We start from the raw sequence: 72,089 nt of genomic DNA on the forward strand, positions 1-72,089 counted from the left end.
TTAATAAATTGGAAGAATTTTCGTAATGAGCAAATAAATTGGAACGGAGAGGGTATGAATTAAGAAATATTTTTGAGGAATATGAATGGATGTGGCTTGAGATGACTAGATGAGCAAAAGAGTGGGCTGGGTGAATATGTGGGGTGGGGAATTATTATTATTATTTAATTTGGGAGGGATAACGTAAGGAAGTTTTTAATGCTCCTGCCGACTACGTTACCTGCTGCTGCTGATTCCTCCTCCTTTTTCTCTCTCTTAAAATACGGGCGCTGTTGTGGGAAATGGGTACGTGCTTTAGCTTGCAAATGGCAAATGCATTTCTTTGTGCAATACAGCTGTGTCCTCTACCACATGATCAGGACTGTGACTTGAATCTCTCTCTTTTCTTCCTCAATTTGCTTCATCATTACTCCTTTATTCTCGTTTTTCTTCGGCTTAATTTTTATGTACTTAATTAGTAGCAATATATTTTTCTTTTTTCCGACCCAGAAAAAATCTGAGCGATTTTGTATCATGGACTGTGTTCTTCTTTTCCTTCGTCTCTTGAAAGACTAAGATGGAGGGACATACTTATCAAAAAAAAAAAGATGAAAGGACGGAACCAAAATTTCATATAGGAGGAGGTCACAACATTAACAATAAAATTTTAAGGTTCAACAATCTAAAACATTAAATATCAAATAATACTTAATGCAAAACACTACATCTAGGTGCTCTTAACAAACCAAAAACTATTAATAAAATTGGGGGTGAACCATATAAATTTATAGTGGTATATAAGAATAAAAAAAACACTAGGTAAGTTGTCGGACCGCTAGCTTTTTCACCATCTCTCCTAAAATCAATTGGTGGTAGAAAGAGTTTCAATTAAGTCTTTTATGGCATTCAATATCGCATCCGCGAGTCTGTTTTTAGAACAATCGCAAGGAGTGATATTGTGTAACCAAATCCATGGGGATACTCCAGACCCAACATAAGTAATAGGATTTACAAATAGGGGTTGCCTTGGCCACAGATCGCCAACTAATAGTTCCATATTTCTTGAGAAAGTAACATTCGAATTATCTCAGGATTAAGCATGCTAATTAAAAGGAAAAATATACAATAGTAATACTGTGAGTACTTGTGCCGTCTGATCTGTTAATACTTAATTTAACCACGTGACTTAAGAGTTATAATTAAGATTGTATACTCGCATGCTATTATATATGTCAAAGTACGTATAACCAAGGTGGGATGACAGTCCCTACATTTGGAGAAATTATTCGTTGCCCCAAGGGCAATGCCAGGTGGTGCCTCCCACCTTAAATTCATTGACACGCGTTTTCTTCTCTCCCCCTATTCCACTGGACACAGCCTTTTCTCTAAAATTAAGTATTTCAAATTTCAATCCGTTTGAATGAGTGAGAAAATTTTATTTTTTTTATCATTTAATTCTAAAGGGTCATAATTAAATTTTGACCATAGAGCTCTCGTTGATTAGCCCTAAGAAAGTCGTAGAGTCAAATATCTCTTAGGACTAACCAACGAGAGCCCTAGAGTCAAAATTTAATTATGACCCTTTAGAATTAAATGATCAGATAAATAAAATCTTCTCACCCATTCAAACGGATTGAAATTTGGAACACTTAATTTTTCAACCTTCAGTTTATATATTAAAAAATATGGTTAAAAAATTAAGTGCTTCAAATTTCAATCCGTTTGAATGGGTGGGAAGATTTTGTTTTTCTAATCATTTAATTCTAAAGGGTCATAATTAAATTTTGACTCTAGGGCTCTCATTGGTTAGTCCTAGGAGATATTTGATTCTACGACTTTCTTAGGGCTAATCAACGAGAACCCTATAGTCAAAATTTAATTATGACCCTTTAGAATTAAATGATAAAAAAAATAAAATCTTCTCACCCATTCAAACGGATTGAAATTTGAAACACTTAATTTTAGAGAAAAGACTGTGTCCAGTGGGATATGGAGAGAGAAGAAAACGCGTGTCAATGGATTTAAGGTGGGAGGCACCACCTGGCATTGCCCTTGGGGCAACGAATAATTTCTCCTACCCTTGGGGCAACGAATAATTTCTCCTACACTTGGATTGTCACAAATACACTATAAATCCTGTCATTTTTTATGAGTGTGGAGACTTCAACATTTACACAGTCTCCATTGTGGATAATCTAAGGCTCTATGATTGGCTCTTGATTTTGTGACTTTTTAGTTACAAAGTTTTTCTCCACTGGAGGCCGGGGTGTCCTTTTTCAACCTAAAATTGTCAAAACCTTACCAAATTGTACAACTACAATCTGAGACGAGGGCTCGGTAGCATTAGAGGGTGCACTTAGTTCCTAAGTAAGGAGGTTAAGAGTTCAACTCCTCTAAAATACTAATTTAATTATTCTAACAATATTTTGACTTTTTTTTTGGTCAATATTATATACATCAGTGGGAGTTAGTGGGAGAAGTTAATGAGTTAGTCCATATAAGGTTCAGAGGCTATCCATAACCCTGAACCCACAAACCCTCCACAGTGGGGCTCAAACCCTACTCCCTCCCACAAAGGAGAGCCAAGAGTAACCAACTGAGCTATAAAAGTCAAGTGAAATATGTTGACTTTCACCAAGGGAAAAAATGGGACAGCTACTACAAAAGTCAAGTAAAATACTCGTCAAATAGAGTTTGGTGATGTTACAAAGAATAGTCTGACTAGGCGTACACCAAATGCACATTGGGTTGTGTGGGATCACTATGTCAGCAAATTGAGTGAAGAATCAATCAAGCTCTTATCGATATCCGACTAAGTTAATTGTTTAAAAGAATCCTAGAAAAAATGTTATAAACAAATTGAACGGCTCCGATTATTTGTGTAGACCCTGAAATAGGTTCGAAACAACATGGTGTGCATTCGGTGTACTAGGGTCTACCCATAGTTTTATTGTGATCGAAAAGAACAAGACATCATGGAGAGCTCCTTCTCTCAGCTGGTGGGTGTCGGCATAACCTTATTAAGAACATGATCTAGAACGAATGATCGAAATATATCAAACCTTTGAATGACGTTACAATAGTATGACAAGATTGACTACACAGGCCAACCCATCTCGTACTTCATGTTCGCACAATTAGTCATTCACGAATGACGAATTTCGAAGTTTCTGGTAACCCCTGTTTTCATTAGACCATTACTCACTCCTAATTTTGAGAGAATATAAGAAAGAGAAAAAGAAAAAAATCGGACAAGTTTGATTTTCACACGTACTCCTCATTTTACCATGCACACTTCTTTTTTGTTTTTATTCATGTGGATTGATTGCATTACTCTTTGATGTATGAAAAAGTAAGCTGGTAGAAGTCAATGTGGTAAATTAACATGAATAAAAATAAGAAAAAGTAAGCGTGTGTGTAGGCGGAACCATAATTTTTATCTAGTGGTGGCGAATGTGTATAATACAGTAAAATGGAAAGATGGACTACACCATGAAAATCGATTTTTTTTCATATGCAAGGAGAGCACAAAAAAAAGTACTCCAATATTTATTTATTTTTCTATTGTTTAAAGCATCACTGATCGATCGAATGAAAATCAAAACTTCCACCATTGCCTTCCTCAATGTAGTTGATCGACAAATTTGTCAAAATTTCTACTTTCATCCTATTGCGCAATTTGATCTTCACGAGAGTGTTAAGAAAACGTAGTACCATATATGCACATTGCTTGAGAGTGGAATGAGTGATCACTTAATAACATTAGGAACTTCTCCATTCATTATCAATTGATTTTGAGATGAATATAAAGTTGTAAAATACATGTTGCGTCACAGACCTTGAAAGGGGCAAACCAAATATGTACAAGATGAATTAATAATGTGTTAACAAGAACATAGTTTGTGGACTTTCTTGTTTTGTTTAATACCTGATACCCAATTCTGAAAACGATACTTAGATTTTGAAATTTTAAATGTAGATTTTCTTGCTTTGTGAAAGTGAAAGGATAATTGCTTTGGGTATCGGTTTGGATTTGGGAATAGATAATTGTTTTGGATTAAGGTGTGGTAATTGCAAAACTCAGACCAAACCGATGGTCCCATTCCCATTCCTTTGAACGAACAAAACTAAGAATTGAGGCTTCTATTTATATAATCGCTATTCTAGAGACTAAAATTACAATATAAAAATCTTGAGGGGCTAGAGTGTAAGGTCCATTAAATGTAGGGTAAATTTTCAAATCACCCCAAGGTTACTAAAAATTATAAATTACCCACTCACGTTTGAAAATTTTTAAAATATCCACTCTCATAACAAATTACTCCCTTGTTGTGACGTAGCCATTAGAAAATTTGTCTAACATGATCATAATTAGAATGGCCCAACCTATCTTTTTTAGCGTGTGAAAGGCTATTTTTACACCTACACAATCTTTTACAAGCTGCAAAAAGACAGTATGGTTTATTATAATTAGGATTTGATGATGTCAGACAAATTATCAAATTTTCTAGCGAATACATCATGATATTGGAGTAATTTCTTATGAGATAAGGGATATTTTCAAATTTCCCAAAGATAGGAGGGCAATCTGTAATTTATAGAAACTTTGGGGGTCATTTTGAAATTTACCATTAAATGTACCGCTTAAGAAATTCACCAGCCATGGCCTTGCTGACATCATTAGGATGATCTCATCACAAAAATCATCCAACCAATTGCAATTAAAAGGGTTTAAACAAAGAGAAATGATTTTCATATTTCTTTTTTTTATAAATGCACTTCTATTCTTGTCTTTTGGCATTTTTTTTTGCCATTCATTAAACCTAATTTACTCTATCCTAGGGGACTTAGGAAGGGGGATGAGTGTTTACGGTAATCGAACCTTGTCCATGAGCATGAGAGTATAAGGGAGGTACCCACTACACTCTACTCCACTTGCTTTTAGTAAAAAAATTTCACATAAAGTTACATTACATGACAAAAAAAATGGAGTTCATTTATCGAAAAAGAGAATGTGAAATCACAGTGCTAAAATAACTATGAAACAACGCATACTCAATTTATTAACAATTTCAATATATTTCTAACTATTAACAATTTTTTACTGGACTGTTTTTAGCATTCTCTGTACAATATTGATATGTGTTTTTATTTTGAGAAATGATTTTAGGAAAATTCTAAAATCAGCCCAATGGGCTGACGATAGTAGGTGTGTGAATGTGTATTAAAAGATGTAAAAAGTGCACAGAAATACGTGTTTTTCTTGTCTTTTAGTGTGTTTATCGTCAGCCCAGTGGGCTAACAATAGCAAGACCGATGATTTTAACACTTCACTTTTAGATAAATGCATTAAAAAAATTTGTCTTTTAGTGTACTTTGAAAAATGTGCCACTATGTTTTGAAATACTAAAAGACAAGTTTTGAAGTGGATTAATCAAAAAGTGGAGTGCTTTAATCTTTTCCTTTCTTTGTTTTCAAGGCTAACGCCTACGGCCTAGGAAGTGCACATTAGTGTGAGCCACGCGCACACCTTTAAATCTTACGCGCTTCTTTTGACTGTACTATCAAAATTTGTACTGCAATTGTTTAACATATGAAGCCAAATTACAAAATGATCCTTGTTTCCTCTATCCTCACTTCTTCTCAACTAGTTTCGTTTTCTCTCACCTCTGAAATTTGTCATATGTGCACCTGTATCCTCACTTCTTCTCAACGAGATTTGGGTTTATTCAAACCACTAATCCTTCAAATCGAAAACCTAAAAAAGATTATGTATTTATTCGAACAAATTCAAATTATTCTCGAAAATTAAAAGAACTCAGAGTTGTTTTGACAAAAATAACCCAAGTTGCCTTTATTCAAAAAAATTCGCATTTGTTAAATGAATAACTTATTTTCACAATAATATTTATGGATAGATGATTATTTAAAAGCAAGCTAATAAAATATATTTATAATATTAATCAGAAAAAAATTGTATACGTTTTAGTTTTCATATGATTGTTCTAATAATAACTTAAGACCAAATTAAAAATTTACACAAGATTTTTAATTGAACCCCACTCTTCAATTGTTAGCAAAAAGACAAAAAATAGGGTGTATATGACTTAAAGTGGTGTGAAATTATAAATCCCTAAAATCTCAAATATTTTTTGCCAAAAAAAGAGGTAACTTGCTACTTTTTGTTTTTTTACTAATGGTAACTTGTTACCTGACGAGCTAGTTATAGTAAGCGTGGTCATACTTTATAGCAATTGTAACAATGTAAAATAGTAAGAGTCGCATTAATGAATGATATATAAAATTTGTTTATGTGGTAAGTAGTACTGCATTTTTTTGGTCAATTTTTTTTTAAAATTATCTCTGATTAAGAAGTTTTTGGTCACCTCCGGAGGTGGGGTTCCTCAACCGTCCATCTGGCCCTTCAATTGATGAAGTGGCTTCCGGAGAGCTCGATTTATGACCTGCAATACAGAACAAAAAAGCTATGGGCACCGGCGTGGCTGTCGCCATCACCCCTCCGATGCCTAAGTCAGTCGATCTGCTTTAGAATAGAGTACGGACTGAGTATGAGTTCTGTAGTCTTTTTATGCCTTTGTGATGTGGAGGTGTGATATTTATATAGGCATCTTGGGAGGAATCCCTTGGGATTAGGACTCTTAAGTCTCATCCGCTCGTGGCGGGTATAGATAGGTGTTAGAGTGTTCTCCTCACTTTAGGACTCCCTTGACCTTATCAGGTTTGAGGAGTCCTTTCACCTTTGGATTTTGCAATTGTTATCAAGATTAAGAGTCCTTACGGTGCTAGGACCTCTTGGGCTTATCCTTACTTGACGAGAATAGGTTAGTGATGGAGTGTCCTCCTTACCTAGGACTTCTGTGATTGTCATCAAGGTTAGGAGTCTTTATGGTGGATGAATCTCTGTGTTTATCCTCTAAGACTCGTGGCCTAATCTCTTCAGACGAGATAAAGTCCTGGCTGTTCTATGAGTCCCATAGATTGTACGAACTTCTGTCATGGAGTATTTTATAAGTCTCTGGCTACAGGTTTGTCATATTTATCGAGCTCACTTGGTGAGCTGTGTATTCTTCTATGAGCTGTGCTTGTGAGCTGGCCTCCGTCCTTAGGCTAGTTTAATTGAGGCTACCTCTTATAGGCTAGATTTCATGTTCTTAGGACACTAGCTTGAGCCCTTAAGGCTGTGCTCATGAGCATTTTGGTTTGGGCTAACCTTGGTATGACCTTTGCCCCTAGGTTGATCCATTGAGCTTAGCTCTTCAAGCTAAGCTCCGCATCACTAGGTCCCCTACATGGCCCTTTGTGTCATGCTAGGCTTCCTGGTATGGGTTGACCTTAGGAGGTTATTTCCTACTTATCAATCTTGGTTTTAGTAAATTCACAACTTTGTAGTGTTATTAAGGAAAATTTCAAATAAGCACCTAAATTTTGACCTCAAAGTGTTATAAGCACCTGAACTAATTGATTTCAAAAAACACTTGAGGTTAACTGTCGTCGTGAAATTGGGCACCCGGGTCCTACTTCCATTCATTTTGTCATTGAAAATGCACACCTAGCCCATTTTTATGCTGACTTAGGCTCTTTTTGGCTGAGATACCATCTTTTGTTGGGAAACCAAAGCATACACTCTCATTTTGGAGGGAAAAACACACTTTCTCTCACTTGTTTCCCTCCCTTTTCTCCGATATCCCTCTCCCCTCCATTACACGTATAAAAACTAGCCCATCCCAAAGAGAAATTACCTCCAAAAGATGCCATCTCATCTAAAAAGAGTCAACGCATAAAAATGGGCCAGATGTGCATTTTTCATCACCAAATGGATGGAAGTAGGTACCAGGTGCCCAATTTCATAATGGCGATTAGTTTTAGGAGTTTTTTGGAAATATCAAATAGTTCAAGTATTTACGAGACATTGAGGTAAAGTTTAGGTGCTTTTTGAAATTTTCCTATGTTATTAATGGAAGTTTATGCTTTCCTAAATAAATAAAAAAAAGTATGACAATCTAGTGCTCCTAAGACAAATGTCAAATATATAAGAGCATCCACAGTGGAATAACCAAAACCATAAAGTTGTTAAAGTTAGCAATGTTCCTTAAAAAAAGTGCTCACAGTCGCATAGTCAAACTTAACAATCTTTTAGCAACTTATCAAATTTTGGCCATTGGATAATTAAAACTAGCAATTTTTTGTCAATAATCAAAACCTTCTCAACCATGTTTTTAAGAAAAATACTGTATTTTATTAAAAGAATTTTTTTAAAACAAAAACAGTTAAACTGTTTTTCAAATATTGTTTTTTATTAAAAAAATATTTTTTAAAACTGTAATTTTTTTTTTCAAAAACTTTTATTTAAAAAAAACTATCTTTTTTTCAAAACCTTTTTTTTAAAAAACTTTTATGGAAAAGTGTTTTTCAAAATTTAAAAGTTTTCAAAAAATTATTTTCTATATCTACTGACATGTTTTTATTAGTTTGAAAAGTATTTTAAAAAAAATGTTTTATATGGTGACAATTTTTAAATTTTTATAGGTTGTAAAGGTAATGTGGCAAGTTTTGATTATTCAATGTTCGATTATGCCGCTGTAGACATCTACATTCCTAACATTAGCCCTTAAATGGATAATCATAAAGTGATGTGACAACTTTTGACTATCCAATTTTGACTATGGATGCTCCACAGTAGAATACGCAAATGTGAATAATCAAAACAAGTCACATTAGATTTTGATTATCCATTTAGAGGTCGCTAAAGTTAACAATGTCAATTCCCACATTGGTTATTTTTTGCCCATAATCAAAACCAATGGGCCCTCCAAACTTTTTTCCTTCATTTCACGCATATTTAAAAAAAAAAGTTTATTAAACAGTTTTTGAAAAAAAACAAAACAACTGTATTAAAAAAATTTCAAAAAAATAAAAAGTTGTGTAAAAAAAAATTTGAAACAAAAAATAATTTTTCAAAAAACACACACTTTGTTCACTTAAATAACTGTAAATACAGTTTTGAGAAATTTTGAAAGAACTGTATTTACACAAACAGTTTTGAAAATTTAAATCTCAAAATCCGTTTACCAAAAAACTAGTATTTTAAAAAGATTTTTGAAATTTCAAAAATAGTTTTTAAAAAACGCACACTTTATTTACTTACACTTTTTAAAATTTTTGAAAAAAAAGATTTTTTAAAAAAAAATTTCTGAAAAAAACAGAAAAAAATCTGAAAAATACAGTTTTTTAAAATTAGTTTTTGAAAACATTGTTGAGAAAGAGAAAAAAGAGAAGAGAGAGAAGGTTTTTGTGTAATGACGGTGTACTTGATTGAGAGAGAGAAAATTTGGTTATTGGCAAAATGTTGCTAGTTTTAATTATTCAAAGGCCAAAATTTGATAAGTTGCTAAGAGGTTGCTAGGTTTGGTTATTCCAATGTGAGTATTTTTTGAGCAAATATTGCTAACCTTAATAATATTTTGGTTTTGATTATTCTATTGGGGATGCTCTAAGGCATCCACAGTGGTATAATCAAAAGTCAATTGTTTTTAAAGTTAACAATGTTACTGCAAAAGATGATTTATAATGGTATAATCAAATTTAGCAATATCCTTAGAAATAATCAAATTTTAGGCTTTGGATAACCAAAACTAACACACTACTACAAAAATAGATATTGACCTCGGTCATCTAGTGTGATCTTTTACTTTTAATCTCGCATTCAAAACCGTGGTCTATTAAGGTGTAACTAAAAGTCCCTATCTTTTAACCACATAACAAAAATTGTGATTAAAACCGTGACCAAAAACATAAAAACTATGATTAAAAAATGACAAAACCGTGACCTTTAATAACTTAACATCTCAATTTTATTATAAAACCGTGGTTGTTTAGTAAGAAATAATCTCAGTTTTTGAAAAACTGAGATTAAAAGTGACGTTTTCCTAAGGGAAAAAATCCCACTTTATTTTTTCCTATTGGGTTTTGAACTTGAGTCTTTTCAGTTTTGCATAGAACCTTCAACCAACTGCACCACACACACTTTTCAATATATAATTGAAATATTTAATATATAACATATGGGTTTAACATTAAAATATATTTCGAATATCATTTTGAACCTTTAAATATTAAAATTAAAAATTTTAATAAAGATGAAAGTTGTAGCCCTTTGTATTATTGTTCAAACCCAATTTGAATTATCTCAATTAATGGAGTTCTGAGCATAGAGTTATACTCGAAATACATTTGGCGACGAAACACAACCTTCATAAATTTTGTCACCAAAGGCACCCATTTGGCGATGAAATATATTTTCATTGCCGAAAGTACCCCATTTTTTGACGAAATATTTTTTGTAGAATGGTTGAGAGTGGCATTTATTTAAGGGTATTGCGTGCGGAGTCGATTAAGGAGTAAGCGACTTTCAACTTTTACAATATAAGAGCTTTCATCTCAAGTCTAAAAAAAAATGTGATGTATTCTCTAAATTACGATATCAGTTTCTAGATGACTGAGATTAAAGATTTTTTTTATCTCAGTTTTTCCGAAATGAGATATATTCTTTCATATACAATTTCAGTTTTTCAAAGACGAGATCTATTCTTTAAGTTACAATCTCACTTTTAGATTATTGAGATTAAAAAATCTTTTCATCTTAGTTTTTTTTGAAACGAGATATATTCTTTTCTATATAATCTCAGTTTTTTTAGAATGAGATCTATTCTTCAAGTTACAGTATCAATTTTTAGATTATTGAGATTAAAAAATCTTTACATCTCAGTTTTTTCGTATAGTTGAGATTAAAACTATAGTCCATAACATTTTATTATGCTTTTACAAAAAGTGAGATCTTTTTAGTTTTTGGACCGTGATTTTTATACCATTTTGTAGTAGTGGCAACATTTTTCAAGAATCAAAATTTGTTGACCCCATATCACATAAGTTAACTAGTTTCAAAATTTGTACACATTTTTTTTCTTCTCTTCTTCGCAAACTCTATATTTTCTTCACTTTATCCACAAACTATTTATCTTTCTTTCCCTCTAAAAGTGAAGTTCATATCTCTCGATCATTTACAATTCAACCCCTCGTCGCCGGATTAAGATATTTCATTATTCTTTCCCGTTTCTATTTCCCCCCTCCCCCGAAAAAAAAAAAATTCATAATAGGAGGGAAGGAAGTCATCGATTTTTCCTCGAAATTAAGAAAGGGAATCGATATATTTTTGCCAAAAATAAAAAATAAATGAAGAGAAGTGAATGGCAGGAAACAGAGGGGGAGAGAGAGAGTGAAATTGGTGTGGACCTATTTTGGTTATGGACTAAAAGCGACCATTGTGAACCTCAACATTGGTAAGCTTAACAACCTCTTAAATGAATAATCAAAAGTTGAAGGTCAACTTTTGGTTATCCATTTTTAATTATACCACTGTGGATGGCCTAAGGACCAGCCAAAGTTAATCAGATTTTGATTAATTCTGTTTATCGAATGGATGATTTAAAGCATGTACACCAATAAATAGGTAAACTACCTTAACAGTGCATATTTTGGTTTAGCTATAAACTTTTTCTTTCATAACTAAACTAACACTATTAAGTGTTCTAATTTTTAATCCGTTTGAACTGATGCGAAGATCTTATTTTTTGATTATTTTATAATTAATTTTTGTCTTTAAAACTTTCATAATTAAGTATCTGCTTTTTATTTAAAACTCTGAAGAGTAGATACTTGATTATGAGATCTCTAGAGACAGTAAGATTTTATTCCCATATGAAAACGTTTTTTGTGATGAAGATTTTCGTCATCGATTTCTTATATTGGCGACGAAAAATTTCGCCACTGATGGGTCACCTTTGGAGGAAAAAAAAATTTCGTCGCCGAAAAAAATATTTGGCGACGTAAATTTTTGTCGTTAAAAAGCACAATAGGCGATGAAAAATTTCATCACCAATTATTTATATTTGGCGATGAAATATTTCGTCATCAAAAGGTATTATAAGTGACGAAAATTAAAACAGATTTTGTCACCAAGTGGGAATAGATGACAACCTTTAGTCGACCAAAAAAAAAATTGTTACTCATACTAATTGTTCGTCACCCATACTATTTATGATGGAAAATCATGCAATTTATAACGATTTTCATTCATCTCCAAAGACCAAATTTCTTGTAGTGATTGATACTCCAAAGTTAGTTGGTTCACAGCTCAAATAAGTTTCTCCCTCTCAATGCAAACTAGAAGGACCAGAGTTAACTAAAGTTTTACTTTTCAATCTCACTTTCAATGATCCGTAAAATTTCTTTCTAATTGGTTCAATCCCTACACATACAGCCAAAGCACCTACGTACCATGTTTGGACATTTGCTTAAACTTTGAAATGGCTGGCTTTTAAACTTACACGTCCAATTAATAGACTAAGAATATACAAGATAGATGACAACTACAGTAGTACTTTTAAATCTACCTAATAAAACACAAGGGCGTGGGAATCACACAAACACAAGTTGAAAGAAGGGTTGAGATTCATTTGATCCAAGAGCTGATGTGCGCTCTTCAACTCTCTTAAGAAAATACCCACACTCTTACAAATATATTACAAAAATGCCATCAGTTCTTTTTACCTACTGCTCGGCTTTTGATGTTGGCATAAAAAAACAAAAATATATTACAAAAATGCCCGTGCCTACGGCACTACCGGAGTGCGTAGGCACGGGCAAGCACTAGTACTATTATAAAGTGCTATGATTTGACTTTTTTTTTTTTGTGGTCAAAATGGAGAATATTATATTTGTAATCACCTTGTGGCACTTACATAATATAGTTCATTACAAAAATTTTGGACAAATCCAAACTAATCATGTTACTATTGTAATCGAGAAAAACACAAGACAGTCAATGTTTTTCACCCAAGCTCAAACGTTGAGCCTAACACAAACAGCAACACTCGCAATCTGCAGTATATTCATACCTAGAATCAGCAGTCTCAAAAGAGATAAAGTGCTAGCCAAGGATAAAAGACAACAAATTCCCAAACAATATTCAGATAGACTTCAACCAAGTATGAACGTCCCAATGAACTTTTAAAAAATTACAGATATGACAAGCCTCCACAAGTTGCATGCCCCACCACCAAAAACTCATGTAGGGTCACTACAAGAAATTCAGAATCTCCCAACAGTTTTTTTCGCAACGGTTGCAAAAACCGTCGGTATAGATGGTGTATAGTAACGGTTTACAAAATGTTACTAGAAACAGGACTATAGCAACGGTTTTCATGTGACCGTTAGTAGATTACAACACTATAGCAACGGTTTTCATTAACCGTTACTAAAAACTGGACTATAGCAACGGTTTTCAATAACCGTTACTATAAACTGGATTATAGCATCGATTTTCATTAACCGTTAGTAGAAATCGGATTTAAAAAAAAAGGATTAAAAAAATCCGGTTAGTATAGTATAAATATTAAAATGTGTATGATTTTTCACAAGTTATGGGCTAGCACAGTTGGTTTGCGCACGCGCGTGCACACACGAGGTCAGAGGTTCGATTCTCAGGAGGAGCAAGAATATTTCGCCTGCCACGCGGGCGCCATATAGGCTACCACATGGGTGCCACGCAGGCGCTATGTAGGCTGCCACACGGGTGCCACCTCAGCACCACGTGGGCAACATGTGGCTGCCACGTCATTGCCACGTGGAGACTTACGTCAAACAGTGGTTGGTTTTTAAAAAAATGAAAATTGCCTTTAGCAACGGTTATAAGCATTGCTAATGAAACCGTTGGTAAAAAAAAATCTGTACCAATGCTCTTCAAAACCGTTGTTATACCTCTACAGCAACGGATATATTGCAACGGTTTGGCCAACGGTTCTCCAACCGATGGTATAGCCTAAACGGGTCTCTACCAACGGTTTTTGGGTTTTTTGGCAATGCTTTCGACCGTTGCCATAGAACGATTTTCTTGTAGTGGGTACGAGCACTATTAGCATAGATATCATTGTGAAACAATATCATCTCTCAAAGAATCCGATCAGTAGACAAAACTAGTAGCTTATCTTAGGAAGCTAAGGGGAGCAAATATTCGTGCAAAGACGAAACTAAACTCTCAAGAAAACGAGAGTCAAAACTCTTACAGATCAAATGATAATTCGTTGATCTGAAGAGATCAAAGAAAAATAAAACAAAGAGAAAAGTATCGATTCCTTCCCCTTCTACCGCCGTATGAGGGTGTGAAATCTTAGGGGAGGGGAAGAAAGATATTGGTGGCGGCTAGAATTTTGTCATTTTGTGGAGAGAGAGAGAGAGAGAGAGAGAGAGAGAGAGAGAGAGAGAGAGAGAGAGAGAGAGAGAGAGAGAGAGAGTTAAATTCATAAAACGGCCGACCAATTACGTTGGACTTGGACTTGCTTCTTGGCGGCCAACTAATTACCTCAATAAGTCTGAATTTGTATGATTAGACAATAGAATTTGAGCATATAATTAGATGAAACTGGTGGTGTTAGTGACTCCACATCAACCGGCTACGACAGGGCCAGTCATAGCGAGGGTTGGCTGGTGGGTGTATGTAGACTATGTAGACTATAGAGGCCCCTCCCCTCCTCCTGTCCTTGATTATTCGATACGTGGTCGGTAAAGATTTTCAAAATTCACAGTTTTACAATTTCATGGTTGTTTATTGCCCACCTATAGCAATTACAGTATTTTCTTAGTGTCTCAAAAGTCAACAACCACCGAATGGTGCCCTTGTTCATTTTGGGGATTTAAAATTCTTAAGCACGATTTTCAATAATTTTTCTGTATCTATCTCTCTCAACTTATTACTTTAAAAAACTTTTCCTCAAAACCCAAAATGAATAAGATAGTGTCTTAAAACATATACTCTAGTCTATAACACAGACACATTTATACAGGTACTATCAGTGGCGGACCTAGGATTTCACTATACTGGGGGCACCTATTGGCTATTATTCATAATGTTAAACAAAACAAAAAAGCAATCCAAACATAATTAACAATAGGCTCAAACATTGATCGTTATGCAAAAAGATCTATAACACATAGGCTTCCAAAAGTTTATAAACATGATATAAGCTTTCAAAAGTTCATAAACATGTATGCTTCCAAAAAGTTATCAAACATGTATGCGTCCTCTCATAGTAGACATTGCCGAGTTTTCATGTTTTGAAAGTGTTGCATGATGGTCTCATTCGTAACTCCAAAAAAAATCTCTTTCTCTCCATAGACCACTAAACTGTCATTCAACCATTGATCACTCATTCTATTCTGCAACCGGTCTTTCGCAATGTTCATGGCTGAAAATGCCCTTTCAACTATTGCGGTGGCAACCGGTAAAATTAATGCCAAAGTCAAGAGCAAGTAAACAAAAGTATATACTTTATCTCTTCCGGTTTCCACCATTTTTCTAGAAAGATCAGCAATTCCATTTAAGCTTGAGAACTCATTATTGGTGCGCATGTCAAAAATATACGTGTCAAGCTGGTCAGGAAGTACCATAAGTTCCACCAGAGAGAATTCATTGGGATATAATTCGGCCAGACGAATCAACTTCTTCTTGTCAAAGCTAAAAAAGGAGTTGCAAGGATTCAAACATGCCACACAAGCAACAACTCAGTGGCTGCCTCACTAAAACGTGAATTTAGTTCTGAAAGTTGGATGTCAAGAACAGTGTTGAATAGTTGACACGATGATGATGTAAGTTTGTGATCTGTGAAGCATTACGCCTTCCTCACCCTCGAGCTACAAACTTGTCATCCATATGGGGTATATAATTTCCTTTTTTTCACAAAAAGAATTAACATCATCAAGTAAGGATTCCCACCCGGTGTTCCTCATCATTCGGAGCCTATTCTTCAACATGTTTACCAAAGCCATTGCATTCACAATATCTTGATCTTTTTTTTGAAGTGCTAGTGATAACTCTGATGTTATGGCCAATATCACTCTCATCAAATGAAGATTGAAAACAAATTCAAAAGATAGCAAATTCTCCAACAACACATTTGACTCTGCTTTTTGATCTGTGTTTAAACGATCCTCGGAGACAAATTCAATGTGTTCATATACAATGTGTTCATATGTATCAAATTTGAAGTATCTCTTCATACTGCAAAAAAAATGTAATAAACAATCATACTGCAAAAAAATGTAATAAACAATCAAAATTTTCCTTTCGACAACCACAATGTGTTCATATACACAGTTTATTCAATAGTCAAAGCCCAACATAGATTATGATTTATGAAAATTGAGAACTATAGTCTATGGAATATTATATATATACACAGTTTTTTACATACTCAGTAATCAGTATTATATACAAGAAAGCTTTCAAGGCTCAAGCTACAACAACAAACATAGTATATTCGATCGAGAAACGAAAGTTTTTTCTTTTATTGGATTACAAACACAGCCAAGCCAACAACAAGAGAATTTGAGAATTGTTAACATATATGTTGTATATTTGTATATATTTCTGCTCTGTTCCACTATGTTTAATCAGCAGCAAAAAAATGCATTCGAACCACTTCTCGAAGAGCCTATTAGGATGGCCTCCATCCTCGAGCCATCAAAATCCGTAAGTCTCCCAATTGGGCCAATTCCCCCTCGATACTATTATCTCAAGATTTTCAAACATGTGTATTAGTCATCAGTGTATCATATGCATGGGTTCTAAATTCGATTCGGTACTCAAATGACCCCCAATTTTTTTACATTGCACACACAGAGAGAGAGAGAGAGAGAGAGAGAGAGAGAGAGAGAGAGAGAGAGAGAGAGAGAGAGAGAGAGAGAGAGAGAGAGACCTTGATTTAATCATTGATTCTAGTTTCTTCGACAAATCTCGGCAGATCGGTTGCTGGTTCGGTTGGTGATTGCTGATTGGTGAGGGAACTGGTAAGGCGAGATACACCGGAGACCGGCGATGGCAAGGCGAGTTCTCCGTCGTTCGTGACTCGTGAGCAAAAGGGGGGAACGAGTGCCGACCAGCGAGAATGGGCAAGGGCTGGCGCCTGGGTTTTTCTGATTTGGGGTAAGAGGAACAAGAGAAGGAGCGTTATTTCGTCTAAAATCAAATTTTTTTTTCTTAGAGTGGTGGGGGCACGTGACCCCACGTGCCCTATTCTTAGTCCGCCCCTGTACCTATATCTGATCAAACTATTTTTTGTAAACATGCATATTTTTTTTTGCGAGTTATTAAAAATTAATAGTTCACACTATAATAGCAGGTAGGGAGCACTCTAAAGGGGAGTGCGGAAATTAATATAGAGTTGATTTTTGTATTCCTCAAATTGTTATTGTTAACTGTATTCCCAAAGGGAGAGTGTGAACATGAAAATAGAGTTGATTTTCGCATTCACCTTGAGAGTGTGGTTAACAATTTGGGAAGTGCGAAAATCACTCCCCTAGCGGGATTGGGATGTAACTAAAAGGGTAATGCTACAAACACATGCAATTTTACATAACTCTGAACACAATTGTATCTAAGATCTGGTAGTGGAGGCAAACTCCCCTTTGACAGTTATTAACTTCTCTTCGTACCCCATCGATCTCTTATGTTTTTAGATTTTTTGCTACCGTATCTTAAGAGCATCTCCAATCAATCTCTATTCCTCCAAAATAGAGACCATATTTAATATTTTTACTAAATAAAGATGAAATAAGTGATTTGGGTCTCTATTTTGGTGGCTTTTGCATTGGAGATGCTATAAGAAAAAGTCAGTGGGGGCCCAAACTTGACATTTGTGTAAAAGAGATTATTTGTGTTTGATCTTGTCCTAGTAAGGGGTAATACAACCCAATGCCGGACCCAGATCAGGCACCCACTACTATTTTTGGGTTCAGATGGTCACTAGAGCTAGCTAATGAAACGTACAAAACCTGATATCTAAATACAGTACATAAGCGAAAAATAGAGCAAAATAATCTATTCCAGTACCTAATTACCAATTCAAAAAATGAAATTCGAAACCAGGAACAGACCTATAATTTACATATAAGGGGTGTTGAAATTTTAAAACCTAAAATTGCACATATTGATATGGTTGTTAAATTTTCAAGTTTTATATGCAGATATTTTAAAATTCATGCATGAAATTAAGATAAAAATGCAAGAATAGTATCGTACGTACAAAAGAATAATGATAAAAATACAAGAATAGTATTGCACGTACGAAAAAAAAAATAATGCCAATTTCTATTCATACTTCACAAAACATAGATACACAAACTAATTAAGGAAGTAATTTTATTTTATTTTTACTATATCACACTTTCTTTTAAATCTCAAAAGTCATCTATGATTAAATTTGTGCTAAAGAGTGTGCCAACTTCTTTTTCAAAGGACAACATGAAAGAGTTGTGGCAAAAAAAATTATCTTCCCATTTTATTGTGAAGTCTAGTTTGGACAATATATACTCGACTTGATCATGGCTGAAAATACTATTTTGCAGTAGTTCACAGACCACAACATGATGGATCATGAATTGGGGAATACGTGGACTCGCGTCATTTCTCATGGTTGACGCTTCATAGCATCAGCCCGATTTTTTTCGGGTTATAAAAGGAGAGAACGCTTACATCATTGTTTACATCAGTCATTAATAATACTGGCCATATTTTCAAAGCCTACTATGTTCTACACACACACCTTTGCATAATTGAACTTTACTATTACACCTGCCACATAATTATGTTTCCGTCCTTTTAGTAGCTATGCTACTTTTAGCGGGGTAAATTTGGCCCGGCCTAGCCCTTAAATATTGGGCTCGAGCTGGGCTAATCCAAGCCCATTAGACCTCGGAAAAAAACCCGGGCCGGGCTGGGCCCACCCGATGTTAAAAATTCTAGGTCTAGTCTAAGATATCTAGTTAAGGGTTTGAGTTCGGGCTCAGGACTTGTTAATTAGTTAGGCTTTTTTCTTAGAACTTTAATTTCTAAAAGTAGAAGGGTAGTTATTATTTTAATTATTTGAAAAATAAGGGTATCTTTAATTGCATGAATCACATAAAAGTGTTTATTGAGTGCATGACTTTAAGACATTGTGTAGAACATAATTGAATAATGTAGGCGAAAAATACTGAACAAAAATACTTCTTTTTATTAAGAAAATTGTGGATGGTACATTATGAAATTCTATAATTACCATGAGTGGCACAAATGCAGGTTAAGCCGTTGAGTACATCCTAACTACTGCACTCTTGTTCTTCGTCGACAGTAATAAAACCATTACTTATATTTGCACTAGGAATCTGTTTTGGCCCGAATAAATGGGGCTCCGTACTGACTCCGAAGACATACCACCGAGCTCCGTACCAACTCCGGAAGCATATTACCGAGGGCTCCGTACCGACCCCGAAGACAGCACCGAGGGCTCCCGAGCAAGCCTCCTACGCCTAATGAGACACATCATCGAGAAGAATCCTCGCGAAGGGCTGACCTGGCCATGTGCTCCGTAACCGCCTTATTTGGTGCGTCATCTATGATGTCACCCGAGGCGATTACCTGAGCGTGACCTCCACGTGCTAGCTTGGAGGCCAAGTAAACCTAGGTCTATAAATACAAAGGGATACTCGTCTTTGAGAGGTATGCCATCTTTCCCTAACCCTAGATCTATATCCTCCTCTGAAATCTAACTTGATCGTCGGAGGGTCACTGGGCTTCCATAGCCCTAGTGACTTGTTGCAGGTCCAACGGCGGAGGCACGGAGCAAACGGAGGAAGGAACTGGAATCCTTTCGTGATCAGGATCCCGACAATTGGTGGAAAATGCCGGTTTTGTCGTCTGAAGCATTAAATAACACTGTTCATTGCACTGTTCATGTTCTTCCCGAGGCCTATCTCCTTCCCAAGGCCTATCTTCTTCCCGAGGCCATCGACGCTCTTCCCGTCATGGCCAAACAGTCGTTAGAGAGGACGCACTTTCTCCCTAACCCGAGGCCTATCTTCTTCTCCTTAGATCTAACTTGATCGTCAGAGGACACACGGAGCTATAAAGAAGGAGCTAGGAGCGGAACCCGAACCGATTGATCCAAAATTGAACCCCGACAGAATCATAATAGAAAAAAAGAAAAAAGAAGAAGCTACTAGCTACTAGTAACTAACTAATTAATTAACAAAACTAAATAGATGTTACCAAACGGTAACGCAAATAAAAGTTGGCTCTCGCACTATTGAACTTCATTGTTATGAGGGGAACTTAAAATTTTGGGGAGATTGAACTTGAAAGATTTAGGAACTTTTTTTAATTTTTGTAATTTCAATTCTATAAGAACTTGAGAGCTTTAGGGGAGAAATTTACGTGTTGTATTGTGAATAGTGTGTAACATTGCTCCAACATGTGCCTCCAAGAATACTCAACAACCTCTCGAGTACATAAACCTTTCAAGGAGGGAGCCGTGATTTGAACTTTTTAAAAGGCCGGTCAAATAAATTACTACTACTTGTGCAATACTCCTTTCAGTTTTTTTTTTTTTTTGAAATTGTCAATTTCATTTCAGAGCCCGAAGGCAATACAGATTTCATCAAAAGATACAGGAAATAACCAAAACTACCAAGATTTCGACACAGGCACCCCCTGCAAGCAGGACCGACAAAACGCCTAAATTAGAAACCAATCTAGGTCCAGGTAATAGAGAATCCTAACGGACCCCCAGCTCGAATCCGCATAAAACAAAGCATAACTGAAATTTGAAAAAGCAACAACAACTAAAAAACAACAAAAAAGAAAAACAGCTCTCCTGCCGGAGCAAACCAACAGTTGATTCTTGTATTGGGCTGGCGCGGGATTTTTGTATCAGCTCGATGGGCTTGATACTAAAGAATTCTGGGCATTGGTGCTTGCCAATTCTACCAATGGCGACTCTTTCTTTTTCTTTATTAAGTAGAAGTATCTCTTTTTCTCGTAATACGGGTCGATTTTTGATTTCAGAGAGCTCAAATGTCCATACTGTAATACTGATTTAAATTCAGGCATAAAACACCAAATTTGCTTAACCAAATACCATCGAACCATAACCAAAACCTCTACAACTACAATAAGCTAAGTTAATTATTTGTAGGTAAGAAGTTTCCCCTAATAAGAGCATCCACAGTGGAATAACCAAAAGTCAATAATCAAAGTTGCCACATCATCTTTTGATTATGCATTTAAGGGGTTGCTAATGTTAGCAATGTAGAGGTCCACAATGGTACAATCAAATTTGAATAATCAAAACTTGCCACATCACCATTTCAATTTATAAAAATCTAAAAATTTTGAACATAGAAAATAATTTTTTAAAAATAGATTTCAAACTAATAAAAATAGGTTATTAGAAAAAGAGAAAATAGTTTTTTGAAAACTTTGATTTAAAAAAAAAAGTTTTCAAGAAAAAGTTAAAAAAAAAAAACAGTTTTCGAATAAAAAAACAGTTTTTGATTTTTTTTTGAAAAGAATAGTTTTTGAAAAAAATAAAAATAAAAAATAGTTTTTGCAAAAATAAATAAATAACAGTTTTGGAAAAAAAAAGTTTTTGCAAAAAAATAGAAACTTTTTTTAAAAGTATTTTTCTTAGAAATATGTTGAAAATGGAAGAGAGAGAAGGTTTTTGTGTTATGATGGTGTACTTGATTAAGGAAATATGGGGACAACTAAGTTTGATTAGTGGCAAAAAGTTGCTAGTTTTGATTATTCAAGAGTCAAAATTTGATGAGTTGCTAAGAGGTTGTTAAGTTTGATTATTCTACTGTGAGCTCTTTTTTGAGCAAATGTTGTTAACCTTAACAACATTTTAATTTTGATTATACCACTGTGGATGCTCTAACATATTTGTTAAGATAGTGCATATAGTATAACTATAGGAACCAGGGGCCGTGTTGTGCCCTCCAAGGGACAACACCGTGCTGTCCCCTCCAAGGGACAACACCGTGCTGTCCTGTCTTTGCGAGATCCGCTTAGGTCTCGTTCTGATGATTGAAAACGTTCACATTGTAGAGCTCATTGAGTAGAACAATTTTACGAAATATCAGCTCGATTAAACATCATTAATTGCCTGATTCGAACACATACAACTTGCTAAAAATGGAATCAAGTGGATTTGATCCAGTGTTTCAGATCTATTCTTTTTAAAATAAAAAAGTTTCAATTAGGTACTTAATGATATCTGATCAAGTTGATTTTTTACATGGTTGTTCTACTTGACATGCTCTACGAAATGCACATTTTCGATCATCGAAACGAGATCGAAACAAGCCCAGCAAGGATGGGACAGCACCGTGCTGTCCCTTAAGGGCACAGCACGGCCCCTCAGTCCATAACTATAACTCATTCATATTACGGGCATCCAATGATTGTTTCCTATAAAAGATGTAAAGAGTTTTTCTCTGTTAACAAAAAGAAAAAGGCAACTCTTTCTTGGACTTTGTTCTCCTTTGAAATCTTGAACACAACCTTATTGAAAATCTTAAGGATCTTGAATGGCGCTTCTTTCTCTACTTATCAATAATAGGAAAGGTAAGTGTAGAGAAGCTCATTCCATACATCAGGAACTCCAGGAAGACACCAATGCCCACAATCCGAGTAACTCCGAGGGTTCGATAATTGCTCTTCAGTTAAATTCACCCATTGCTTTCTATAAATAGATGGATGCCCGTCTTTCCGGATACTCGGAGAGTTGGGTTATGTTGACAATTTGCACCTTCATACCTCTCACTTCCAATCCATCAATTGTTTCCTCCACCACTTGCATCATTTTGGGATTTGACAAGGTTCCCGAATACCCCTCCTTGAGTATTGGCTCAGTTTCATTGTAACAGTTTTGGTTTGTCTATTTAAGATCCGTAGTTTGAGAAGAAAGTGATGTTCTCGAACTAATTGTACTCGAGATGTAGAAAAAGTTTGTCCAAATTGCATTGATACTGCATTCGCACTACCAACGTGGCCGTTTTGGCTAAATAAGCTAAGTGGTTTATTTTTTTGTCTATATTCAATTTTTTTTTGCATTGGTTAGTTTTTCGTTAATTTTTTCTGGATTATTGCTTCATCATGACGAAAGAAATCTAAAAAGTAAAAAATTACGATCGAAACCTAATTTTTTTGAATAAAAACAAAAATAAGCCAATAAGTCAAATTTTTTGTCTTTATTCAAAAAAAATTGGATTTCGATCGTAATTTTTACTTTTTAGATTCCTCTTGTCATAAAGAAGCAATAATCTTCAAAAAATTGACAAAAAACTAACAAATGCAAAAAAAATTTGAATAAGGAAAAAAAAAAAGCCAAGTGACTTATTTAGCCGAACGGAATGCAATGCTTTATATTTCCTCCTAGAATTTTGATCCATAGTTTCCTAACAGAATCAGTTGGTTTGGCCTATCAAATCACAAGTTCTAACCCGGTCCTATATGTTGATATTCAACATGCCTGACTTACACCTAGTCCCCTTCAACTGGGCCAGCCACTAAAATCGTACGTATGGATACCATCCTTAATGTATATTGGTTCGTTTCTTTGTTGTTCCTCATCTTCCACAAAATCGATCCTCTTTGACTGGACAAATGTGGAGCTCAACATGTCTAGAACTTACAGGAGAAGGGTTTTTTCGCTCATACAACCAGTATTATGGAGTATATAACTAGCTGGAACTCTCTAGCTGGCTACGTACCCTTGCGCATCTTCCATCTGAAAGCCAAGAGGTCAATTCTCAACCTTTGGCTGAGTGTTGATTATTTTCCTCATTAGTTGGTTATTTGACTTATTTCTCTCTTTCATGGGCTTATTTATTCGGCAAATTGTGCACATATTTTGCACGGGAGCTTTTGTCGTTGGACTTCTCATGTCATTCATTGGCTAGTTTTTGTACTCCATAAAGCGATTTCATACCAGTTGAGGAAAACATGAAAAGATGAGATGGCGGAGATATAATTATTCTTGTAACCTCAAGGCATTCTAACCAGTTGAAATCAAAACTGCAACATTCTAACCAGTTGAAATCAAAACTGCAAGTAATAGAAAACATACCGAAAGTGAGCCGGCGACAAGCTGACAAAGAACAATTTGGTCTTGGTACGATTAACATGGGTCTCCAACCAATCTGCCCAAGTCTTCAGACCCATTTCATATCTCGTAACCATTTGTACGTCAAATGTTTCATTGGATTTCTCGGATAATCCCCACCTAACCATCAAAGTTAATACTTACAATAAAAGATTACCTATTTAAGGCATGCAACTGATTCTCTTCAGTAAATATCTGATATATATCGAGTACAAGAATCAATGTGTGGCTTACAATCTTTCTCGCAGATTTTGGATTGTTAGAATATGAGATTCCAGTGATCAAATGATATGAATATGTACTTACAAGACCTTAATTTTCGTTTTTCTCCTCAAGCCACCAGATATAGGAATCAAAGATTAGTTTATCTGCATCAATCCAGTGTCGTGCATGATTTTCAATTGCCTCAATTCTGACCGTCCAATATTGTACATGATGGTGGAATTGATCATCACAGTTAGATTGAACCAGAAATGGAGCCCAATAGAAATCAGTGGAAGCATTGTATTCCTTCATCATGTAAAGAACCAATTAGCCTTTCCATAGGAAGATTACAACCAGGATTTAAGAATTTAAGGGTAATGAAATCGTAGGGGTGGGGAAGGGAGTATAATAAGTGATTTGAAGAGGACTTTTTTGTATTAATTTGAAAGGGATTTGCAGAGGATTTACTGAGGAGAAATTATAGGCGGAATTAATGCTTGTGGAAGATACAGTTCAGCAACACTCTAGCTATCAAATCCTCTGGCGTAATTATTTCTTTAATGGTATTCATTGTGTATTCTTCTTCCATATATAAACCCATAAAATCACAACCCAAAATGGAACACCAACGAGAGAGAGAGAGAGAGAGAGAGAGAGAGAGAGAGAGAGAGAGAGAGAGATGGCTCCAATAGCGTCAAGTATGATACGTTGCAGCTTTCATTTGCTCAACGTTTGTCTTGCTGCGGTTCTAGTCACCGTTGCAGTATATCACACCACAGACAACAGAAGCAGCACATTCCGTTCGGTGACTAAGATCCGCATTGAGTCGGTGATTGAGAGACGAGTTGATGATTCGGTAAATGATGTTTCCGTGAATGGAGGCCGGGTCGATTCGGTGGTGTCAAGCTGCGACTTGTTTTCGGGGAAATGGGTATATGAAAATAAGTTCTACCCGTTGTATAAAGATAGAGAATGTGGGTTCATGTTTGATGATTTGGCTTGTGAAAAGTACGGAAGGAAGGATTTGGAATACCAGCGTTGGAGGTGGCAGCCCCATGGTTGTGATCTCCCAAGGTCTCTCTCTCTCTCTCTCTCTCTCTCTCTCTCTCTCTCTCTCATATACATTTCAAAATCTTTGTCGCAGCGAGAAATATACATGTCTATATCTTTGCAAATTAGGTTTCATAATGTGGCCCAAAAAACGGATAATCATTCACTTGTAGTTGTTTATATATATATACATATATACACACACACATACAGTAATTTTCAGGTCCACTCGCTCGGATTTTCTTATGATCCGAATTTTTCATTTTCTGATCGATTTGCGCTGACCCGAACCGCTCTATATGATTAGAATGTGATTTTACAAGTACCCTCAAGAAATTAGCAAAAAACATGATCGGAAAAGGCTTGATCCGATCAGGTTTTTTAGTGAATGATTCAGAAAAAAACTGCACAGATCAAGACTTTTCCAGTCAACTTTTTTGTTGATTTCTCGCGGGTATCCTTAAAATCACGTTCTGAACATATTGAACGGCTCGGATCATCGTAAAACGATCGGGAAATGGGAGCTAAGACACAAATCCGGACTATAAGAAAATCCGGGCGACCGGACCTGAAAAGGAATCTCTATCTCTCTCTCTCTCTCTCTCTCTCTCTCTATATATATATATATATATCGGAACGGTTCAATGGACACCCTAAAAAAACACCCCAAAAAAACACCCATAATCTCATTCTCAGAGTTTCCGATCAAATTTTTATGATCCGAACCGTTCAATGTGTGCAGAATGTGATTTTAAGGGTGCCCGCGAGAAATTAGCAAAAAAAATGACCGGGAAAGGTTTGATTTAAGCAGTTTTTATTTGAACCGTTCAATAAAAAACCGTTCGAAACTGTTCGGATCAAGCCCTTCCCGGTCATTTTTTTTGCTGATTTCTTGCGGGTACCCTTAAAATCACGTTCTGATCACATTGAGCGGCTCGGATCATCAAAATTTGATCGGGAGCTATGGGGTGTTTTTTTAGGTGTCCCCGGAACCGCCCCGTATATATATATAAACGCATATATAGTGTCCTGGCCACTTTATACTAATTTCATTTGATCGCAAGTTTATCATAATTTTTTGACACTAGCTATTTTTTTATTATTTATAGTTGAGAAAGTTAATTTGTAACAAATCTTCTACTCGAATGATGCAATGGTAGAAATGATGTACTTAAAATGCATCTATGTTTTGGTCTGGTTATTATTATTATTTTTGGTCTGGTTATTGGTAGTCACACAACTGAAACAAACGTATAAAGTTATGTTCCAAAAGCATTTCCAATAGAAAGAAGAAAAAAAGAAAAGAAAGAATCTGTAGTGTATAATTTAGATTCAAATCAACGTAATGGTTGCGCAGGTTTCTATTTATATAACCTAATTATAAAAGAAAATATTCTCTCATTTAGATTTTACAATATAATACCTTTTCTATTTCGAAAATTGTTTATGTTTAAATTTGTAGTGTATTAAAAACTCGTACCAGGTGCAAGTCACAAAGCTCGATCATATGTATAAACATGTAGCATAATTGTTGTTTCAGGTACTCCATTATGCATGTTTGAGTTTACTAGTGTGATTTTCTGAAATAGTATTATAGTTTAATAATCTCTGCGAATTGAGTAGGTTTGATGCAAAATCATTTCTGGAGAGACTAAGGGGGAAAAGGTTAGTGTTCGTTGGGGATTCGGTGAACAGAAATCAATGGGTCTCGATGGTGTGTTTGGTCGAATCGTCAATTCCTAAAGCACTCAAATACATGCGGTTGAAAGGCTCCTTGTACACCTTCAAGGCCACTGTGAGTACTCCGATCCACCTATTTTCTTTCTTTCTTTTATTTATTTTTTTCAAAAAATAAAAAAAACCAAAATAACTGAGGCTTTGCTTGTTTCTATGTAAAATATTTTACATAATGTATTTATTTAATTTTTGTAAAATGATTTTGGAACAAATAATTTTCATGTGAAGTATTTTCCAATGTTTGATTCACAAATAAATTTACTATTCTCTCCGTCCCTTTTTAAGAGTCACACTTCGTAATTAGTTTAACTTTTTATGGAGACATCATCATTACATTCTAAAAGTTATAACTTTTCGTACTTACCCTCAATGAAAATATCATTACTACACTTTTACTCATTATCATTTTAAAATAGAATCTGCTTGTAGGGGCAAAATAAAAACTGTATCAATTTTTACCCACTAATTTTACAAAATAGACAAGTGAGGGACAATCCAAAATGGAATACTGGACCCCAAAAAATGAACGGAGGTAGTATATATATATATATAACAAAACATAACATGAGAAATAGGATGAGAAAGGATAAACAGGAAGGGGAAGATAGCAAATGATCTCCGCCTACACACTTCACATGTACATATACATATACTCATGATTGATGAAAGGATAAAAAAAATAAAATTCATATTTACAAAAGAGAAGATCATGGTCATGGATACAACTAGGAGCTACCTCTCCAGAATTTAATTTCCAAGAGTATAGGGGTGAAGAAAGCGGATTTGGGGTGTTGTTGTGCACCCTCGCATTACACGTGCAGTGCGGTCGATCCGACCGTTCATTTCGGCATTAGACGGCTCGGATTTGTAGAAGCTCAGATTAATCTGAGCCATTCATGCATGCCAAGATGGACAGTCGGATCAGCCACACTATACGGTGTAGTGCAGCTGCCGCACTACACCCCCTCCCAATCTGAAGAAAGCGAGAGAAGGCAAAGAGATAAAAATGACTTATGAGTAATTTGAGAGGAAAACATTTTCAATCATATAAGATAAAACGTATTATTTTGAAAAATATTTCACATTGTTTTTGCCCAATCAAACAACGAAAAATAAGTAAAATATTTTACATCGAAACAAACTGAGTCAATGTATATACTTATGTTGTTTGGGCTAACGTCACTGTTGTTTTTCTATTTGAACTTATTTTTGTCTTTTCAAAATTGTTCAAGTTTAACTAAGGATCTTTTAAGGTTAAGGTTGTTCTGACGAAAGAAATTGAAAAAATAACAAACATATGGATAAAATTTGGAAAATAATCAACTGAAACAAAAGAAAAGGGGTTTAATCTTTATTTTTTTCCCTTTCATGTTATGCATAATTATTTTTTCAATTTCTATTGTTGAGACAAATAAAAAAAAGCAGAATTTTTGTGTCAAAATTTAAAAAATTACTCTCTCCGTCTCTTTTTAAGTGTCCTGATTCGTAACTCCAACTTATTAAAAAAACATAATCATTACACCTTTCACATCAACTTTTTCCTCCACTTTTTCTACTTACCCATCATCATTACACTTTATTCACTAACTTTTCAAAATGAAATATACTTTTAGGGACAAAATAGACAATGCATCAACTTTTACCCTCCTAACTTTACAAAATGGACATTTATTAAGGGACAACCCAAAATAAAATAAATAAGGGATGAAGGGAGTAATGCTTTACATCTTTTTCAATGGGATGGTTAGTGTCGATTACGATTTATTAGTTTCCTGCATGTTGAAGTAGATTTGGGACAAAACTGAAACAATACAAAAAGAAGAGTTCAATACTAGAATATGTGGTCCATAAGAGCATCCATAGTGGTATAATCAAAACTAAAAGGTTGCTAAAATTATGAACATTTGCTCAAAAAAGAGCTCACATTGAAATAACCAAATTTAGCAATTTCTTAGCAACTCATTAAATTTGGCCATTGGATAATCAAAATTAATAACTTTTTGTCAATAACCAAATTTAGTTGTTTCCACATTTTTTCAATCAAGTACACCATCATTATAAAAAAAACCCTCCCTCTTCCATTTTCAACATGTTTATAAGAAAAATACTTTAATAACAGTTTTTATTTTTTTTGCAAAACTGTTGAGTACTTAAACTGTTTTTTCCCAAAACTGTTTATTTTTTGTTTTTGCAAAAACAGTTTATTTAAAAACTTTTTTTTCTCAAAAAATGTTCTTTAAATTTTTTTTTTTTAGTTTCAAAGAACCATTTTTTAATTCAAAAACTGTTTTTTTTTTTAACTTTTTCCCGAAAACTATTTTTTTAATGAAAGTTTTCAAAAAACTATTTTCTCTTTTTTGAATAACCTATTTTTTAGTTTGAAAACTATTTTAAAAAAATTATTTTCCATGTCACAATTTTTAGATTTTTATAAGTTGAAAAGGTGATGTGGCAAGTTTTGGTTATTTAATTTTGATTGTACTATTATGGACTCTACATTGCTAACTTTAGCAACCCCTTAAATGGATAACCAAAAGAAAATGTGACAACTTTTGATTATTGACTTTTAGTTATTCCACTACGGATGCCAAGTAATTAATCTCATTAAGACTAACAGACTGTTAGCATCTCATTGCCGTTTCTTTTACTTTTTCTTAATTGTTTTTTTTGCATTTATGAACAGTAACTAATTAGACGAAGTAAATGAGACAGTAAGTAACGAAATGCCCCGAGACTGTTATATATTTCTCATTTTATAGTTAATGGGATACCATAAATTTGTGTTTTCTTAATTGAATGACTAATTAATGTGCCATTTATGGAAATTTCACTGGGCCGGGGACAGCTAGCTGATTCCATTGGAACCTTTACTTGTTTTAACTAGAGTAATTCACTTTAATTTTTTAGATTAATCATTCATTTTGACGGGAAGAATCTACGAATTAAAAAAAGAGAGAATTTTTCATAAGTCTACTATAGCACTTTTCAAACCCATCTAGTCCACTTCTAAGTTTCATAACCCATTAAGTCCACTAATAATTTCAATGACAAAAATATCTCACCTAAGAAATAAGGGTCTTGTTTGGCTAACACGAAAATATATTTTTTCTATTTCTTCCCGTTTTTGTTGCAATCAAGCCTCTGCCGCCGCCACCACTGCCCCACTGCCACCACCGCTGTCACTGCCGCCGCCGCTGCCATCACGCCACATATAACGTTATATGTGTAACAAAAAACGTATTTTTTCATTTTTCCCAATTTTTTTTATTGAACCCACTACACTTAACATTTAACGTTATATATGTGACAAATTTCTCTTTTTGTTTTTTCCTATTTTTCTTGTATTGATTTTTTAACGTTATATGAGTGATAAAAAATTTCTAGCATACAATATTATATGTGTGGTAAAAATTTTCTAACATGCAATATTTCTTTTTGATTTTTCTTGTTTTTAGTCTTCAACGTTATATGTTCGTCCATACAAAACATATAATATTATATGTGAGTTTTTTAATATCTAAATATCGCAAAAAAAAAAAAAAACAGAACATATAACATTATATTTGAGCTTCTGCAACTATGAATCTCACAAAAAAATAGAACAGAACATATAACATTATATATAAGCTTCTGTAGTTCTAAATCTCATAAAAAATAGAATATATAACATTATATCTGAGCTTCTGTAGCTCTAAGTCTCACAAAACATGACATATAAAATTATACTGTATGTTCTCAAAACAATATCATATCTTTTCAACAATATTATATATCTCAAAAAATAATATTATATGTTCACATATCATGTCACCATTATCCTTATTTTCAGTCGCGCCTTGAATCCCAAGTTGAATGTTGATGAGGCCACAGGGAGTCGAGCTTCATTTTTTCACCGTTTCTTCATCGAATCCTTCAAAATTTGTGATTTTCTACCTCCGAATAGCATTCTCATAACCTCTATATCTACATATATACATATTCAAAACAACATAAACAACATTAATATATCTCAAAAATGAGATATAATATTATATGTCTAACCCAAGGAAAAACACATATTACACATGACAGAAGTTCATATATAACGTTATATGCTCCGTTGTCCATCACTTATTGAATTGGTCCGCGCAGCGGCTTCTTCGACTTGCTTCTGATAATATATTGATATATCCATATGTGCTTTTGAGAGGCCGCTACACGAACCTATTTAATAAGATAACATATAACGTTATTAGTTCCTCTTTTTTTTTTTTTGAATTTTACAGGACAAAATCTCATATACAACGTTATATGTTCTCTATGCAAATTAAAATATATTTTTTATGTCAATACAAGCTCATTTATATATATATATATATATATATAACGTTATAAATATACCGTTATATATGACTGAAGCTCATATATAACGTTATACGGTACAAAAGGTCATATATAAAGTTATATGTTCTCTTTATTAAATAACATAAAATATTTCTAATCTAGAATGTTATATATAACAATATAACGTTATATATTATTATATCTTTTTCTAACTAAGAATGTTTTAAAAAAATGACATTAAATAACAACAAAAACACAAAAAAAAATATTTTTTGTGTGACACGAAAAACACACATATAATCTTACATATTTTTTCAAAAAATACAATCTGTTCCAATCTTATATGTCTAGCCCCAGAAAAAATACATATATAACCTTATATATTAATTCAAAAAACTCTAAATATATCAGAAACAAGTCGGAGAGGCCACTGCGCGGACCAAATTAATAAGTGATTGATGAAAAACACAAATATAACCTTATATATTTATTCAAAAAATTTCAGATCTTTAACCCTTGGAAAAACACACATATAATCTTATGTATTTATTCAAAAACCTTCAAATCTGATGATTGCTCCACCGGGGTCTGACAATCAACAGAACTGCTCCACTGGGGTCTGATAATTGCTCCACTGGGCTTTGTTGGGTAAACCAAAGTCTCCCTCTGAGATTCCGATTTTGAAAATTTGAATATTAAATTCAATTGTTCCACAGATAAGTTGGGTTCCTCCACCCAGAGGATTTGATCATAGCCAACTCCACTGGGTCTGTGATACTCTCGACTGATGCTCTCGAGGCTTGCGTCCTCGTCCTTATTCTTTTCCCCGGCGGAAAGTTCACCAAGGGAGGGGAGGAGAGAGAGAGAGGGGGAGAGGGGAGGCTCAGATCTGTTTTGTGATCTAGGGTTTCTCTCTATATGTCATATAGGAGGATTTTTTGGTCTTGCAAAATATCTCTTTTTAAGTAAATTGGAGTTATTAGGTTATATAACTATATTAGTAGACTAAATGGATTATGAAATTTAGAAGTGGATTTAGTAGGTTACAAATATGCTATAGTGAACCTCCCACCAATTTTTTATTAAAAAAAATATGGTCAAAAGCTGAATAAAGTTAACGAAAGACAAAACAACTTTAAAAAGACCATTTTCGGGTCCTATCTTTTTTCAACTTTCATCCATACCACAGTTGGCCCAGGCACAAGGCCCTCAAGGCCTGGGTCTTGGGCATCCTCAAGATATTCAATTTTTGGGGCACCCCAATTTTTTTTAGGACTATTTTTAGAAAATGCTCAGTCCAAGTTTAAGAAGCAAGACCCAGTCTCTTGAGTATTGATACTGAGGCAGTAGGACTTTCTTCTTATAAAAGATTTTTTGCCTTCATTGTTTCCTTCAACTAGCGATGTGAGACTATAGGTGGGAGGCTTTGTTTTGCAACTTGTTTGTCCCACATCGACAGAGGAAAGGCTCAATTGGCAAAGTGGATTTACTATAGTGTCGGCTTTCTCTGACTTTTTTTTTTCCGTAAAAATAGTCAAGCGTTTAGGGCACCATTCTTAGAATAGGCCTTGGACACCCAAATACCTTGGGCCGGTCCTGATACATACGTTGTCTTGTTGGGAGGAACTCTTAATCTCAAATATTTTACCAGAAATTTAAAAAAAAAACAAGTTAAATTCACTAACCACAAATATATAAAATAAGGACCTCCTAAGGACCACCTTAACTTAATAAAATAAGGACCTCCCTTGCCCGATAGAATTTCGATGATCCAAACCGCTCAATGTGTTCAGAACGTGATTTTAAGGGTACCCGCTAGAAATCAGCAAAAAAAAAATGACCGAAAAGGCTTCATCTGAGCAGTTTTTGTTTATTTTTTATCGAACGGTTCAAATAAAAACTGCTTGGATGAAGCCCTTCCCGGTCATGTTTTTTGCTGATTCCTCGCGGGTACTCTTAAAATCACGTTCTGAACACATTGAGCAGCTCGGATCATCGAAATTCGAACGGAAAATGGGAGGAATGGAGAGGTCCTTATTTTAACTAAAATAAGGACATCTTTATTTGAAAATGACTATATATATATATACAGACATCTAAGGACCTTAAAATGAGGACTTTATATGCGGACCTCCCACTTCTTGCCTTTCCCAATCGGATTTCGATGATCCAAGTTGCTCAATGTGTTCAGAACATGATTTTAAGGGTACCCGCAAGAAATCGGCAAAAAAAATGACCGGGAAGGGTTTGATTTAAGCAGTTTTTATTTGAACCGTTAGATAGAAAACAAACAAAAACTGCTCGGATGAAGCCCTTCGCGGTCTTTTTTTTTTGCTGATTTCTCGCGTGTACCCTTAAAATCACGTTCTGAACACATTGAGCGGCTCGGATCATCAAAATTCGATCAGAAAAGGGAGGTCTGCATTTTATTAAAATAAGGTAGTCTTTATAAGAAGAAGACTCTATATATATAATTATATAATGCTCACTGTTTAGTGTCTTAGAAAAGTAATTAATTTAGTCGAAACTGTTAGGCCAGACTCGTTTATATATAGGAGGAGGAGATATCAACTAGCTAGGAGGAGTACTTCAAGGAGGGGGCAATTCGACTTGAATTAAAGACATAATGGACAAAACTCTATGCATTGAATTAACCGAGTACAGACCTCTCACAAGAGGAGGTAGGTTTTATACTCTTGGAAAAAATAGAGTAGTATGAAAGTGGATGAAGCTAATAAGTTTTGAAATTGGAAGGGAAACCAAATCAGATTATATATAGTAATTATAAGAAAGCTATTTAATTAGAAAGAAATCATAGGGCAATGTGTATATGAATCCTCAAAAGTCGTGCAACACTAGTTTTCAAAATAATCTCTAATTAAAAATAAAATCCTTCAAATTAATACTCCATCTCGGGTCCACACTTAACTTGCTCCGCACCTGAAAAATATTAAGGGGCCCATCATGTATACTTATTTGGAGACATGACATTTTTTTTTTTGGCAATGTAAAATTAAAATTTGGATGGTCGTCACAATTTTTCCTGCATCTAAAACTGGATTGACACAAGTGGCCGGAGTATTAAACACTTTGCTTCTAATATCTCCTCATTATCAATCCCAATTTTAATCTCTCGGCCGTAATACAAATCCTCCAAAACTTACAACCGGCTTCAAACGAGGCCCTTGTCTATGATTCTATCCTTGTTTGGGTGGAATTCAAGCTACGTATCATCCAAGCCATGAAGCACAGGATTTGACTTGTACTTCATAGAACTTTAATCGGTACCGTATTTATTTTAGTAGTATTGAATGCTTTTATGTGATTAATTCTGATCTGATCTGGTTGCACGTCTCAATGACTAATTGTTGGTAAATGCAATATTATTGAAGGAATACAATGCTTCAATTGACTTCTATTGGGCACCAATGCTAGTGGAATCCAACAATGATAATTCATCCCACCACGCATCATCCAATCGGATTGTCAAAATTGGAGCCATTCAAAAGCATGCTACACAATGGGGTGATGCTGATGTTCTTGTTTTTAACTCCTATCTATGGTGGATTATCCCTAAGTTGAAGGTCTTGTAAGTATAAACGATTAACTTCTATCTCCAAAAACTTGTCTTGAATACGTTCACATATTGATCACTATTGAGGTTGGTTGGGTCCATCACGAGACCAACTTCAATGAGCTGATGAAGTTCCTCTTATAGTAGCTAGCTAGGATTATTCGACCATATCATCCACGTAAGAAGTTTGGTTGATCAGATGACCATGATATCATGATCTTATGGCATTTGTCTTCGACAAGATAAAAGAAAATTGGATTTGAAGAATAACCCCTTCTTATTGTTAATAACCTTGATTTGTTTCGTGAATTTTTAGCTTGGTGAATTTAAATAGAATTTAGGTTAGAATCATCAAAGTGTCCAGGTAAAGCCGAGCCCCAAGCAACACTTTCTAGCTGGTCCTATTGGAGAAAAGTCATTTCGTTGTTATACACGAGTGAATTCTTTTTCTTTTTTAGACAATGTCCAACGAAAGCAAATTCGTTTCCTTTAAATATGACTGAATCCTTTTATCTTGGACAATGACCACACAGGAAAGGATCATTTGAAGACCCTTATCCAGTCTACAAAGAAGTAAAGATGTTGCAATGCTATAAGATGGCTTTAAAGACGTGGTCAGCGTGGTTGGAAACCCATGTTAATCGTACCAAGACGCAATTGTTTTTCGTTAGCAATTCAGCCACTCACAGCAGGTATGGTGATAACTTAATCAATGAGCTGATGCCTTTAACACATTGTACCAATCTTACATTACTCCATTCTTGAGCAATTATGAAAGCCATATATATTAAATCTGCAGAAAAAAAAAAAAGACCTAATAAGATAGTGAAACAAAGATATTTGGTGACATGTTTGATGGGTCATGTATAACTCCTTGATACACACCTAGCACCACAACATCCGTACCTAGTCCATGTAAAAAGGTTCAAAGCAGAATCCAAAAGGTAATTTTACTACATTATCAGGCATTACTAACAACATATAGGTAACAGGGCTGACGAATGGGGAGTGCCTAAAGATCAGAACTGCTTCAATGAAACAAAGCCAATTTCGAAAGAGGAATACTGGGGGAGTGGATCGGACACCAAAATGATGCAAATAGCAGAAGCAGAAATTAGCAAATTGAAAAGCAGAGGGTTAAAAATACAAATGCTCAATATAACCCAACTCTCTGAGTATAGGAAAGATGGGCATCCCTCCATATACAGGAAGCAATGGCGCCCTTTAAGTAAAGAGAAGTTGTCAGACCCCAGAAATTATGCAGATTGCACTCATTGGTGCCTTCCTGGTGTGCCAGATGTCTGGAATGAGCTTCTCTTTACATACATTATTCATCATTGAAGACATTATTTTCTTTTCATTTCTTTTAGTAATTTTTTTGCACTCTCTTTCATATTCTGCACTCTTTTAATATCACCATTCATGTGAAGCTATATTATTACCCTTTCGTGTGTAAAAGTAGTAATGAAAAAGGTAATACTACTATAAATTCACGTGAATAAAGATTAAAAAAAAGAGAGTAAGAATGTGAAACAGGAGGATGTCGTATTCTCTCCGTCTCAAAAATTTTAATTCACTGTGAAAAGTCACATGAATTTTGGATAAAAATAAAATAATTTTGAACATATATTTTTTTAAATAGTTTTTCACATCGGTCTAAAGAACTAATTAAGATTTTAATTTAGTCTAAATAAGTTTAAACTATTATGCACGAAAGTACTTTTTTATCAAATAATTGTTTGATCTTTTAGAGTGGGCTAAGATTTTGAGGCGGATGGAGTACCTTTGTTTTTTTGGCAATTAAAGAAAAAGAGCAATAGATTTGTATGGAGGTTATCTTGTGTGTTTCTAAAAACTTTTGAAGTATCTTAGTTTTTAATTTGTTTTGGAAAATTACCAAAATGAAATTGCAGCATGCATTCCAAGCTTGGGTTACCTGAATTTTTTTCCTAATCCTAGTAGTTTTTTAGTTGGAGAAAAACTTATTCATGGCTCATCCGTAGCCTCCAATGCCATTTCAACACCTCAGTAATTATGTCCTTTAACTGCAGTAAAAAAATTTCCTTTCACATGTGCAACAATTTCCTCTTAGTCACTGTTTGGTGCCCAATAAATGGCATTATGATTGATGATTTTGTGGGGCCCATTTCAAGTCCCAGAAAGATGAATCAAACTGCAAATTATTTTTAAAATATTTTTCTATGGGTTCTTGTAAAAAAATGAGCTCAATTTGATATCCATAAGAGCTTTTTCAGCATCCATAGGAGGCTCTATGAATTCTCAAAAAGATCCACGGATGCTGAAAATAGGGGTGTGCATGGACCGGATTGGTTCGATTTTAGAGTAAACCAAGAACCAAACCACTACCTACGGACTATGAATTTGGGGAACCAAACCAACCCATAAAAAAGTATAGGACCAAACCAATCCAATCCAATCCCATCCAAATCATATTAGACAATGGTTTGGTTTCGGTTTCAAACCATGGTTTACTTGAAACTGAGAATATCATCTTCGTAAATTATTTGAAGTACTCAAAATTGCGGAGATAACTAAGAATTGATTTTCACTGATAGAAATATAGGAAAATTTAGGAATTAATTGAAGCATGGAATCACTATTTACTGAATGAAGCATTATATATTTATATACCATGTGCTTTTTGTGTACCAAAATTATAGGATTGAGTTGTGATATATAGAAGTTTATACTAAATAATTTTGGCAGTTATTGAATATTGAATAGGTGAATTGAATAAATTATTAATTTAGAAAACTAGTTGAGTATATATAACTCTCATGTATACTTGGTGTATCTAAGTTAATTGTAACGACCCGGATTTTTGACCCAATTTTTTTTAATACAAATTTATACTGTTAAATTCCTAATTCAATAATTAATTAGATTGAATAATCAAAATATATTATTATGTGTACAATTGATATTATTTGCACTATTGTATAAGATATGTATTTAAACTTTAGATATACAGGGAATCAGTGATTCATATTCATTTCTTATCTTTCCTATCTAAACCCTAAGTAGAACTCTATTCAAACTAACTCTCCACTTCTCTCTCTCATCCTATACATAAAAGCGTCCAGATACATTCTCACCATGTAAATACATGCGTCCACATACATTTGAATTGAAAACCCCCCAAATGTGGCACTTGTCCCCCATCTTTTTATCATTATTAGTATCACTCTCCTTCCTCATTCCACCACTTCTACACTTATCCTCTCACCTTCTCACTACCTTATTCTCTCTCATTATACATACCTACATAAATCCAAAAATTGAACACCAATATATTACTCCCAATTCTATTGTTGAGTCTAGAAGAGAGAGAGAGAGAGAGAGAGAGAGAGAGAGAGAGAGAGAGAGTTGTGGCCATAGGTGTGTGCACACCGTGAGTTTCGTGGGCACACCGCTGCTGCAGGCCCTATCAGAGTGCCGTCGGACGCTGCCCCGAGATTTCAAAACCACCATGGCGATCTACGGACATCGTACAACACTTATCCGAACTTAGAATCGCGTTTGAGGTAGTTTTCCAGAAACTCGAAACCTTAATCTGCATTTTAATGGAGTTTGGACTTAGATTTAAAGTTTATTGAAGATGATGATCTGCTGTTAAATTGTAATTTATTTTTAGTCCTGTTTATATTAAAATTCAGTTCGGTTGTGCTAGAATGATTAGTGTTATACCCTGTGAAAATTTATGATCGTTTAACAAGTGTTTGATTGTGAAATTATTATTGATGATGCATTATTGATTTGTATTTGGGTGGACGTTTACGTGTTTAATAAATTATTGGGGTAGATAAATATTTTTGAAATATTCACAAGAATATTTTACTAGTAAACATTTATTTAGATTGTAAACAAGAAATATTTTAGATTATATATTAGTTAATCTTTAACTCTAATAAATATTGACTAGAATAGCCTCGCATAATTTTGTTGTTATGAAAATCTCATATTAATATTTAATATAGTTAGTAAATACTAAATTTAGCAATAAGTATTTTTCAATAAAAAATTTGTTTGTAAAATCTATAAATAATATGAGAGTTAAAGAAAATGTTTAAATAGTAGAAATGTTTTATAAAATTTCTAAATGAGAGAAATAGACTTAATTTTATGTGTAGTAATTAATTGTTTGACTGAATATTATTTTGTTACTCGCATGATTAATTCTATGACAGGATTAATTTTATCGCATGGTTATGTGTCGTTAGTACTTTTAGTTGAAATGTTGAACCGTGCGATATTTTATTGTGGCTGTAGATTGGACAAATAGGTTCCCGGGGTGGTTACGAGTAGTGAATCATGTAGACGATGATAAGTAAATGGAAAATGATAAAGTGTTGAAAGTGTGAGTACTGTGTGGATTGTGAATTGAGCCATGGCGATGGCAAGGGTAACCTATGGGGCCCTGTGTTGAAATGGGTTACCTGAGGGGCCCGGTGTTGTGACACTAACGTATGATACGTCATGGGAAGTTTCTCTTTGAGGAAGAGAATGGGTCCCATGAGACGGTTATAGTTAGTGAGATGCTAATGTATGATACGTCATGGGAAGTTTCTCTTTGAGGAAGAGAATGGGTCCCATAAGACGGTTATAGTTAGTGAGACGTTAATGTATGATACGGCATGGGAAGTTTCTCTTTGAGGAAGACAATGGGTCCCATGAGACGGTTATAGTTAGCGTGGGGTAGTGGATGTCCGACCCTAATGTACGATACGTCATGGGATGACTCGATCCTCCTGTTATGGTCTTAAGTGAGAACATACTCGGTACATAACTTAGGTGCGCTCACCTAGGACCCTGGTGCAAGATAAGCAAGAGGACGGGTGGACCCATGAGACGATTGTAGTTAGTGGATGTGGGAGGAAAGGATCTCGCGGAGATGATCCTTAGATTACATGTAAGATGATGGATAGTAAAGAAAAAGACGATGTGTTATTATTCTGTACCTTTTGTGTATTATTAATTATTATATTGTTGATCTGCATATTGTGGTATTAGGTTTTAGGATTTTTACTTGGTGAATTATCACTCAGGATACGTTTGTATCCTGGCAAATCGTTTGCTTCGGCGTTCAATTTGCCAAAGTGTGCAGGATTTCACAATGGAGCAGTTGATACAGGTGGGACTTCCTGGAACGGAGTCTGGGCCAACGTTGCTTGGAATTCGTGTCAAAACTAAAGTCGCTCTGGAGTTGCTTTTATTAAACAAATGTACATAGATTTTTGTATTATTTTGAAATTGTAATTTTTGTATAAGGATAAATAGGGGCCTAATAGTTTGTAAAATTTAGTATATTTTTGGGTTAATGTTTCTGAAATCTCTTGAGAAATCGGGGCGTTACATTAATTGAGTTATATAAATATACGGTTTGGATCGGTTTGGAACCGAAAACATTAACGTAAATCCATAGACCAAACCATGCATTTAATGCGGTTTCTAATTTTTTTAAACCGGAACCAAACCACACTACTAAAAAACCAAACCAAATCATTCGGTTTGGATGGGTTTGGACTAGTTTCGCGGTTGGACGGGTGTTTTGCTCACTCCTAGCTAAAAAAGCTTTACTGATATCCACTTGAGCAAAAAAAATTCAAGGAAGCAATTAATGGAAAGTATTTTAAAGCTAATGAGCCGTTTCAATCATCTTTGTGATACCCAAAAATGAGCCCCTCAAAAAATAATCAAAATAATCTAGAACTTGAGTGTAGAAAATACTAATAAACTAAATTTTATATTTCTAGATAATAAAATTATCAGCCTGCATCATATTTACTAAGTAACACTTACTATATTAGATGGCTACACTTCGTGCATTGTATGGCGTAAATACCATTTACTAATGGGAGCTAGCATCATACTCGCACCTAGGTTTTTGGAGGCTTCTCTTTCCCTTTATTTGTGTCATAGTTGCACTCTGTTTTGTTGTGATCCATGTGTTCCTGATCATTTGTTAACCTCTCCATGTGTGAGTACTCAGGGGTTGCACATATAGGGGAGTGTTGGAAATTGTCCCATATCAATTAATTATCACCTCGAAAACTAGTTTATGAGCCTGGGGCGCGGCCTATTTTCTCATTGCCAATTGATTTTAAATTAGATGCTTTAACTTTCCACTTGGGAGCATAACAGTCAGATCCAAAGCTGCTATGGGTACATAGAGGGGATACATAACCCGCGTACATATGTCTTTGGGACCTGTCTTGGATCCCACAAAGATAGTTGCTCATGTTGTTTAAAATATGTTGTTTTGAGTTACTGTAAATTCAATTGAATATTGATAAGAGCGTTTACGTAATATCCAACTTTCGGACCTTGTATCATTTTCCTTGCTTGGTTCATGGTTAGTCTAACTCATTTGTACATCAATACTCATGCGGCTCTAAAGGGGTCTGGTGTCAAAAAACTCTGAATGATATTTCCATCGATATAGTTGGTTTTAAGTTAACTAAGGGGATTGTCTGCAACTAGCTTTGGATTGCACAATGCGGTTGTTCTGACATTAGGTTTAATTTGGTAAGTTCATATTTATGGGAAAAAATTCAATTAGTGGGGCATTGAGTAGCCACATAGTGAATGACATTTATGTTTCTATTTTTTGGAGGTTTAAATGACATTTATGTTAAAAAATCATTTTTAAAAGACAAATGTAATTACTAATTATATTAGAAGACTACTGATATCTAATTCCTAACAGTTATTCATACTTGCTCAAATATGCGATGTCAAAGATACTGCGTCACATTAATCGCTTGAGTTCCATTGCTCTTAGCGTGTCTGAGTTAGTTCCTCCATGGGAAGTTGATGCTCTAGTTGAAGACATTTGGGAATTTGCGGTGCATTTGGATGGGTTCGCCGAAGTGCAAACAAAGTAGCTGTACTTGTTCTGTGCCCTTAAAGATGGGTTCTTCCCTCTAACAGTGTTGCTAGCTCGCTAGGCTGGAGTCTCTTTTTGCTTTGTAGTCTTTGAGACATTATCTGATGTTCAAAAAAACAAAATTTTACGACGAAGAAACACCTTCAATCATAAAAGTGGAATCTCTGGTGATTGGATTTTCATTAACTACACGGTGCAATCCAATGCAGTCCAGAATTTTTTTTTTAAAAGAAAAGAAAAGAAAAGAAAAAAGGTCAATAGAGTGATGAAAGTCACAAAAAAAGCACATTCCAAAACATAATGCTTCACGTAAACTAACTGCTACCCACAATTATCACAAATTAGCCAACTGCGCCTCCATTCATCTAAATAACCTGCCAAGATTAACAAGAGGGAGCTGAAGTAAATGATGAAAACAGAGCAAGCACTAGGTCTGGTATCAACTAGGGGAATTGGATGGAGGTTCCATTCCCTTATAGCCCTCTTAATTGGGGCCTTAATCATCATCACATATACTTATCACAAAGGAGAAAGAAAATGGAATATTGTTGGAGACGAAACAAGTAGCAATAACTTGTTGCAGGGCTGCAACTTGTTTTCAGGCAAATGGGTTTTTGACAACAAGTCCTACCCGCTGTACGAGGGGCAAAAGTGTCAATTCATGCTTGATGACTTTGCTTGTGACAAGTTTGGGAGAAAGGACTTGAAGTATCAGCAATGGAGATGGCAACCTCATGATTGTGATCTTCCCAGGTCTCTCTCTCTCTCTGAATGCCATTTTGTTTGATATGTACATGTCTTTTCTTCTGCTACAAAAGGTTCGATGCCAGAGCTTTGCTAGAGAAGCTAAGGGGGAAGAAGCTTGTTTTCGTGGGAGATTCACTGAATAGGAACCAATGGGTTTCACTGGTATGCCTTGTCGAGTCCTCCATCCCTCATGGGCTCAAGTCCCAGTCCACCCATTTCAATGGCTCCTTGTTCACCTTCAATGCAATTGTGAGTCCAAATTCGACATTTTAGTTTGGATCAGGCTTGTCTCTGGTAGTCGTACTCAGGCGGTTCCGATTATACGAATACTTATTCAAGTAGGGTTTATCAAAATGACCGTAAAAACAAAAACCGGGCTGGAGTCAGGAATCAAATCCAAGCACAACACGTTTTTGTAGGATGATTTTATTCAAAAATTAATTCTAGTAATTCGAATGATCTGTACCTTTAGGAGTTCATTAGTGCATTCATACTTTTTTTTATCGACAAAAATAACATTTTATTAAGGAAAAGTGGGAAAGGGGATTCTAACCAAGGGTTAGCCTTGGTTAGAAAATATAAAAAATTGGTCTAAGGTCCACTATAGAGAACTTGCAATCCAATTAGTCCACTTCTAATGTTTGTAACCCCTCTAGTCCACTAATATAGTTTAGTAAGGCTTTAAGTCCACTTCTTTTAAAAAAAAATTAAACCAAGAATTTTTACATGACAAAAATGCCCTTCTAGGGTTTTAATCATACTCTCTCTCTCTCTCTCTCTCTCTCTCTCTCTCTCTCTCTCTCTCCACCAACCTCTTCATCTGACCACAACCACCAGCACCACCGTTGCCACCAGCACCACCAAAAGCTGCCGGAAACTCACATATAACGTTATAAGTTTTACTTTTTTATTTTTTATTTTTTTCCGTTTTGGAATTTTGATTTTGACAACTCTCTCTACATTTTAGATCTCACCCGCTCTACCGCTGCACATATAACATTATATGTTCAGGTATGTTAGGCCGCTGTGCGGACCAATTCATATAAGGCTGTCTATGATGATATATGGTTATGGTAACATATATGGTTATATATGATTATGATTATATGTTCATGCATATACATGTTCAAGTTTTAACAAGTAACAATCATTGAAACCATTACATCCGCCAATTAAAACATATGTATTCAAAATAAATAAAAAATGGATTCAGAGTCTGTTATTGATCAACTACATAGTTATAAATTTGATCGATAGATCTACAAAATGGATTCAGAGTCTTCTGAATAGCAATATGAAAATATGACAAAGAAATTACATCAAAAGACTTTAACTAAATTAAAATTCTAAATCTAATGTTCTTGGCTGTCTTGTCAGGCTCAACGATGCTAATGTGTCTCTTCAACTTCATCAGGTACCTTTGGTAGAAGGATTTGATGTGGAGGGCTCTTCTGAGGTTGAAGTTCATCCTAAACTCCATTATCACGGTGTCATTGTGGTGATACTCTAATTTGCAATAAATTGGATTAGACACTTCATGAAACCATACTCATATTTCTCTTGGATTCGTCATTTCGGCACATTTAAAAAAAAAGTTAAACAGATGGAAACATATAGCTTTATATGTTAAAAAAAGAATTCAAGAATTTGTATATTACCATATATATATTTCATGATATCAATTGTCAAATGAAAATCTAAACATTATATGTCTCATGATACACTATAACAGAAAAATCACATATAACCATATATATGAGGAATGATGGCATAATACAAGGTACATAATTGGATATATAATCAGATGTATCTCATGTACAGAGAACATACCATATTTTCTTAAAATATGGTTATATGTGCAAATAAAATAAAAAATTTATACATGAAAACTAATAAAACTACTAAATTTATGTTATTGAATTGGTCCGCACAGCAGTCTAATAGACATAAATATATAACCATATAATCATATTAAAGCAGTCCATATGTAACCATATGATGACATGATACAAGATTCAAAATTGGACATATAACCATATATATTCGCAGAATAAAATGACAACCAGAACAAAATGATATATATAAATAACCAAAAGGAAAATATATAATGTCATATAATGTTATGCGATGACATGTAACATTACAATGTCAAATGTTATATATATAGTCATTTTCAAATGAGGGTGTCCTTATTTTAAAATAAGGACCTCTCTATTTCACCCATTTTTCGTTCGAATTTCGATGATCCGAGCCTTTCAATGTGTTCAGAACGTGATTTTAAGAGTTTACACGGGGAATTAGCAAAAAAAATGACCGTGAAGGGCTTCATCTGAGCAGTTTTTATTTGAACCGTTCGATAAAAAACAAACAAAAACTGCTCCGATGAAGCATTTCCGGTCATTTTTTTTGCTGATTTTTCGCAAGTACCCTTAAAATCACGTTCTGAACACATTGAGTGGCTTGGATCATTGAAATTCTATCAGAAAAGGGAGGTCCTCATTTTATTAAGTTAATGTGGTCCTTAGGAGAAGGGGACTAATATATATATATATAGTCGTGTCGTGCCAGCTTGTTTACTTAATCGTGTCATGTCGTGCCATTTTTTAATCGTGTCATGCTGTGCCCATGTCGACACATCTCCAACTGAGTTTCGTTGAAAAAAAAAAACCTTTAAAAAATGTAAAATATTTATCAACACAAAAGTGTAAAATGTTATGTAACAATATGAAATAAGAAATTAATTTATTTTTTATATTAAAATTAGTATTTGGTGTGCCATGCATGTCTAAGACCATGCCGTGTCATGTTGTGACCAGCCCATTTCTTTGCCATGTGTATGGCTCTAGAACTGGGGCTCGGACAGCCGATCGAGCCACGTTGCACTAAGCGAGCATGAGGGTGCTTGCTCGCTATTCGGTATGAGAATCTGGGGATCACAACGCCACCCTCAGAATGTCGCTCGGTAAGGGGGTTCGATCGCGGCTCTGTCGGTCCGTTAGGGCACTAAGTATACCCGACCCCAACTCCCTGAGGCTGCCTGAAGGAATACGGTTATGCTAGGAGGGCCCCATACGGTTACGCCAGGAGAATAATCATTAGGGTCTGACCTGGCCATGTGCTCCGTAACCGCCTTATCCCATTTGTCACATATGACGTCACTTGAGGCGGTTACCTGAGCGCATTCTCCATGCGCTAGCTTGGAGGCCAAGCAAAGCAAGGTTTATAAATACAAAGGGACTCTAACCTGAAAAGTTATGCCATTCTATCCTAACACTCGACCTATACACTTCTCCCTATATCTAACTTGATCGTTGGAGGGTCATTGGGCTACCACAGCCCTAGTGACTTGCTGCAGGTCCGGCGGCGGACGTGCGGAGCTGGGGAGGAAGGAATCAGAACCGACCAACAGTAAATATCTCGATAAATCAAACCCCTACAATTAGCAACTCTGCTGGGGATCTAGACGACTTCTTAGCGTCCCATTCCTTATTTTTCCCAAGCTTTGTTCAAAAATTCCTGAACCAAGATGGTGGAAGTTGAAGATCCACATCCTAGCAATATGTCCCTCGGACTCGGCCCCTTTGGAGACCTTCACCCGGGCTCTGGCGGAGCCAACGTCTTGGGCAAAAACCACATGTCCATCGGCATTGGAGCCGGCACCTTGACGCCAGACGCAGGGACGTCCTTCGAACTGCATACCTACATCCGTCACTTGGAGCAGCAGATAGATGACCCCACAATAGTCGTGGAGCGGGACGGGCACGTTAGGGACGAGCTGGCAGAGATCAAGCACCTCCTTTCGATCTTCTCACTCCACTCCACCAGAAGCCGTGACGGACAAAGGAGCCAGGGCAGCCCCCCTCGCAGCCATGGAGGGGGCCCCTTAATAGAGCACCGACCTCGGCCCTCAGCAAAAGATCGTCTCGAACCACAGGAGGAAGGGGCCGTACTGAAAAGGGTGTGTGGCGTAGGGAGCGCTCCCATTCCCCTAACCCTAACCCCGTAGGACATCATTTGAAGCGATGAGCCTTTGAGAGGCTTGGAGCTGGAAGCGTCTTCACCTCCTCCACCCATTCCGTCAGAATTGACAAGGGGCGCATTGAGCCCACCCTAGTTTCACAAAAATCACAAAGGAGGATAACAGCCTCGTGGATACAAAACCAAGGGGTACCGCGAACGCCTAAAAAACTGATGCGAAAAAAGTTCGATCATAAAGCACCCCAAAAATGGTCGTGATAGAAGCCCAGTCACCGAGCACCTCGGGCACCACCCTCGAGATAGCTACAGAAAGAACTGACACGAACACTCCTCCCAGAAGTCGGGGAGCATTCCATCGAAAAGAAAAGATTACGAAAGATTGGACCATCTCATCCCAAAGAAGCATTCCGCGACTGAGCGTCCAAACGGTCCCGTGATAAGCACCCGATTATGCAAATAGAGGGTGCGCTAGTTATTTAGTTTTAGTCTATTTTATTGCTTAAACTTAGTTGCTTTGATTTCTTTCTGCTCGCGAGGTGTGTTGGTTTTATTTTGTAGGAAATCCCCTAATAACAAAGTTTTAAGACCCGATGGCTAAGGCAAGATGACCCGACGGCTTGCTAAGGCCAGGCATGGCCAAGGCAGAGAGCAAGGCCAAGCACTGGAGATAATTGATTCGGCATCGGTAGGACATGACAGGAGCCATCGGTACCGAAGTGATCAAGCACAGGAGTCTAAGTTGCTCGGCACCGATAGGAGGGAAAATATTGCATCGGTACTGAGCAATCCACGTTCAAACTCCTAAACTGCCTCGGCATTGATTGGAAGGAATTCTCTCCATCGGCACCGAGGCCATTAGCACAGCAGCACCGAGAGTCTCGGAGGGTGATTTTGAAGCATCTCCTGAAGAATATTCCGTGCGCGTACCTTGGAGTATAAAAAGCAGTGATGTCATTGTACAAACAAGTAGAATAGTTTGATTACATCATTTTTAGATCTAGATCTAGATTTTGAATTGTTCTTGAATGTTTTTCAATTTTTTAGCTTTGAATTTTTATTTTTCTGTCTTTGTTAGTTAACTTCTGATATTGTCATCTTCATTAAAGTCACTTGATCTATCATTTAATCTAATTTTCTTCTAGTATTGTTATTTCAATTATGCTAGGTAGATTTTTGCTTGCTCTTATCTCAATAGATATGTGTGAGTAGTTTTCCAAGGTTAGGTCATGGGGTGATTAGCACCTCATGGCTCAAGTAGAATTGCGTTTTTCACCATAAAGTTTAAACCTTTGGTTCGAGAATCGATGTGGGGTTCGGGTTTATTTGTCAAATCGCTAAGGTGTTAATCTTCTTGATCATGTGTAGGTAAGAGCACCGCCTACTTACCACACATGATGCTTGGAGTTCTGACACACGAGGCATTTGCTAAATACATTCTAGAGCTAACTTGGAAATAAAGCCATTCTATTTTCCGATTTGGGAACCTTAATTGTGTATCCTGAACCGCGTAATTAGGTGAGAAATGCAGTTTAACTTGAGTAGTGAGTGTTAGTAATTCCTACACCTAACCTGCTTTTTATCTTAGTTTATTCGCTTTTCAATTTAGCCCATTTTACTTTTCACTACACATGTAAAACCAAGTTGGCTGTCAAAAAGCCGAAAACCCGAGCTTACATCTACAAATCCAGCAAAGCCTTATTAATTATTCCCATGGGTACGATCCCGGTCTTTCGGATTATCATGCTTCAACTGACATATTAAGCCCTACGCTTGGGGCGCTATTCCTTATATCGGAGTGAACGAAGCATTTTTGGCGCCGTTGCCGGGGATTTCTGATTATGGCTTTCTTGGAGGTTCGACAAACCACTGTAAGTATCCCGCTTTCGTCTAGTAGTAGTAGTTTAGCAGTTTATGTGTTAGTAGTTCGTATTTAGTTTGGTGGATACCTCTAACCTGGTTATACCAAACTTGAGGTGTAACTAAGCCAGGCTAAATATCGAGTTTGTTTTTAGTTAGTTAATTTAGTTAGTTAGCTTAAATTTGATTGCATTGCTTAGCCGAGGTGGTGGCATAACCCCTCGCATATTCTGTTTGTTGAGTTGAGGTGGCGGCATAGCCCCTCCTGTCTGGTAGTTTGTTGGTAGTTAGTTAGTATTTGTGTTAGTTTATGCCTGTTTATCGAAGCTCAATTTCCAATCGGCTTCATCATTCTTCTTCACCGCCAAGAATCCGTAGCAGTGCCAGGGCGTATCCTGCCCACTCTCCGCCTCGCAAATTAAATCGCATTTGCAAAGGCCCAATGGCAGAAGAAGTTCCAGTTTGTACTCTACATGATTATTTGAATCCAGAACGGGCTCCACAAGTATCTCCTATCGTTATTTCGACTCCGACCACTGGGAATGCATTTGAATTCAAAACTGAGTATCTTCGGATAATTCCAGAATTTTGGGGGCGAGAATTGGAGGATCCTTATTTGCATATCCAGGAGTTCGAGAATATTCTACACTCTTTCGTTACAGTTTCGGGGCAACTTGATCAAGCCCGCCTGAAGTTGTTCCCATTCACTCTCAAAGACAAGGCAAAACAATGGTTCAACTCTTTGAAGTCACAATCTTTGCGTAACTGGGGAGATGTTTAGGATGCTTTCACCACTAAATTCTTTCCAGCAAGCAGGATGAAGTTACTTATCGATCAGATTCAATGTTTCAAGCAAAGGGATGGAGAGACTTACCACAAGTATTGGGAGCGATACAAGAACTTGCTTATGTCGGTTCCTCATCACAACCTTCTGTTGTATCTCAGAGTCAACTAGTTCTACACAGGGTGTTCTCAAGAGAGTAAACAGCTTCTGGATACTATGGGTGGAGGTGATTTTATGGGGAAGACACCGGAGGATGCTTGGGATTACTATGAGTCACTAGCTGAGAAGACCCAGTCTTGGCAGTTTGCAGATTCATGAGATAGAGCGATGTTCAATCAAGGTCCTACAGGTTCAGGGAAATTCTCTATTGCGGAGCATACAGCTTTTGAAACTCGATTGGAGGAGATTGCTCGAAAACTTGACAAGTTGGAATTAAAGAGTGCTCAATCTCAAGAAGTGAAAGCAGTGCGCCAAGTGGAGGAAGTTTGTGTTATTTGTGAGATTGTGGGCCATTCTACAGAAGCGTGCCCCAACATTCCTACTCTTAAGAACGTGATTAATGGAATTGCTCTAGAAGAAGTACATGCTGTGCAATGTTTTGACCCTTATTCTCAATCTTATAATCCGGGGACAAGGCAACATCCAGCTTTCTGTTGGAATCAATCTAATGAAGGGAGTTATTCTCAAGTTCCACCACCTGCTCCACAACTACCTTGGAAGCAACCTCAGAATGCTTTCCGTTTCCCTCAAGCTCAAGGCCCACCTGGTTTTGCTCCCTCTGCTCCATTCCCACATGTAAACCAATTTCAACAGCCACCTGCCCAGTTCCACCAACAACCACCAAAGCGTTCTTGGGAAGAAGCTCTCTTGCAAGGTCAAACTGCCATCAATGAGCAATAAACTCAGATGATGAATGATATCAGAAACCAGTTGGGGAAGTTGACAACTACGGTGGGTCTGTTACAACAAGAGAAATGGAAGTTTTCTACTCAACCTCAACCTAATCAGCAACCGAATTCTAATCCGTCTTCTTAAGGTCTTCACTTTGCTAGCTCTTCGGTGACTTTCCCCGAGCAAGCAAAGGCTATTATTTCTATAACGCCCCCAATTTTGGGTACGTTGAAAAGACAATTTCATTGAAACCTCAAAATAGAGTCTGGCTCTTATTACATCATAATTCTCACAAGAGTACATTTAATACACAAGGGAGGGTATCTAAGGTTCCTAACTACAGCTCTGCTTGCTCTTCCATCCTTGCCAGCTCTTCGGCTCCAAAGGCCTCCAAGGTGTACAGCTTACCCTGCTCATCTACAAAGTCTGACACATTATACCAGCGTCGCCACAAGTATAATATGTCAGGGTCACCAAAGGTAACACCATGAGCTACGAAAGCTCAGCAGAACAATCTCATACCCGCTAACCCATGACTTATAAACAATAGGTCATATACAACAGATAGTAACAATAACACATTCACATTCGCAACTATCGTTGGTGTCCATGATTTTTTGAGTTTCTCCTACGCGACTCATCGTAGACCGTGTCACCATTTTTCATATACCGATCTACATTTCCAAAATCACTTTTCAACACACCCAACCTCGGTTCTGCCGTTCCGGGTTCCCGAGTATCCTCACAATGGTTCCGCCGCACCGAGTTCCCATTGGCACACAAAACTTGCATTGGCTCCTCTCCGCAGATAACCAAGCCACATTACCAATGAGGCTACCACGTCCGGCCGCATTGGCAATCTTCACAATGGGCTACCAAGTCTGGCCACATTACGAGTTTTCATACACACAACGGGCTACCAGTCCGGCCACGTTGCGGTTTTCACAATCCACACGATGGGCTACCAAGTCCGGCCACATCGTGGGTTTCCATACACGCAATGGGCTACCAAGTCCGGCCACATTGTGGTTTCAAAACACATCCCATCATTATCCACACCCTAGGTGTCATGTTTCTACTTCCTCGATTTTTGTGTCATGTTTTATGCATAGACTCCGCGGTAGGACTTCACATGTAATCATAAATCATTCCTTGAAAACTCGGAACTAAACTAACAAGATCATCCAACTCAATATTATACCACAAGTAATGCAAGCAATTCACGTAAGCATGCACATAACGCTTTTAAAGATCAAATTCCGAATACTTCCATTCAAGCGATAACATTCCAATCTTTTTAAAAAAAATCTGTACTTTCTTCCTTTGTGGAAAATTCTAAACAACATATGTTTATTAATGTAAAGATCGATTATTCAACATGCTCACACTACAAGAAAAATTCAATTGGGTGACGAATGAAAATCGTCACAAATTGCATGTTTTTCGTCACAAATAATATAGGTGACGAAAAAAAATTTGTTGACTAAAGGTTGTCGAGGATTCCTACTTGGTGACGAAATTTATTTTTTGTCACCTATAGTGCCTTTTGATGATGATATATTTCGTCACCAAAAAGTGAATAATTGGTGGCGAAATTTTTTTCCTCACTTATTGTGCTTTTTGACGACGAAAAAATTCGTCACCGATGGGTCACATTGGTGACGAAATTTTTTGTCACTAATATAAGAAATCGGTGACGAAATTTTTCGTTGCGAAAGATGTTTTCATATGGGAAAAGAAATCTATCTTTCTTGCTCCTGCTAGGTTTCGAACCCGAGTCCCTTGAGTTTTTCGTGCAAGCTCCAACCAACTGCACTACACACACTTTTCAGTAAATATTTGAAATATCTAATAAATAGCACATATGTTTAACATGAAAATATATTTTGAATGTAATTTTGGACCTTTAAACATTAGAATTAGCAATTTTGATAAACATGAAAGTTGTAGGCAATTGAGTTATTGTTCAAACCCAATTTGAATTATCTCAATCGGAGATTTTAGTAAAGAGTTATGTCCGAAATACATTTAGTGACAAAGCGCAATTCATAAATTTCGTCACGAAAGGTACCCATTTGACAACGAAATATATTTTTTGTCGCTGAAAGCGTTAAAATGGTGACGAAATTATTTTTCGTCACCAAAGTTAAGCATTTGGTGACGAAAAAAATATTTCGTTACTAAATTGCTCACATTTGGCGACGAAATATATATTTTGTCACCAAATGATTATCTTTGGCGACGAAAAATAATTTTGTCACCTTTTTTAAGCTTTCGGTGACGAAAAATGTATTTTTTCGCCAAATGGGTACCTTTAGTGACGAAAATATTTTTTTCGTCACTAAACAGGCATAATTGGTGACAAAATTATTTCGTCACGAAAGTTATCAAAATAGTGACGAATTTATTTTTTCGTCGCCAAATATACTCATTTAGTGACAAAATTAAATTTCGTCGCCACTTTTTCGTCACTAATTTTCATTTTTCTTGTAGTGTCATACTTCCATTCACCAAAGCTAAGTTCATCATGCATTCCAATCATTATAAACGATAGTAAACCTCATCTACTTTAAAGAAATGATTAGGAAAGTTATGCTAGGGAGAATGAGTAGAGATTAATCTACCTTGATCCGAAACTAGTCGGGGCCGAATAAGCTAGTTGGAAAATCCTAAGGGTGGTGAAACTCGTAAATCTGGACCGAACTTTGGATGGCCGTAACTCGGTCAATCTCTAGCCGAATACAATCGTTCTTGGGTCGAAATCGAAGCTCTAGAAGCGCTCTACAACTTTTGTGAAGGAAGTTGATCTTAGAAACTACCTTAGGTAGGAGAAAAATGGTGATAAAGGAAGAGACAGTATGCCGTCTAGAACTGGAAATCTGAGATTTTTACTGAAATTTGGATGTCAGTATCTTTGTCGTTTCTTGACCGATTAGGGTGGTTCTTGGGTCTAACTTGAAGGTCTTGAAGTGCTCTACAACTTTTCCGAAGGGAGTTGGTTCTAAAAACTAATTTAAGCAGGAGAAAAATGAGGATTTATGAAGGGCAGTAGGCTGTCTGAAAATGGTTTCTAGAGAGAAGTTGGAGCAAGAAGTGGAGGCGTGAGTTTAAGCTTGGAATGGCTTACTATTTATAGGCCAAGGCTCCTCCTCTCCCTCTCTAAACCGAATTCTCTCTCTCTCTCTCTCTCTCTCTCTCTCTCTCTCTCTCTCTCTCTCTCTCTCTCTGTAACAACCCGCTCTAGAAGGATTAACATAATCAATTTTAATGAAAGCTTAATATCAACCTAAATGAAATTCATTCCATAAACGCACGATAATGTCGGCTAAGTATATTACAACCGACTTCCAAAATAAAATTTACAAGAGAACTTTACAAGATGAGTTGCATCCACATAAGGTACGACAACTCTCCAAAAATTGATATCACAAATGTACTATGCCAAAAGGACACCAAGTCGACCCTCGTCCTCGCTCCTACAGCTTGTCAGACCAGTAGTGGACCAAAACTCTACTTCAATTACCTGAAAGGATTGTGAGTATTACTACTTCATTCAAGCGGAAAGCATAAAATAATTTACACAAACAAACATGGATCAGGTTATGCTTCTAATCATAATTAGCAAGAAACATACTATTTTTCACAAACCATTAAGTAAGCAACAATATTTCAAGAAACCATAGGGTTGCTTCCCTCGCAACCAGGAGTTATGACGGTACCGTGACCCTGTGAACAGGGTACTTCCAACAATTTATACCCTGTTTGTGTACAGCAAACAGACAATTTATACCCTTCTTGTGTACATCAAGAAGAAAACAATTCCAACCAACAATACAGCTATGGCATGCTCTTGAAATAAATCATGTTTCAAGCAACTTGATCCATATCACTACCGTCAAAAATTCCCAACATTTGCAGAAAAAGGATAAGTTTATTTTTAGCTAGCCACTTTAATGGAATAGCACACTCACCTTAGAGATCCAAAAAACAAAAGCGAAACGCCTCCTTCTCAACCTTGAGGTGGAGACTCGTCCCCCGATCCTAGAATATGAATGACACTATACTTAGTATATTTCATACTCCAACTCATGTTAAAATGCAAGTAAAATGCATCAATAAGTCTAACATTTGATCTTCTTTTTAATCTCCATCCCTAGTATGATACTGCATGAGACCAATGCAATAAAAATGATGGGTGATGTGTTTCAATGCTCCAAAGTTGATTCAATGAGGTTAGATACAAGAACTCCAAAGAATAAGGCTTAATCCATGCCCAACGTGTACGGTTCTGACCATATCCAATACATAATCGTGAATTCTAAGAATTTCACTTAAACCGTTGAAAAGTTAACTTCTTCCTCTTCAAATCGATGGGTCATTCATAAAAAATGGAGTTCGGGTAACCTTACTACGGCCTCGCGACTATAACTTAACATAATACCAAAACTGGTGCAGATAAAGATTTTAAGTAAACTTTAACAGAAATTCTGTTATTGGTCGGGCATAACCACAGCGCACGGGTTGCACCGTTGGAAAGCCCTACAAGTCTAATTTTCAGCAAAGCAAGCGGAATGTGATTTCGAGTCTCGAGCTAGGAGATATGACTGTTTTCCCAACTTGTGTCAGTGCAGTCAGCAATGCGAGTTTCACAGCAGCAGTTCGGTGCATGATTTTTAACTTTTTCCCCTATTTGAAATAAATTCTGAACATTTTACCCAATCAACTAGACATGCATATCCATCTCCAGTAAAAATTTCAGAAACTTACAAGGTCGGCAAGTTAGTGAGAAAAATTTGTTAAGAACATGATAGATTCAGTCAAGTTCAAGCTCTAATTGACATGCCCATAAGCCACACGAATTTGCTAGGTTAAAATCCATTCTCTTATGAACCAATTAGGATTTAAACTACAAGAATATGCAGGTATATACATGTTTGATCAAAACCCAAAACATAGATTATGTATAAACTAGGGTTTACCTTCAATTAGATTTTCCCCAATTTTTTTTCCTTTCTTCCTCCTCCTCCTCCTCCTCTTCTTCTTCTTCTTCTTCTTCTTCTTCTCTCTCTCTCTCTCTCTCTCTCTCTCTCTCTCTCTCTACGTGATACAAAAAAAAAAAAATGGTGGAGGGGTGTGGAATGGTGTAGAATACCGTAGAAGCTAGGTTTATTAGGGAAGAATTATCCCATGAGGTTGGGTGTATAGGTTTAAATGTGCCATAACTCATCTCTACCCTTCATTCCACCTACCAAGTCAATCTCTTTTAATTAACTTAATTAAACCCTCAAATTTAATCCCTCTTTTTTTTTTTTACTTAACTAAACCCTCAGATTAAATCATGTATTGCTTAACAATTAATGAATGATATGCGAATAATAACACAACTCGTGTAACAAATAGCATGACCTATGCAACATAAAGTTAAATGACATATGCGATGCACGTGCATGCTCAGAACGGGTGTTACACACACACTCTCTCTCTCTCTCTCTCTCTCTCTCTATATATATATATATATATATATATATATATATATCTTTGATTTTCTTTCACATGTCAAGCTTGATTGAAAGCTTGATAGGTTAGGGTATGGGGTTATCTAGGCTTGCATGACTAGATTTTTGTACCTTGGATTGGATTATAGAAGATTTGGTGGAGGGAAGGAGGGTTTGTACAAGATTTGGTGTTTAAACAAACATAAAAAGAAAATTGTAGGATAGATTTTTGGCTAGGAAGAATATACAACCATGGATTTGAAAGGATGCAAGAAGATCATGGTGTACAACCCAATCTCTCTTTCTTTTTCTCTCTCCCTCTTTCTCTCTCCTAGTACTAGTACACACACACACAAGAAAGAATAAGTACAAAAGTACCAAGGGTACTAGATTTACAAAATCAAATATCCCCTTAAAATAATCTAATTAGGCACATGTTGTATTAAATAAATAGATTATGTACTATAGGAAATCTAGGCTTTTATATAATATGATACATAAGTACACATGTCCATATATTTAAATATATAAATAAGTACCAAGTATCTAATAGAATATAAGGCCAGAATTCCCTTATTATTAAAATACATGAAGTACTAGTACTTAAGTATTATTAAAGTACTTTAGAAATCTAGGGATTTGATTTACCCATATATTTTAATGCACAAAATCACATGAGAAATCCAAAACTTGATTATTTAATAAAAACCTTGTACTTTATTGGAAGATTAGTGCTATTATCTAATGGATAACAATTCTCCTAGTAGTTATTATCCAATGGACAATAGTTTTCCTAACGGTTAATAACCAATAGATAATGAAATATGATGATATATAATAAACAAATGCATATTTGTCCTTTGCACATGGGAAAATACACCAATATAATACTATATCTTCTACTAATCAAATATTTTAATGAATGGCCTATTGTCCAATGGACAAAGATTACCCTAACATTTATTGACCAATGGGTAAAGGTTAAAGGTCCAAAGGGTTCCACTAGGGTTTGAAAGGTTCAAAAGGTTCAAGAAGGTTCAAAAAGGCTCATCTAGGGTTAGGAGAAAGTAACTAGATGAATTGGTAGATAGGTCCCTCTAACTAATTGGTTAGGATCTAGCTATACTTGCCAAGTAAAATCTCTAGCCAAGAAATATAATTTTAAAAGGCTAAAATTCTAATTATGACGGATTTTTAGGAATTAAAAGGGATTTCAAAAGCAATCCAAGTAATTAAAAAAAAAATTTAAATTTTTAATGAAATTTTTACTTACTAAAAATCAGGGTTGTTACAATCCATCCCCCTTAAAACAATTTCATCCCCGAAATTGGCGCGTGGCTACGGATTAGACATATTTGCCATACGGGTCTTGAGACGCCCCAAAATGCTTTGGTATCACACTGTCACTGTCCAAAGATTCGGCAGGCCCTAGAAGTATCCCGGAGTAAGACGACAGCTTTTCTGGCATTCATCACAATCCTTTGTATCAAATTAAGTCTCATCACCTACTTAACCAGGCGGGGTTGAAGTTGGTTCTGCTGTCGCACAATTTTCCTCGTCGTACGCCTTTGGTTAGGTTTCTACCGTAAACACCAACAACAAATGCAAAACCTCTACCAAATCATTATGCGGACCCGTGTCCTACAACATTCTTTAGCACGTCCTTCGTGCTCCTCTTAATAGGTTATCGATCCTTGGCAATGGATACCGGTTCTTGATTTAGCTCCTTGTAATCGATGCATAGTAGAAGCATCCCTTCCTTCTTTTTCGCGAACAGTGCAGGTGTTCCTTATAGTGACGTACTTTGCTTGATAAGCCCCTTGTCCAACAGCTCTTGCAATTAGGTCTTGAGCTTCTTTAGCTCAACTGGGGCCATTTGGTACGGCGCCATAGAGATTGGTGCCATTTCCCAGTTGGAATTCTTTAGAGAAGTCTATCTCTCTCTTGGGTGGTAAGCCAGGAAGTTCTTCAGAGAAAACATCGGCGTACTCACACACGATGTGTGGCAAATCCCACTTCCATTCTATCGGCTTCTTCCAATTGGAGGTTAGCTAGCCATTCAAACCGTTGGTTCTGCTACCTAGATCTTTTCGTCATTGGACTCACCGTCTGTCTATCCCCCTTAAATAGGAAACGAGTCCCTTCGGAGGCACATGCGGTCACCATTTCTGATGGCAGTATATGACCGCTCGGTATCCAGTCCATCCCTAGGATAATGTCGAGATTCGCCATGTCGATCACTCTAAGATCGCAGGTCAGACGCAAGTTCTCTAGTAGACTAACAGCTATACTCCCCCCAAATGGTGATGTTATTATCATACTTGTACTTAGAGGTTCTGTTTCTAGTGCTAGTGCAGTTTTGCTGGCATCAGATGTAAGTGAGAGAGATGCTCTAGAGTCTAACAAAGCTTATACGCAGGTATTATAATAGTGTACCATGGATCACAGAGGCATCCTGCTCTTATTCCTCAGTCTGTAGCGCGACGATACGCCCTCCGGTGCCTTGCTGGGTTCCCATGGGATGTTTTCCCTTGTTTTGCCCATTCTGCTGCTGTGATGAGCCTCTAGGGTTTTGCTTCACAAAACCTGTCTGTCCAAAGCTCCCATTACCCTCCTTCTGAGGTTGCGGGCATTGGTGACTGTAGTGGCCCATAGCCTGACAGTTGTAGCACCGAACTGTTGTTAAGTCCCGACCACTTCTCTGTGGTTCGCCATGCCCTGGTGTAGCAGTCTCCCATGGTTGATTGCTTGGAGTTAGGTTAGAAGGTTTATGGGGGTAGGGTCCACGGCTGCTGTTGAGGGTTTGGGTTCGGATTGGCCCACCGATGCTATTATTCGCCTTCCTCCACCGGATTTTGAAGTTATTCTCCTCACTCTCTAGCCGGATAGCACACTTCATGACTTCAGCATATGTGGTAAAGGCTTGAGCCACCACAGCCTTTCGAGCAGTGGTCAGTCCCCACTCGAATCTCCTAGCCTTCTTGTCCTCGGTTGGATGGAGGTTAGGGCAAAACGGGATAGCTCCTCGTATTTGGCCATGTACTGGGTGACGGTCATCGTTCCCTGCTTTAGGTTCAGGAACTCTTATTCCTTGGCCAGGCGAAGAGGCGTGGGAAAATATTTGTCAAGGAATAGAGTCTCAAACTCGGCAAATGTCATGGTGGCTATGGCATGGGTTGCCTCCATTAGATCCTACCAGTAGCAGGCTTCTCCCTTCAGCTGGTAGGCGGTCAAGGCCACACGATCTCCATCTTGGGTGATTCCTAAGGTTCTAAGGATCATCTTGACCTCGTTTAGCCATGTCTCGGCCACGACGGGATTGGTGTCTCCGTGAAAGGTAGGGGGTCGGCGTTTGCAGAACTCGTTCATTGCTTGGGTTCGGGTCATGGGTCCGTCGTTATGGTTATGGTTTTGGCGGTTAGCGTTCAAGGCAGCGACAAATGCTTGCATGATTTGGGTTAGGTCGGGGTTTGCGTGAGACGGTTCTCCGTTATCGTATCCTAATCCATGGCGCGTATTCACCATCTACGAGGGGAAATTGAAAGGGGGTTTTAGTCTACTAAAACAAATTTCCTTTTTGCAAATGGTGTTGCTTTCAAAAGTCGAAAATTGTTTATCAAGTAGTATGCAACAGTACTCTCTTAATAAAAGCAATCTTTTCACAAATAAGCAGAAAAATACAGTCATAAGCATAGAGTTCTACTATAATGGCAAGTAGGGACAACACAAGATTTTACTGACACAAGTTATGATGAAATGATCCTTCATACACCTATTCCGTGGTTCTATAGGTTATCAGGTTTTAGGCTTCACCGCTGCTACTCCACTCTAGGGTAGAACAATTTCTATAATCTCTCTCAACTACCTCATGTAGTTCAAGCTAACAGGTTGGCGAGGTGGTTTATCTATAAGGATAGAGTTTAACCTCAATTAGTAGTGTTCTAAGACAAGGATTAACTAACTCCTAAGAAAAACTTTCAAGTTTCTTAGTTCCACATTCGATTCTTGATTTAAGTCATCATCCAATTGTTCGGGAATTCCCAGCTCGGTGGTACTGCCAATTTCCAACACCATGCTTCAATCCAAAGATTGTTTTGTCAGAATTCCACCCAATTTGGGACGAAAAACTTAAACTCAATTCACGTTTGTGCAACGATCAAACTATCTTATGGTCTACCCATTCTACCCATGGCCGAGGGTTGAACCTAAAGCTCTGATACCAAGTTGTAACGCCCCCAATTTTGGGTACGTTAAAAAGACAATTTCATTGAAACCTCAAAATAGAGTCTGCCTCTTATTACATCATAATTCTCATAAGAGTACTTTTAATACACAAGAGAGGGTATCTAAGGTTCCTAACTACAGCTCCGCCTGCTCCTACATCCTTGCCAGCTCTTCGGCTCCAAAGGCCTCCAAGGTGTACAGCTTACCCTGCTCATCTACAAAGTCTGACACATTATACCAGCGTCGCCACCAATATAATATGTTAGGGTCACCAAAGGTAACACCATAAGCTACGAAAGCTCAGCAGAACAATCCTATACCCGCTAACCCATGACTTACAAACAATAGGTCATATACAACAGACAGTAACAATAACACATTCACATTCGTTATTCAAACTATCGTTGGTGTCCATGATTTTCTGAGTTTCTCCTACGCGACTCATCGTAGACCGTGTCACCATTTTTCATATACCGATCAACATTTCCAAAATCATTTTTCAACACACCCAACCTCGGTTCCGCCGTTCTGGGTTCCCGAGTATCCTCACAATGGTTCCGCCGCACCGGGTTCCCATTGGCACACAAAACTTGCATTGACTCCTCTCCGCGGATAACCAAGCCACATTACCAATGAGGCTACCACGTCCGGCCGCATTGGCAATCTTCACAATGGGCTACCAAGTCTGGCAACATTACGAGTTTTCATACACACAACGGGCTACCAAGTCCGTCCACATTGCGGGTTTCACAATCCACATGATGGGCTACCAAGTCCGGCCACATCGTGGGTTTCCATACACGCAATGGGCTACCAAGTCCGGCCACATTGCGGTTTCAAAACACATCTCATCATTATCCACACCCTAGGTGTCATGTTTCTACTTCCTCAATTTTTGTGTCACGTTTTCATGCATAGACTCCGCGGTAGGACTTCACATGTAATCATAAATCATTCCTTGAAAACTCGGAACTAAACTAACAAGATCATCCAACTCAATATTATACCACAAGTAATGTAAGCAATTCACGTAAGCATGCACATAACGCTTTTAAAGATCAAATTCCAAATACTTCCGTTCAAGCGATAACATTCCAATCTTTTTTAAAAAAATCTGTACTTTCTTCCTTTGTGGAAAATTCTAAACAACATATGTTTATTAATGTAAAGATCAATTATTCAACATGCTCATACTTCCATTCACCAAAGCTAAGTTCATCATGCATTCCAATCATTATAAACGATAGTAAACCTCATCTACTTTAAAGAAATGATTAGGAAAGTTATGCTAGGGAGAATGAGTAGAGATTAATCTACCTTGATCCGAAACTAGTCGGGGCTGAATAAGCTAGTTGGAAAATCCTACGGGTGGTGAAACTCGCAAATCTGGACCGAACTTTGGATGGCAGTAACTCGGTCAATCTCTTGCCGAATACAATCGTTCTTAGGTCGAAATCGAAGCTCTAGAAGCGCTCTATAACTTTTGTGAAGGAAGTTGATCCTAGAAACTACTTTAGGTAGGAGAAAAATGATGATAAAGAAAGAGACAGTATGCTGTCTGGAACTGGAAATCCGAGATTCTTACTGAACTTCGGATGTCAGTATCTTTGTCGTTTCTTGACCGATTAGGGTGGTTCTTGGGTCTAACTTGAAGGTCTTGAAGTGCTCTACAACTTTTTTGAAGAGAGTTGGTTCTAAAAACTACTTTAAGCAGGAGAAAAATGAGGATTTATGAAAGGCAGTAGGCTGTCTGATAATGGTTTCTAGAGAGAAGTTGGAGCAAGAAGTGGAGGTGTGAGTTTAAGCTTGGAAGGACTTGCTATTTATAGGCCAAGGCTCCTCCTCTCCCTCTCTCAACCAAATTCTCTCTCTCTCTCTCTCTACATCTTTGATTTTCTTTCACATGTCAAGCTTGATTGAAAGCTTGATAGGTTAGGGTATGGGGTTATCTAGGCTTGCATGGCTAGATTTTTGTACCTTGGATTGGATTATAGAAGATTTGGTGGAGGGAAGGAGGGTTTGTACAAAATTTGGTGTTTAAACAAACATAAAAGGACAATTGTAGGATAGATTTTTGGCTAGGAAGAATATACAACCATGGATTTGAAAGGATGCAAGAAGATCATGACGTACAACCCAATCTCTGTTTCTTTTTCTCTCTTTCCCTCTCTTTCCCTCTCTCTCTCTCTCTCCCTCTTTCTCTCTCCTAGTACTAGTACACACACACACAAACATATATATATATATATATATATATATATATATATATATATATACAAGAAAGAATAAGTACAAAAGTACCAAGGGTACTAGATTTACAAAATCAAATATCCCCTTAAAATAATCTAATTAGGCACATGTTGTATTAAACAAATAGATTATGTACTATAGGAAATCTATGCTTTTATATAATATGATACATAAGTACACATGTCCATATATTTAAATATATAAATAAGTACCAAGTATCTAATAGAATATAAGGCTAGGATTCCCTTATTATTATAATACATGAAGTACTAGTACTTAAGTATTATTAAAGTACTTTAGAAATCTAGGGATTTGATTTACCCATATATTTTAATGCACAAAATCACATGAGAAATCCAAAACTTGATTACTTAATAAAAAACTTGTACCTTGTTGGAAGATTAGTGCTATTATCCAATGGATAACAATTCCCCTAGTAGTTATTATCCAATGGGAAATAGTTTTCTAGCGGTTAATAACCAATGGATATTGGAATGGGATGATATCTAATAAACAAATGCATATTTGTCTTTTGCACATGGGAAAATACACCAATATAATACTATATCTTCTACTAATCAAATATTCTAATGAATGGCCTATTGTCCAATGGACAAAAATTATCCTAACATTTACTAACCAATGGGTAAAGGTTAAAGGTCCAAAGGATTCCACTAGGGTTTGAAAGCTTCAAAAGGTTTAAAAGGTTCAAGAAGGTTCAAAAAGGCTCATCTAGGATTAGGAGAAAGTAACTGGATGAATTGGTAGATAGGCCCCTCTAACTAATTGGTTAGGATCTAGCTATACTTGCGAAGTAGAATCTCTAGCCAAGAAATATAATTTTAAAAGGCTAAAATTCTAATTATGACGGATTTTTAGGAATTAAAAGGGATTTCAAAAGCAATCCAAGTAATTAAAAATAAAAATTCAAATTTTTAACGAAATTTTTACTTACTAAAAATCAGGGTTTTTACAATTTCTCTTCGAAGTGGCAATACGGTGGATAACCAAGTGTTGATGCCTCCGGAACCCACCTTGTTACCCTCACCTATCGAACGTTCAATTCCAATCCTTGGGGAATCTCCCAAAGAAGCAAGCAAGGAGACTCTTGAAGAAGAGGAAAAGGACAAAGGCAAGAACAAGGAAAGTGTACTGTATTGGAACCTCGAGTTATTCCAACACCGGCACCATTTCCTAATCGTTTGAAGGCTTTGGTGAAACCATATTATAATGCGGAGTTGCATGAATTATTCAATCAAGTAAAGATCAACATTCCTCTCTTGGATGCGGTCAAGCAAATTCCCTCATATGCCAAGTTTCTATAGGATTTGTGTACTTGAAAGTGCAAGCTTAATGTTCAAAAGAAGATATTCCTTATTGAGCAAGTGAATTCTATCATTCAAACGAATATCGCACCTAAGTACAAGGATCCGGGGAGCCCTACTATCGCTGTCACAATTGGAGGGAAGCGTATCGAACAAGCCTTACTTGATCTTGGTGCTAGCGTTAATCTACTTCCGTACTCTGTTTATCAAGAGCTTGGGTTAGGAGAGATGAAACCTACTCGTGTTACACTCCAATTAGCAGATCGAAGTGTTCGTGTACCAAGGGGAGTAGTGGAAGATGTTCTAGTCCAAGTTGATCAGTTTGTTTATTCGGTGGATTTTGTGATTCTCGATACAAATCCGACCAACTCTTCTGCTGCTTCTACTCCAGTGATTCTTGGAAGGCCCTTCTTAGCCACGGCGGATGCAGTTATCAACTGTAGAAATGGACTTCTCAATATGACCTTCGGTAACATGAAGATGGAGGTCAATGTTTTTAATGTGGGTAGTCAAATGGGAGATGACGAGAACGTGAATGAAGTGAGCCTTATTGATACTCTTGTAGAAGAACACGTGGACGAGTTGCTCTATAGTGATCCTTGGAAGTTGCTCTTACAGACAATGAGGTCGAATTTCTCGAGTCTTCTGAAGTAAGTTATTTGTGTTCATTGCTTGGTGAGGAAAATGAAGCTTGCGCTATGAATTCTTGGACTCCAAAGTTTGAAGAGTTTGAGGAGCTACCACCAATCGAGAAGAAGGTTTTTCCATCTAGCGTTGAGCCACCAAAGTTGGAGTTGAAGCCCCTGCCCGACATTTTGAAGTATGTTTTCCTTGGAGATAATAAGACCTATCCTGTGGTTATTTCCTCCTCTCTTGGGAATCTCCGAGAGATGAAGTTGATTACTTTATTGAGAAGACACATGAAGGCTATGGGATGGACCATTGCGGATATCAAAGGGATTGATGCTACTCTTTGCTCTCACCATATTGCTTTGGAGGATAATGTCAAGCCGTCCCGCCAACCCCAACGCCACTTGAACCCTATTATGAAGGATGTAGTTCATGCTGAAGTTTTGAAGTTCTTGGATGTTGGGATCATTTATCCCATCACCGATAGTAAATGGGTGAGCCCGATTCAAGTTGTACCGAAGAAATCCGGAGTTACAGTTCTGCGTAATGAGGACAATGAGCTAGTGCCAACATGTGTTCAGACGGGATGGAGAGTTTGTATTGATTATCGAAAACTTAATGCAAGCACAAGAAAGGATCATTTCCCTTTGCCATTTATTGATCAGATCTTGGAAAGGATAGCCGGACATGCATTCTATTATTTCTTAGATGGTTATTCCGGTTGTAGGGGGATGAAAACAATTGGTGCCTAGTACTGCACCAATTGCAGCAGCTACTCTTACTTTTGTACTAGAACCCTAGTTCATCATCTGAACCCTAATCTGCAAAACAGACAAGGGGTGAGCGCTCCTTTGCCTCTCGTGGCAAAGGCCCTCTGATGCCTAAGTTAGTATCACGTACTAGTAATTGAACCCTAATTATCAGTAGGAAAACAATATGAATGCAACGTATTGCGTACCTTTTACCTCTAGGTTTACCTCATATTTATAGATTCTTGGATACTTGTTGCCCAAATATCCGTGTTGCCCTAGGTTTCCTACCTCGTATAGGAAACCAGAATATCGTGGATTCTCTTTCCTTTATCTATCCATTACCTTAATTCATTAAGGACTATTTTCCATATCTGGCCGAACATTTCACTCTTATTAGGTATTTATTCTAGATCCTATATTCTCGGGATCCCATCTTTAACGGAATAACTTTGTTTCTGGACTTTTCCAGAGTGTCCTTCCTACCTTAGCACCTGATTGGAGTTCTACCATTGTTAGGCTCTCTCGTAGCCGAATAGGTTGCCCAGACCAGCTACTTCACATGTAACTGGTCCTGTATTAACTATTGTATGTCTCTATCTGTTGAAACAGATAGCTTGGACCAATGACTTCTCATGCCACTTGTCCTTATCACTGATCACCGCTCATGATGGTTCATATCACCCGTGATTCCACATACCATGTATTCGGCCGTTTGATTGTACTTGTTCGGGAATACCTCCCTACACCGGTTATAATCAAATTGAAGTTGCTCTAGAGGATCAAGAGGAAACGACTTTTACTTGCCCCTTCGGAACTTTTGCTTATCAACGTATGACATTTGGTTTGTGCAATGCTCCGGGAACGTTTTCAAGATGTATGATGGGGATTTTTAGTGACATGGTCGGGAAGATTGTAGAGGTTTTCATGGATGATTTCTCTATTTTTGGTGACTCATTCGAAGCTTGCTTGTCCAATTTAGAGGAAGTTCTGGCAAGATGTGAGGAAAAGAATTTGGTGCTAAACTGGGAGAAATGCCATTTCATGGTTACTCAGGGTATCGTTTTGGGCCACATTGTATCGTGAAAGGGAATTGAGGTGGATAAGGCCAAGGTTGATTTAATTGGGAATCTCCCTACTCCGAAGTGTGTCAAAGACATCCGTTCTTTCTTGGGGCATGTTGGGTTTTATCAACGTTTCATTAAGGACTTTAGTGCTATCTCTTGACCCTTGTGCCATCTTCTTGCCAAGGATGTACCATTTGAGTGGTCTCCCGCATGCGAGCAAGCATTTGTCAAGTTGAAGGATAGTCTCACTTTTCCTCCTATCGTGCAACCACTCGATTGGAGCCTCCTGTTTGAGCTTATGTGTGATGCAAGTGACTATGCCGTAGGTGCTGTTTTGGGGCAAAGGAAGGACAAACACCCCTATGTGATCCATTATGCAAGCAAGACATTGAATGACGCACAGATGAATTACACTACCACAGAAAAGGTGTTACTTGCCGTGGTGTTTGCTCTTGACAAATTCCGGTCATACTTGATCGGTGGCGCTCCTATTACCATTTATACGGACCACTCTGCTCTCAAGTATTTACTCACCAAGCAAGATGCCAAAGCTCGTTTGATAAGGTGGATTATACTTCTCCAAGAATTCAATTTGACCATTAAGGACGAAAAGGGTGTCGAGAACATAGTAGCCGACCATTTATCAAGGTTACAATTTGAGGATCCTACTCCGAGTCTACCTATTGTGGACATGTTTCCGGATGAACAATTATTTGCTATTTCGAGTACCCCATGGTTTGCAGACATAGTGAATTATTTGGCTACGGGACTCTTACCGCCGCATTGGTCTCCTCAAGAACGTCGTCGGTTCTTTCATGAAGTACGAATGTTCTTTTATGATGACCCCTATCTTTTTAAGTATTGCCAAGATCAAATAGTTCGCCATTGCGTCCCAGATTCAGATCAACGAAGAATTCTTGAGTTTTGCCACTCAGAAGCTTGTGGAGGCCACTTCTCTTCTAAGAAGACTTCTGCCAAGGTGCTATAATGTGGATTTTATTGGCCAACCTTGCACAGGGATGCTCATCACTTTTGTGTCGCTTGTGAACGTTGTCAAAAGCTTGGAAGTGTGACTCGGAAGACCGAAATGCCGTTGACTAACATTATGGTGGTTGAGATCTTTGACTGCTGGGGCATAGACTTCATGGGACCGTTCCCTGTTTCTTTCGGCAACTTGTACATTTTATTGGCTGTCGATTACGTTTCAAAATGGGTAGAAGCCATCGCAACACATACCAATGATGCCAAGGTAGTGGTGGAGTTTCTCAAGGACAACATTCTTTCACGTTTTGGGATGCCGAGAGCAATCATAAGCGACCAAGGCACTCATTTTTGCAATCGTGTTTTTGGGGCCTTGATGAAGAAGTACGGTATCACCCATAAAGTCTCCACTGCTTATCATCCACAGACAAATGGGCAAGCTGAGTTGGCAAATAGGGAAATCAAGCATATTTTGGAGAAAGACTATAAACCCTAACCGAAAAGATTGAAGTCTTCGGTTGAATGATGCACTATGGGCTTATCGCACAGCATACAAGACCATCTTGGGAGCTTCACCGTATCGTTTGGTTTTTGGAAAAGCATGCCATCTTCCGGTAGAGCTTGACCACAAAGCATATTGGGCAATCAAGACACTGAATTATCGTTTACCGGCCGCTGGGGCACACAGAAAGCTCCAACTCAACGAGCTTGAAGAGATTCGGAGAGATGCTTATGACAACACCGCAATATACAAAGTAAAAGTCAAGGCTTACCACGACAAGCGAATTCACCGGAAAGAGTTTGAGGTTGGACAAAAGGTACTCATATACAACTCTAAGCTTCATTTGTTTCCTTGTAAATTACGTTCTCGTTGGGCTGGCCTTTATATTCTTGAGTATGTTTATCCTTATGGTGCTGTTGATGTGGTAAATCCGTCAAATAATAAATCTTTTAAAGTTAATGGTCAAAAGCTTAAACCGTTTCTTGGTACTTTTGAGGTTGGAGAGCCGGATGAGGAGTTAATCGATCCAGTTTATATAGTTGATTAGCTTGTTCTTCATATTTGCACGGGGAGCGAAAGCGTAACCGCTGAACTTAACTGTTTGTCGGACCCAGCCCCTGGGTAGGGGGTACCCACCATTGACTTGGGTATATGTAGCTTTGCACGCCGCTACTAAAAGAAGGATCGTGTGCCCAGCTCCGGTTCGAAGGGCAAATCATTTAATATGAGTGACATAGGGCTTTAATTAGCTTTTCTGATAGGAGTAATTCACAGTAAAACACTCACGTCTTCCAGATTAGCCCCAACGGGGGCGGTATAGATCCATAGGTTAGGCCTTGATATTCCCATGCTAACGCACTTGGCTCTATCTTGTTGCTTGCATGGTTACGATCTTAGGGGACGCTGGACTTCATTGTTTGGCGGAGTCTAGCTGTGACTTTGACGCTTCGAGTTCTGATATTAAATTGTATATATTGTACATATTTGTTTTTCCTTCTTGTTTTGCCATATTTTGTTTAGTATGCATGTTTTGTTTGGTCATGTTATATTTTTCTTGTTTTGAATAAAGTCCTGGAGACACCTCACATGCAAAAGATTTCACCAATGTGTTAGTGTAAAAAGGGCTTTCATTAGTTTTCTTGGTAATAGTTTATCGTTAATGATCCATGCTCTCTGCGATTGCCCCTGATCGGAGGCAACTTAGGTCTGTGAGTGAGGTTTAATATTGCCTGGAGTGCACGCTAGGTTGTATTGTATCTTACTTTATTTTGATCCTAGGGGACGCTGAACTTAGTTATTTGGCAAGGTCAAGCGATAAATTTTATTACGGGCGCTAGCATAACAAATTTTCGACGGTCTAGTATAGCCACCCATTTCTTACCCCACCGGAAAGAGATGGGAAGAAAAGTATGATTCGTGAGATCGCGTGATGATCGGGTGGTGCATTACATTTCATTCTGTTTCGCATGTCATTTTTTTTTAATTGTTTGGTGTGTTTTCTTAGTGTTTTCTTTACCTTCTGTCTTTTCACTTTTGTTTTGTTTGGAAGCCGGATAACACGGGTCGGTGGTTCTAATGTCATTTGTTTTGTGGAAAGTCGTCCTCTTAAGTCTTCTGCAGGGTTTATTTGCTACCACACCAGCCTTGGTAGTTTGGGCCTAAAGCCGGGGTGAGTGAGGCGTTCAGGAGCCCTAAGCAAGGGTGCGGCTAAGCGCCGCGGTTGTTAGTCCGATAAAGCTTTGGATATGGCCCAGTGTGACTAGCTATGGTTCCGAGTTGGTAGAACCGAAGGAGTAAACCTTGGAAGCATCTAATCTGACTGGAGCAAGACATTGACATGAAATCCTCCAACTTGATCGAGCTATTTTGGGGTTGACATTCTCCTTGGATGGTACATTCGCGCACTCTTTCTCCCTTCATCTTGCTCCTAATGCTATGAGGGCATAGCATCGCTTTAAGTTGGGGGGAGGAGTGCTTATGTGCTATTTGTTTGATTTTGTGTAAATTTTGAACATTCAAAAACATTTGAAAATTGAAAAAACCAACAAAAAAAAAATGAATGAGAAAATGGAAAATTTCCAAAAACAAATAAAATGTTTTACTTGCAATCATTCCTTTTATCATGGTTTTTGTTCTTTTTCATGACTTGTTGTATGCTCAATAATTGTTAGTTGGCAATAGTTCGTAGCAATCCTTAGAAATTTTGTGACATCCTACTTTTTCGGTTAAAAAAAAAAATTCTTTTGACCCAATTAATTAAATCTTTCATTTCTCTTTTTCAAACTCCTCAATTAAATAAAATACTTCTATTTTAAATTTCATAATATCTGGGCTATTTTTCTATATGTGTTTTTTTTATATTAAATGTCAGTTTATAAGATGTGTACAGTTATTAATCCATGTGAGAGTTTTAAGGTTAGTGGGAGAGTGGGTCTTTTTGTTACGTGCATATATAACTGTTGAGAGACCTAGCGTTAATACTTTCAGCGGCAAAGAGAGAGAGAGAGAGAGAGAGAGAGTAAAGCGGCAGTCAAAGGTTCGACAGCTTGTTGATCAATTGGGTAAGTGATCCTGTTCCTTTATTCTTGTTTCTTCTTCCATTCTTTTTATTGTAGACGGGTTTGGAGTAAAAGGTAATTGATTGGATGCTACTGGACAGTGGTGTTGGTGGGAGGATAATTGCCGTTTGTTTTTGGGTTTCGAACGAGTTCACAAGAATTATTTACCTTCCATGTTATTGACCGCGAAGGCTGGAGGTGATTGGGTTTATTGTGGTTTTGTGTCTTACATTGGGTTGCTGTGGTGGAGGTTGGTGGATTAATAAGATGGTTAATGATTAAGAAAGTGCAAACTAGAGTTTAGATACAAGGTTTGACGAGGTGCGTGCGTGTGGTGTTGTGTGTGTGCCGTGTGTGAAGACGAGAGGTGATGGTGGTATTTTATTGTGGTGTTAATCAAGTAATGGAGTTAATTTGATTAGTAAAGGTCCTGGTAAGTTAGTCGAGTTTTAGGTTTTGGAATTCAATTACTAGTAGTATATATATTCGTTAACCGTTGACTAGTTACAGCGTAGGGGATCATTCAAGTACTTATAATTCTATGTGTTTCTTCTATTTGCAATACAGACTAGTGGATTGTTATCAACGTCGCATTTGATTGCATCTTTTCGGACTTAAGGTGAGTGGTTAAGCATGTGATCCCTTCTTTTGGAATCCTCTTGAGCCTATCGATTCTTTACAGTTCGTTATTGGTTGTGATTCGATGATAATTATTCCTATTCGTTGCTCTCATAATTATTGGCAATTGACGTACCCTTTGGCATACAAGGTTCATTGATAAAAATTAATAGGATTGTTGGATTGCCCATATTTTTCTTGTTGCTCCATAATATTATTGTGACTCTGCAACGACACGGAGAATAATCCTGGTGCAGGTGCCTCAGGCTCGCCGTTGTTCTATTTGTGTTTGGGACCATAGACTGTGTTGATATTTATTAAAGTCCAAGGAAAAGACCCGTGAGATATCGTGGTGACTTTGGCCACTAGGGAAAAGACTTGTGAAATACCCTGTGACTCTAGTGCTCAACGGATAGGGAAAAGACTTGTGAAATACCCTGTGACCCTATTCCGGATCGGCTTAGGGAAAAGGTCCCAGGCGCCATCCTGAGGTGACTCTAAGTATGGTGTTGGATCCAACGGGCGAAGCCCTGAGAAAATATTTGGCATTTGGTAATTGGTAATTGGAAATTTGTAACGCCCCGAATTTTGGGTACGTTAAATAAAACATTTTATTGAAATAAAAACTGAGTCCGGCTCTTTTATTACAACAAAAACATAAAAAGGAGTACTTTTATTACAAACGGAAGGAAACTAAGGTTCCTAACTACAGCTCCGCTTGTTCTTCCATCACAGCTAGCTCCTCAACTCCGAAGACTTCCAAGGTGTAAAGTTTACCCTGTTCGTCTATGAAGTCTGACATATTATACCGGTGTCGCCACCAATATAATAGGCCAGGGTCACCAAAAAGGCAACACCGTGAGCCATAAAGCTCAAAAGAACTATCCAAACCCTCTAACCCTTAACTTATGAACGTAAGAACATAATAACAACAATTCCACTTAGATAATGCATATAGTCCAAACAAGTATTCAAATCCACAATCCTTACTTGACTAACGTTGTGTTCATTACTTAGACTCATCGTAGACCATGTTTTTACTTCACTTTCCTTTTTACCCAAAAACTCCTTTTTAACTCACCCAACCTCGGTTCCGCCGCGCCGGTCTCCTGAGTATCCTCACAATGGTTCCGCCGCGCCGAGTTCCCATTGGCATACAACCGCATTGGCTCCGTACCGCGGATAACCAAGCACACACCCAACCTCGGTTCCGCCACGCCGGGTTCCCATTGGCATACACACACACACAACTCACATAATGCACCCAAAACCGGTCATTATGTAGTTTCAAAATATTTCCTCCCTCGGATACACATTTTTATCTTCGTTAACACACCCTAGGTGCCATGTCTCTATTCTCTTGGTTTTCGTGTCACGTTACATGCATAGACTCCGTGGTGTAGGACTTTCCACATAAACGAGCATTTATAAATTTCCAAAATGAATACAACAATATTATCCAACTCTTGACCACATAACATGCTTGAATCATAATAACAACATCATGCATCTCATACATTCTCAACCAAAGATAACCTTATCTACTTTAAACGTAATGATCAAAATTTCTTTCTATTTGGGATAGTAGGTAAAGATAACTACT

General features: G+C 36.9%; 2 protein-coding genes, 1 long non-coding RNA gene and 1 pseudogene across 3 annotated transcripts; 2 read left to right on the plus strand and 2 right to left on the minus strand.

Annotated features, from left to right (window-relative positions):
- Positions 1-23,971: 23,971 nt before the first annotated feature.
- LOC131323803 (protein trichome birefringence-like 34) lies at positions 23,972-24,554 on the minus strand (annotated as a pseudogene).
- A 441-nt stretch (positions 24,555-24,995) lies between these two features.
- On the plus strand, positions 24,996-36,337 carry LOC131322875 (protein trichome birefringence-like 34). The gene is made up of 5 exons (XM_058354426.1): positions 24,996-25,313; positions 26,913-27,084; positions 34,742-34,938; positions 35,457-35,615; positions 35,916-36,337. The coding sequence occupies exons 1-5, from the start codon at positions 25,222-25,224 to the stop codon at positions 36,262-36,264; spliced, it is 969 nt and encodes a 322-aa protein (XP_058210409.1). The 5' UTR covers positions 24,996-25,221; the 3' UTR covers positions 36,265-36,337.
- Positions 36,338-42,112: 5,775 nt separating this feature from the next.
- Positions 42,113-42,972, plus strand: LOC131322876 (protein trichome birefringence-like 34). The gene is made up of 2 exons (XM_058354427.1): positions 42,113-42,583; positions 42,649-42,972. Exons 1-2 carry the CDS (start codon positions 42,237-42,239, stop codon positions 42,848-42,850), a joined length of 549 nt encoding a protein of 182 aa, XP_058210410.1. The 5' UTR covers positions 42,113-42,236; the 3' UTR covers positions 42,851-42,972.
- A 10,517-nt stretch (positions 42,973-53,489) lies between these two features.
- On the minus strand, positions 53,490-55,140 carry LOC131322879 (uncharacterized). Its single transcript, XR_009198998.1, has 3 exons — positions 55,067-55,140; positions 54,059-54,128; positions 53,490-53,610 (listed from the first exon to the last, which is right to left on the minus strand). It is a non-coding gene; the product is annotated as an uncharacterized LOC131322879 (long non-coding RNA).
- Between the last annotated feature and the right edge of the window lie 16,949 nt (positions 55,141-72,089).

Source organism: Rhododendron vialii, chromosome 4a (assembly GCF_030253575.1).
Source record: "Rhododendron vialii isolate Sample 1 chromosome 4a, ASM3025357v1".
NCBI classification, from domain to species: domain Eukaryota; kingdom Viridiplantae; phylum Streptophyta; class Magnoliopsida; order Ericales; family Ericaceae; genus Rhododendron; species Rhododendron vialii.

What these genes read in the sequence shown, in the direction of transcription:
- LOC131322876 (XM_058354427.1), top strand. Translation starts at nt 42,237, where the DNA reads ATGATGAAAACAGAGCAAGCACTAGGTCTGGTATCAACTAGGGGAATT. An exon ending in CATGATTGTGATCTTCCCAG is followed by an intron (nt 42,584 to 42,648) that starts GTCTCTCTCTCT and finishes CTGCTACAAAAG; the next exon opens with GTTCGATGCCAGAGCTTTGC.
- LOC131322875 (XM_058354426.1), top strand. Translation starts at nt 25,222, where the DNA reads ATGTTTGATGATTTGGCTTGTGAAAAGTACGGAAGGAAGGATTTGGAA. An exon ending in ATCCCTAAGTTGAAGGTCTT is followed by an intron (nt 34,939 to 35,456) that starts GTAAGTATAAAC and finishes ATGACCACACAG; the next exon opens with GAAAGGATCATTTGAAGACC. An exon ending in AATTCAGCCACTCACAGCAG is followed by an intron (nt 35,616 to 35,915) that starts GTATGGTGATAA and finishes TATAGGTAACAG; the next exon opens with GGCTGACGAATGGGGAGTGC.